This window comes from Pocillopora damicornis, chromosome 12 (assembly GCF_964200805.1).
Source record: "Pocillopora damicornis chromosome 12, jaPocDami1.2, whole genome shotgun sequence".
NCBI lineage: Eukaryota > Metazoa > Cnidaria > Anthozoa > Scleractinia > Pocilloporidae > Pocillopora > Pocillopora damicornis.
In genome coordinates this window covers 10,562,577-10,623,640 of record NC_142681.1, presented here as the reverse complement: position 1 = coordinate 10,623,640, position 61,064 = coordinate 10,562,577, and the positions used below count along the sequence as shown (strand labels likewise).

Here is a 61,064-nt window from a genome sequence, read left to right as displayed (position 1 = left end):
ACGTCCTTTCTTGGTCTCTGGGACAACCATCTAGTATTAGATAGTCCACCTCTCTTCTGCGGTAACATCAGGTGGCCTCCACGTTCTCAGTAGCACTCCATTCTTCGTAAAGTAACAGGTGGGGTTCTGAGATACTTTGCTTTCACTAACACTTCTTAAAAATATAGGTGAAACTTCCGGGTCTTCTTGTTGTTCTGCAATGAGCTGAGAGGTTGACATCTTTTCAACCTGTTCCATTAAACTTTACTCAGAAGGTGCCTATACTGGCTGAGAGAAAGAGGGATTTGGTTGCTCACCCTCAAGGACTTGGCTGGTGACGGTGTCAGTTAATGTTCATTCTTTGTCTCTGATTTATAACTTCTTACCTATGGCTCGCGTAACGACACATGAGGGGCACAGACGGAGAATTGTCTTCTCTACTGGCTCTGGAGACTTTTCTCAACTGGGCTTATCGGTGATAATAGCATTGACAACCACTGGTGTATACTGTATACGGTGGCACCGGGGTATACTCGGAACTGATTCCTCTAATTAGAACACTCGCACAAGTGGACGACTTCTCAGAAAACACCAAAGTGTTACTCAGCAATAGAGACTGCCAGACTCCAGTGCCCGTCAAAATCTTCATTGGTATTGAGTTGGACGTATCAGTTGACCATGACACCGAACTGTCATGGATGAAGGGCTGAAAAAGATCCTTGACAGATTTGCAGGGGCCACTGACGTCACTCACAGGACTTGCTTGAGTCTTCTCTCTTAGAACTTGGGGGGTGTATCTTCACTTACAGCAGTTAAAGACAATGTCTTAGCAAGAGAACCATTACACTTAGGCGCCACTCTCCACTTTTCCGGGCAGCCAGAAATCAGCTGACCAGCTTTTCTGCAATTATGTGAAGTTTTATATGAAATAATTCATATTTGTACTGCGGTTTTAGATGAAAGTGAAATGTGATCATCGCAGTAAATTTTCCAATTTAAGCAATTGGAAAGAAGAAGCCTGAAAAAAATCAGGGCTTCAACGGGATTCGAACCCGTGACCTCCGCGATACCGGTGCGATGCTCTACAGAGCTCTATAGAGCATCGCACCGGTATCGCGGAGGTCACGGGTTCGAATCCCGTTGAAGCCCTGATTTTTTTCAGGCTTCTTCTTTCCAATTGCTTAAATTGGAAAATTTACTGCGATGATCACATTTCACTTTCTTTTTTTTTCTGCAATTGTAACATGTTGGCAGCTTGATGGGCTTACCTCGATCAAACTTGTTTTATCTTGACCACGAGGAGCTGAAACGATTCGCATAATTGTTAGCAGGATTCTGTTTTGGATGTCCTCCGTCATTCTGCCGACTTCTCTGGTTTCCAAGCCATCGTGGTACCGAAGGAGGTGGAACTCTAGCAGGTGGAGTGTGAAACTGACGGGGTTTTTCCATGAAGTTCACTTTGTGCCTCAACCAAAGCTCATCTGCTAGTCGTCCACCTTCCTCTAATGTTTCTGCTTTTTGCTCATCGATGAACGCTCGGACATCACTGTGAATACACCTCTTAGATTCCTCTATTAAAATTAGCTGTCTTAACCTATCGTGATTCTTATCTACCTTCTGCGAATGGCACCAACGATCAAATAACTGTTCCTTACTTCTAAAAAATTCTACATTAGTCTGACTTCTGACTTTCTCACCGTCTCGGAGCCTCGGCAACTATTTCAGAACCCTTTAAAATAACATCCTTGGCAGTGTCATAATTTGCAGCTTGCTCTACATTTAACTGTTTAAATTTTTCTTGCTTTACCGACTAGTACACTCTGTAATTGAATTACCCAGTAATCCGTGGGCCACTTAAGATTGCAAGCTACTTTCTGAAAGTGCAAGAAACACTTATCAGCATCTGCTTCCTGAAATGGGAATACCAACTTAAGATAATCAAGCCTGTCTCTCCTTCTCTTTCATCCTTTCTTGTCTTTCCTTTTCTTCAATCCTTTCTTGTGTGTCCTTTTCCTCCATCCTCTCTTGTCTTTCCTTTTCTTCTCTCTTCAGCCTTCCTTGCATTTCTAACTTTTATAGTTCTAACTCGTTGTTGTTTTTTTTCTAAAGTCTTCCCTAGTTGGACTATTTAACCAGTCCATCTATGTATGATAGATTGTGCCGTTTCTGCAATTCAACCTCAAGCTAAGTGTACATATTCTGCAGTTGAAACATTTAAGCCAGTTCGAGCATTTTAACTACTTCAACTAGTCGAAATATAGAGTGCAATTTGTGCAGTTTAACCGTTTTCGCTACTTTGCCTATTTCAGTAGTTGAAACAATTAAGCTGGTTTGTTTTAACAGTATAGCTGCACAATTTATACAACAGGTTAGACTGGTTCAAATGGTCAATCAAGCTTAAATTCTTCAAGTAGAAAAAGTGCATAGTTATGCATTTTGTCCTATTGAACAATATAAGCTAGCTGGAGCATTTGAACTAGTTCAACCAGTAAAGATAGATTGTGCAATTTGTGAAGGTTATCTCTTTTTGATAGTTTTACCATCTGATGAGATGGTCAAACCAGCAAAGATAGCTAACTTGCAATTTTTGGAAGTTTACCGGTTTTACACAACCTATGTCAACAGGTTTGACTAGGTCAATGGTCAATCAAGCTTAAACTGTTCAAGTACACGAAGTGTATAGTCATGCCTTTTGTCCCCTTGAACAATATAAGCTAGTTTGACCATGGGAACTAGTTCAACCAATTAAGATAGATTGTGCAATTTGTGCAGTTTAGCTCGTTTTGATAGTTTTACTATCTGGTGAAATAGTCAAACCAGCAAAGAAAGCTAAGTACACAAACTTAACAATCCTATCTCCTGAATTGACTTGTTTCGCATGAAACAAGTTTTTTGCCTGTTTGCAGCTAGCCATGCTGATTTTAGCTTTATTTCACTTAATACAAAATTTTAATAATTTATGTGGCCAAATTACGCTTTTCTCAGTTTTTTCGCATCGAAAACATGTACTTGTTTGTTTGCAGCTGTTCTGGGCTTTATCTCACGAAAAGCAACGTTTTCCCTTTTTTGTTGCTAAACTACGCTGTTTTTAGCTTAATCATAACCCTTACTAGTTCTTCAATTGTTATTGGTGCCTTCACAGCTTAATCTTTTACTAATCATTCTGTACAGTTGTAGTCAGACAGTATAATCGGACACCTGTAATCGGACAGTTAAAGCAGCCAATCATATTAGCTCCGCCCAGTTAAGTCCACCAATCACCAAATTGATCACAATAACCAAAGGAAAACTAGGCAATTCCCAAAACGGAGGAATTTTTAACTAAAGACATTGTCTCCACTGAAGATATTTGTTCTAGGTCTATTTGTTTTTTCGGAAATTGAAATGGTTATGATTAAATGGTAACAGGATTTCTTGTCGTCTAGTTCTGTCTGTAATCACACTCGTGATAAACAAATTGGACTCCCACTTCACAGTCGTTCGATTTTGTTAATCACTCGAATGATTACAGACCGAATTGGATTCCACTGGGTCCTATTACCATTATTTATGACACCAAAAAGATGTTTCCGTTTGTTTGTTGCTAAAATTAAGCTGTTTTCAGTTTTATCTCACTGAAGACTAAGTTTTTAGCTTTTATGTAGCTAAATTATGTCTCTTTCAGATTTATGTCACCGAAAACGCTTTTCCCCTTGTTTGCCACTGAATTGAACTGCTTTTAGCTTTACCACAGCCAGAAAAGACTGTGATAAAGCCTGTTTTCAGCCAGTCACCCCAATATTCAACCCAACCACGGTTTTTCTTTTTTCACTGCTAAATCAAGCTGTTTTTAGCTTTCTAGAACCGAAAACGTGGTTTTTTGCTAGTTTTCTCCTGAGTTACACTGTCTTCAGCTTAAGGCACTGAAAAGAGGTATTTGCATCTTGCTAGCTAATCACACAGTATTTAGCTTTATCTTACTGTAAACAACAGTTTTGTTTTTTTGTGGCTATATTACGTTGCTTTTAGCTTTTTTACAATGGTAAAAGCTTATCTGCCCGTTTGCAGCTAATCACGCTGATTCTAGCTTTATTTCATTAAAAACGTTTTTGCTTATTTGTCGCTGTTTATGACTTTTTCTTTTCATCGGGAAAATGTTTTCTGCCTGTTGCGGCTAATCACGTGATTGTAGCTATAGCATCAGACACATGTCCTTGTTTGTTTGCAACCAAATTAGGCCGTTTTAAGTTTCATCGCGCGTAAAATATTTTTGCACTTGTTTGCCATTGAATTAAGCTGTTTTAAGCTTTATCGTATTATTATTATAGCGGAGCTCGCAGCGCTAGTACAAAATAGAAGTAACCTATCAAATCGAAAAAATTTGAACTTACGACCGTACGACCGTACAACCGAAGACCGAACGACCGACTGTACAAGGTGCTACTTATAGCATGCGCGGCCAACTGTACCACGGGCACTATCTTAGCCATTCAGCTAGCTCTGAATTTTGTCTACTTGACCCATTCAAGCTTGATCGGCCATTTATTTCTTTTAACCAATGAAGATCGTGCAATTGTGCAGTTGAACCATTTTAGCTAACTCGACCGAGCACTGAACTACTGCAACGAATTAAGATTGGACAATTTGTACATGTAACTGTCTTTGCCAGTAAGACTAGTTAACTGTTTGAACTAATTAAGCTACTTTGATAATTTTAACTTCTAAAACATATTGGGCTACATTTTCCGGTTTCTGCACTTCTGAAGAACTGAACAACTGAAGGTAGTTCGACCATTGCACTACTTCAAGCAGTTTAATAATCTTCCCTAGTTTGACTATTTAACCAACTCAACCATTTAAGCCAGTTGTACATTTTGTCCAGATTAACCATTGAAACCAGTGTGATAATTCTAGTAATACTTATTGTTTCCTGAAATCCAGCGCAATAATAACAACAAAGAATCAATGATATCTGATGAATATGCCTTAAAAGTCCCAAGTGCTATACTACTGTCTTAAATAGTTAAACCATTTAAGCTAAATTGTGCAGTTTGTGCAATGGAACCATTTAAGTTAGTTATGCATCTTGTGGAGCTGAAGTATTTGTTCAGCTGAACCATTTTAACTACCTAAACCAATTAAGAAAGATTTTGCAATCTGTGAAGTTTAACTGTCTTCCGTGGTTTGACTATTTTACAAGTCGAATCAATTAAAATAGTTTGACTGTTTTAAATGGTTCAAGAAACTTAACAAGATTGTGCAGTTTGTGCCGTTTAGTCATTGAAGCTAATTTGACCATTTAAAGTAATCCAACCAGTTGAGACATATTGTGCCATTTTTTCTCAGTCGACCTTTGACTGTTAAGCCAGCTGAACCATTTCACCTAGATTGTCAAAGTTGTGCAGTTGAGCTGATAAGGCTAGTTATGCATTTTAATCAGTTCAGCCATTTGAGCTTGTTTGACTATGTGAACTTCTTCAACCGATTAAGACAAATTATGCACTTTTGTCCAGGTTAAATTGATTCCACTAGTTAAGATAATCAAACTAGATTAATTGGTTCATGTGATTAAGTAGTCGAACAAGCGAGAAAAGTTTAACTTCAAAAATAGTACGATGCATCTCTCTGGGTTGAAGTAGTTTAAAATGGTTGAACTACCCTATATGACAAGATAATGCTAACTGAAACGGTTGAACCGAACAAAGTGCATATCATACCTATGCATTTGTTTAGTTGAACCATTGAAGCTAGTTTGACTATGTGAACTACTTCAACCAATTAAGATAGATTGTGCAATTTGTGCATTTTAACTGTTATTGCTCGATTGACATTTAGCTGGTTAAACCATTTAAGCTACTTATCGGTCTTGTCTAGTTTAACCATATCTGCTAGTTCTGAATTTTGTCTTGCTGACCTATCTAAGTTAGATCGACCATTAAACCTTTCTAACCAATTAAGATGCATTGCACTATCTATCTCAAATGGTCGAAGTAGTTCAAATGCTCCAAGGAGGTTAATTAATTCAACTAGAAAAATGCATAGTCAGGTTCATACCATCAACTGCACCAACTGTGCAATTAAGCTTGATTAATTAAACACGTTAAATTGCCTAAGTAGCTAAGACAGCTAGTCTGATTAAGTAAGGTTGTTACAATGGCCATACTAGGTTCAGTGGTTCAACTGGACAAAATGCATAACTAGCTTAAATAGTTGAGCTGGTTAACTAGTCAAACTAGGGAAGGCAGCTAAACTGCTCAAGGTAGTACAATGGTCGAGCTACCTTCAATTGTTGAGGTGCACAAACGGCAAAATAGAGCCCAATTTGTCTAAGAAGTTAAAATGATCAAGGTTGCTTAATTAGTTCAACCAGTTAAAGAGTCCAACTGGCAAAGAGAGTGATATGCACAAATTGTCCAATCTTAATTGGTTGCAGAAGTTCAACACTCGGTCGAACTTGCTTAATTAGTTCAACTGGGAAAAATGCACAACTACCTTAATTAGGTCAACTGTGCAAACTGCACAATCTAGCTTAATTGGTTGAAATTGCTAAAATGGTCAGACTAGTTTAATTGGTTTTACTCTACAAATGGCACAAATTGCTCAATCTAAATTGGTTGCAGAAGTTCAACACTCGGTGAAACTTGCTTAATAAGTTCAACTGGGCAAAATGCACAACTATCTTAATTAGTTCAACTGCACAAACTGCACAATCTAACTTAATCGGTTGAAATTGTTAAAATGGTCTAACTGGTTTGATTGGTTTTACTTTATAAATGGTCAAACTAGCATAATACTTTCAACTGCACAATTTGAGCAATTAAGCTCAAATAATTCAACTGGTCTAACAGTCAAACCTAGGTTAACTGGGAAAAATTACGCAATGTATCTACGTTGGTTGAGGTACTTTAAATGGTCAAGTTAACTTTAAGAAACAAACGGCACAAACTGCAGAATCTAGCTGAATTGCTTGAAGCAGTTAAAATACTCAAACTAGTTTGACTATTTAAACCAATAAACCTAGTTTGACCATTTTAACTAGTTGAACCAATTAAGGTAGGTTCTGCAGTTAAACCACTTAAACTACTTATGTACTTAGTGTCAAGTTAAATATTTTCAGCTAGTTTGACCATATGAACTACTTCAACTATCCAATATGGATTGTGCGAGTTCTGCAGTTTCACTGGTTTTGCTTGTTTGATTGTTTCACCAGGTCAACCAATTAAGCTTGATTGAAAAGCTTGTCCATTTGAACCTATTAAGTTGCTTATGTATTTTGTCCTTTTGAACAGTTTAAGTTAGTTTAATCATGTGAACAATTTTAACCGGTGGACAATTTACACAACCTATGTCAACAGGTTTGACTAGGCCGATGGTCAATCAAGCTTAAATTGTTCAAGTAGACAAAGTGCATAGTTATGCGTTTTGTCCCCTTGAACAATAACTAGTTTGACCATTTGAACTAGTTCAACCAGTTAAGATAGATGGTGAAATTTGTGCACTCTATCTCGTTTTGATAGCTTTACTATCTAGTGAAATTGTCAAACCACCCAAGAAAGCTAAGGACACAAACTTTACAATCCTATCTCCGTTGGTTGCAGTAGTTGAAATGATCAAACTAGCTTAAAAGGTTCATCCGGACAAAAGATTAGATAGTTCAAACGGTAAAATAGTCAATTAAACTATCGCAAACAGTGTAACTGCACGGTCTACAGAATCTATGTCAACTAGTTAGACTAGTTCAAATAGTCAATCAAGCTTAAATTGTTCGAGTAGACAGAATTCAGAACTAGCTGAAATAGGTAAACTGGAAAAAACGCATAGGTAGCTTAAATGGTTCAAACGGCTAACTGTCAATGGAGCGATAACAGTTAAACTGTAAAAATTGCGCAATCTATATTATTGGTGGAAGTTCCTCATATGGTCAAGCTATCATAAATTCTTTAACTGGAAAAATTCGAATTACTAGCTTGATAGGAGCAACTGCACAAACTGCACAATCCGACTTTATTGGTTGAGGCAGTTCACATTGTTTAACTAGCTCGAAAGCTTCAACTGAACAAAGTGCATAACCAGCGTAATCCATTTAACTGCAAAATATGAACAATTTAGCTCAAATAATTCAACTGGTTTAACAGTCAAACTAAGGTCAACGACGAAAAATTGCACAATCTATCTCAACTGGTTAAACTACTTTAAATGGACAAATTAACTTCAAGGAATAAACAGCGAAAACTGCAGAGTCTATCTGAATTGCTTGAAGTAGTTAAAACTGTCGGACTCTTTTAATTGATTCGACAGGTGGAATAGTCAAACCACCAAAGACAGTTAAACTGCACAGAGTGCAAAATCTTTGTTAATGGGTTGAAGTAGTTCAAATGGTCAAACTAGCTGATAAGGCTCAACTAGACAAAAAGCACAACTATCTTAATTGGTTAAACTGCACAAACTGCACAAACTGCACAAACCGCGCAATCTAGCTTCCACGGTTCAACTGTGAAGTAGCTAAGATGGTCAAAAATAGCTTAGGATAAGGATCATCGGATAAAAAGCATAACGAGCTTAAACAGCTTAAGTGGCTAAATAGTCAAACTAGCAAGGAGATAGTTAAACTAAAAAAATTTCAAATGGCGGAAACAGCCAAACGGCACAAAATTCAGAGAGTAGGTGAGTTGGTTTAATTGGCTCTTATTGACAAAATTCAACAAAAAGCTAAATTGGGTCAAAAGGTTTAAGCGACCAAACAAGCGAAACAGTGAAACTGAAGAAAAACTGGACAAACTAGCTGAATTGACTTATTTTGCCACTGAATTACGCTCTCTTTAGTTCTGTCACATTGAAAAGGTTTTTGCCAGCTTGTAGCTAATCAAGCTGATTTTAGCTTTATTTCACTTAGTACAACGCTTCGGTTATTTTTGTGGCCAAATTACGCTTTTCTCAGCTTTTTCGCACCTAAAACGTGTTCTCGTTTGTTTGCAGCTAAATTAGGCTGCTCTAGGCAAGATTTAAATTAGGCTGCTCTAGGCAAGATTTTCAGGATCGGAGAGTAGGTACTTGTTTTTCGTCCTCAAAATCTGCCACTAATGGTGAGATTATGTTTATCTGCTTTTTAAGCTGGCGAGTGCAGTTTTCGAACTTTCCTTTAACCTTTGAATCTCAAACTGCCTACCCTTTTCCATTTTTCTGCGCGTCCACGTGAGTTTCTTCAGCAACTACGATACTGGTCAGCGGAGATATTGCACGTGTTGACCAACGGTGAGATGATTTGTTTTCAACATTCATTTCGCGCCAAATGGCATTCTTTTCTTCGTTAAAAACGTTCATTTTCCTTTTGAAATCTTGCTCCTTGCCTCCTCTGTGTCCTTCCGTGTGTGATTCACTCTAGGTCAAACTGTATCAGCCGTAAATTCCATTCTTTATTCCTCTAGATCAGCGAAATGCTCGACACCGTCTGGTGGTTTACAATGCAAAAACCTTTTTTAAGGGAACTGTTAATCCACGAGTTTACACAACTTTCAATCCCTTAGCTTCCTCGTAAGTTCCTCGACAAATTGCAGTCCAGTAACTGGTTCCTTAACCATATACAAGCGAAGTATGAATCAAGTGAAAGAAAAGGCTCGGCGCCGAGGTTTGGCCTAAAGTGGAATGAACCTCGGTAAAATCACATTACCTAAGATGCTCGGACGGACTGGTTCGATGACAAAGGATAACCAATGTCAGAAACTGGCATTTACAATATCTGCTATAACCTTGAATACCATTACCAGTTAATGCTTTTAATTACAATGGCACACCAATACTTGCATGCAATGTACAATGGAACCCACCACTTTGTTTCTTTGTCGGTTTGAACAAAGAAACTAGCTACGAAGCTAGTTATGCATTTTGTCCAGTTGAACCATTGAAGCTAGTATGGCCATTTGAACAACTTAAATCAACAATGAAGGAGTGTGCAATCTGTGCTGTTTACCTGTCTTAGTTACTTTTACTATTTGCTTTTTTTTTCCACGTGTATGCACCACGTATGGCTGCACTTTGAAGCGCTCCTAATATTTTCATCTTTTTAGTAGTTTAAAACTCTGTCAAATGGCTCAGCCTTGCACAAGACCTCTGCTAAACAATTTAGCTAAGAATTCATGCTGTTTCTATCAAACGTGCTGTCGCTCGCACCAAAAATTGATGAAGTAAGCCACGTTGTTCAAAGTGCTAATTACGACCTTGTTTGCATTACGGAGTCTTGGCTGCGACAACATATCCCGGACTCCGTAATAGCAATTAATGGTTATAATATCATCAGACGGGACAGAAAGGAGGCCACTCACGGCGGAGTGTGTATGTACATTAAGGAATCCATACCTTTTTCTGTTCTCGATTTTTCCGAGGTCGACGAGAATCCGGTCTTTGATTTTGAAGTCCTGTGGGCAAAGCTGCGACCAACTTGACTCCCTAGAGGCTTTTCTAGTATTATATCTGGAGTTATATACCATCCACCGTCAGCTCCTGACTCGAAAATGCAAGATTATTTATTAAATTGCCTTACATCAATTGAGTCTCAACATCCAAACAGTGGAATCCTTCTTGTCGGCGATTTAAACCACCTAAACGAAACGACTCAAATCTAATTTCAATCTGAAACAAATTGTTCACTTTCCGACCAGAGGGAAAAGTTTTTTGGATCGTATTCTAACCAACATGAAGGAGTTCTATGATAAGGCCATCGAGCGACCTAAAGTTGCCCTTTCGGATCACAATTCAGTGGAGATCCAGCCCAAGCTTCGGGAAAAAGCATCGCAATCAAAGGAAACTATTATCTTGAGGGATTTGAGACCTATTAAAAGACACGCAATACAAATTTACCTCGAAATTGTTGACATACCACGCCTCCTTGACACCTTGGAGACCTGCGCGGAGAAAGTGTCACTATTTGAAAATATCGTTAGGACGGGCCTAGACTTTATTTCTCCCCCGCGATCCAAATCTATTCATCGAAGCGAGCCTCCGTGGTTGAATGGCAAACTCAAGAACCTGATCAAACGACGCCAATGTGCCCTTGCAAAAGGAAATATGGATACCTTTCGAATGCTCAGAAATTGCGTGAATCGTGAGCGTAAGATCTGCCGGGCAAAGTACTACGAAGCAAAGGCTAGCCATTTGAGGGAGTGTAAGCCATCCGTGTGGTGGAAAGAGGTGAAAAAGCTCAGCGGCATGTCACCTGCCTCAGAAACGCGGGCCAACACCAACAAATTACTGCAACACCTAGGTTTCTCACCAGGTGTTCTGGCAAATTACATCAATTCAGCGTTCCTGACCCCAATGCAGATTTTTGAGCCTCTTACCCACAATCCTTTCGACCCACCACAAGCCAACAACGAAGGTCATACCGTAGATATGATATCGGAGTTTTCAACTTTTATGAAACTATCTGCGCTCAACCCCTCGAAAGCACATAGGCCAGACGGTATCCCGGCATGGTTATTAAAGAAAAACGCTGATCTCTTGGCGGGTCCAGTCTCTGCGATCCTCAACTCCTCGTTCCACGAATCCCGCCTTCTGCCTTCTTGGAAAGAGGCTGACGTTGTCCCGCTGCCAAAACAAAGGCTTATCAATGACATTAACAAGCACCTCCGTCCGATTTCCCTCACGCCTATCCTGTCTAAGCTCGCTGAAGATCACATTGTTGAGAAATACGTTAAACCTGCTGTGTTACAAAAGAATCGACCCTCGACAATTTGGAACTATTCCTAAACCGTCTACTACACATGCCTTGGTCAATATGACACATAATTGGCTTGTTAACACCGACGGAAATGGTGCCACGGCAAGAGTAGTCCTACTCGATTTCCGTAAGACCTTTGACCTTATCCATCACAGTGTTCTTGTTCAAAAACTAACAACATATGATATTCCGAGTCAAGTCAAAGGTTGGATTGTTGACTTCTTGATGGACCGGAAACAAAGAGTTAAACTTGCTCAGGATTGTCACTCTGAATGGCGCTCTGTGCCATCCGGTGTCCTCCATGGAACAAAACTGGGCCCCTGGTTATTTCTTGTCATGATTAATGACTTGGACACACCAGTTGACATGTGGAAATACGTGGATGATACATCTTGTTCCGAAATAGTTACAAAGGGTAATAAGAGCAAACCCCAAGAAGTTGTGGATGACCTTTCGAGACAAGCGAGTCTCGATGGGTTCCAACTGAATGAGGCCAAGTGCAAAGAACTTCGAATTGGTTTTTCAACAGCAACCACGATTTCGAACCCCTAGTTCTAAATGGCAAACCCCTTGAATTAGTCACCAGTGCCAAATTGCTAGGCGTGACCATTAGCCATGATTTAAAGTGGAACATGCACACCTCTGAACTAATTAGAAAATGTTCCTCTCGTCTCTACTTTTTACGTCAACTCAAGAGATCTGGAGTGTCACCAAGTGAACTGGTGCAATTCTATATGACATGTATTAGGCCCGTCCTGGAATACGCAAGTCCTGTATTCCATTGTTCTCTACCAAATTACATCAGTGAAGATTTGGAACGGATCCAAAGAAGGGCATTCAGAATCATCTATCGTGACCTTTCATATAGTGTAGCACTAGAAACAGTTCGCCTACCGAAACTTCATGAGAGGAGAGAAAAGATTTCAATCGATCTGTTTGACGAGATTGTCTGTAACCCCACCCACAATCTCCATGGCCTCCTCCCCCAAAGGAAGAGTTGTAAATATGCACTGAGACGCAAAAGTGATTTTACTCTCCCCCTATGTAAAACCGAGCGTTTGAAGAACAGTTTTATTTTTAGTCATGTCTATAAGATGTAGAAAATTTTTCTTATTCTCTCTTTTGTTATCATCAGTATTTGTAAATATCCCGTAATTCAGCCTATGGCTGCAATGGTGGTTAATAAAGTATCTCTCTCTCTCTCTCTCTATTTGACTGTAGAGTGCTATGGACAATTAATGGAAGATGGCGCTATGTAAATGTATTTAATTAATTAATTAATTATTTAACGAGTTTAAACAATTTAGCTTCTTTGTGCAGTTGATCCTACCGAGCTAATCATTAATTTTGTCCAGTTGAACCAATTAACCCAGTTTGAGCATTTGAACAACATCAACCATTTCCGATAGATGGTACAATTTGTGCACTTTCACTGTTTCCGCTACTTTGTTTCTCGTAACTAGTTAAACCCATTAAGCTAGATAGTGCAGTTTGTATAAGTAGCATTTAAGCTAGTTATACATCTTGTTCAATAGAACCATTTAAGCCAGTTTGACCATTTGAATTACCTCTACCAATTAAAAAAGATTTTGCAATCTGTGCAGTTTGACTGTCTTGGTGGTATCCAGTCAAGTCGCTAACAGTTCAACTCGCCAACGCCAACTCACCGACGTGTAAAATCAAGTAAAAACGTCGGCGAGTTGGTCTTCAATCCAGTACAACTTATTAGAAGTGAAACATATAGAAAAGTAAAAGGATCTTTAGTAAGAAAACAAATTTTTTCTTCCAACAAAGTTTATGAGGATAAAGACAAGATATTTAGTAAAAAACAAGTCTTTTTATAGCCAATGACTATAGAAGCTTCAGTCACGAACGAGTTATTGTGTGACAACAACACAGTAAAGACAATATTTAAATCGGTCAGATTTTTTTATCGCCAATGACTATAGAAGCTTCAGTCACCAACGAGTTATTGTGTGACAACAACACAGTAAAGACAATATTTCAATCGGTCAGATTTTTTAAAAAAAAGAAAACTTGGCTTTCTAGACAAGATCTTCAGTAAAAACAATTTTTTTTTCATTTCAAACCAAGTTTATAAGAATGTCAAGGCGAATAAAGCAAGGTGAGCATCACCAATGACCAAAAAAGCTTTAGACGCGAACAAGTTATTGTGCGACAATCAGCGTCATTCCAGATTCACGCTTCGATAGCTCACTTTTGAGGGTGTTTAAGTTTGGTTCGTCTTAATACCGGGCTATGCCGATGAACGGCAAACATTTTCTAAGTGCTTTTGCGATACAAATACCATTAGGATCTAACCACAAGCTGACCAGAATCCAAAGAAGGGCTAATAGGCAATTGCTGAGTAAGACGTTTGGATTTTGGGAGAAATATGAGAATGGTGCATGTTTTAGTACTTGCGGAAACTAGTGAAAAAACAGCGGCTCAATTATTGAAATCGATGTCGAGATTAAACGGACCTTCAAGAGCAGAATAATTTCATGATATACAAGGCTTTCACGTGTTCATTTGATCGTTATAATATATCAAATTTTATCATAAATCAAACGTTCTCGATCATGAATAAATCATTCTTTAAGTTAAAAAAACACGCAGCTCTGTGTGGTTGCTATGGTTGTCACACCACAGGCGGCCCAAGCTCCAGCTGTGAGATGATCATCTTGCGCAATAACAGTCATGGCGGAATTATAAGAGTTTGACCGTTGAAAACCAACTTGGTAACCCTACCTCCTTTTTAAACTGAGCCTCTCCGGGGACCATACCGTCGGTTATCGTCAACCGGTAATAAATAAATTGTGACCTTGGGAGGCAAACTCCAAGATTTCCTCCTGATCTCCATTAAGTTTTATCCTGAGTAAAAGAAATAAGTATCTACAAGGGTACTTGGCAAGAAACACAAAGACGAAGTGCGAAATTTAGCGTAGCCGGCACCTAAGAATAAAGTGAATACTTACATGGCTGAGCGACTTGTTCTATTGTGACTCACATTCTCGTGCGGACGAAACGAAATAACAGTTGTCTTGTTGGCAGAATTAAAATAAGTATGTCCAGATAGAACTTAATTGAATACTGGAATAAATCCTTCCAAGGTTTTCCTCTGACTCCGAAAATAATCACACATTTGTAAACATTTCCGGAGGCGAATTCGATTGGCCGATCGAAACAATAGCCTCTTGATCGATTTCTACTGAGGGGACCCGTGGTTCTAAAACAATTTATTGACGATAACCGACGGTATGGTCCCCGGAGAGGCTCAGTTTAAAAAGGAGGTAGGGTTACCAAGTTGGTTTTCAACGGTCGTGTGTCAAGGTTGATGTGGCCGCGGGCTGTTAGAAACCTCTAAACTGGAAATTTTTGAAGCAAACTGCGGCTTAGTGTCGGTTGCACGGGGACGATTGAGTTTTTAGTGAATTGAAATGAAACTACAGTATATGTGCTTGGATTCTGCGTTGGATTTGTGGCCGCCCGGTCATTTTGAGCTTGGATTTTTCGCTTCTCGGCTCAGGCGTTCGGAAATGGAGTGTTCAGCCTTGGGCTTTTCTTATGTACGTTGAAAACCTCGAAATGAACAACTCGCTCAAATGGGCTCTTTTCATCAAAGTAAGCGGTCAGATAAAAAGCAATACGCTGTGGAAGTAAGGTGAGGTATTTTTTTTGAGAATTTGACGTATTTTTTTTATTCCTTAGAGCGGTCGTAAATATTCCCATACAAACTCTTATAATTCCGCCATGACTGTTATTGCGCAAGATGATCATCTCACAGCTGGAGCTTAGGCCGCCTGTGGTCACACGAGAACTCGTTCGCGTCTCTTTTGGTCATTGGTAATATTCACCTTGCTTTATTCGCCTTGACAACCTTACAACCTTTGTTGGAAATAAAAAGACTTTTTTCACTAAAGATATTGCTTAGAAAGCCACGTTTTATCAAATCTAAAAGAAAATCTAACCGATTGACGTGATGAGTCTTTAAGTGTTGTTGTCACAAGATAACTTGTTCACGTCTGAGGCTTTTATCGTCATTGGCAATGTTTACCTTGCTTTATTCGCAATGAGATCCTTATAAACTTTGTTGGAGGAAAAACTATGTTTTTGTACTAAAGATCTTTTACTTTTCTATATGTTTAATTTCGAATAAGCTGTACTGGATTGAAGACTAACTCGCCGACGTTTCTACTCGATTTTATGCATTGGATTTGGCATTGGGGAGTTGAACCGTGGGCGACTTGACCGTAATTCGTCTTGGCTGGTCGAATCGTTTAATGTACTTTAACCAGTTGAGAAAGATTGTGCAATTTTCCTCAGGTGACCTCAGTTTGACTGTTAAACCAGGTTAATCATTTCAGCTAGATTGTCCAGGTTGTGAATTTGAACTGATTAGGCTAGTTATCATTGTTTTCAATTGAAGCAAATAAGCCACCTTGACCATGTAAACTATTTGGACCAGTTAAGCTAAACTGTGCAGTTGATCCTATTGAGCTAACTATGCATTTTGTCCAGTTAAAGCCTCAAAGTTAGTTTGACAACATGAACCAATTAAGATGGATTGTGCAATTTGTGTAGTTCTATTATTCGCTCGATTTACATTTAACCTGTTGAACCATTTAAGCTATGTGTTGACATATGTGTTGTTGGTTAGATGCATTTTGTCCACTTGAACAGTTTAAGCTTGATTGACCATTTGAACAAGTCTAACCTGTTGACATAGGTTGTGTAAATTGTGGAGTTAAACTGTTTTCGATAGTTTGACTATTTTACCGTTTGAACTACTTAACCTAGTTGCATTTTGTCCGGTTGAGCTTTCTAAGCTAGATTGACCATCTGAACTACCTGTGTATTTAACTATCCTCGCTGGTTTGACAATGTAACCAGTTAGTCAAACTATCGAAAACAGGAAACCTGCAAGAATTGCAAAATCTCTTTCCACTGGTTAGAACTTGTCTAAATGGTTAAACTACCTAAAATTGTTCTAGGGGACAAAATCCATAACCAACGTAAAAGGTTCAACTGGACAAACTTTTCAATCAAGTTTAATTGGTTGATCTGGTTAAATAATCAAACTAGCAAAAACAGTCAAGCTGGAGAAATTTCATGATCTATCTTGAATGGTTGAAGTAGTTAATGTGGTGAAACTAGCTGAAAATATTTAACATTCTTAGTTATTAGCATTTTTAATTTCCTACTTTGTACTTCACACCTAGTATTTTTAACAAACATTCTTAGTTATTACCATTTTTAATTTCCTACTTTGTACTTCACACCTAGTATTTCTTACCTTTTTATCATTTTACCCGTTGAAGGCTGTAGCGCAAACAGCCGAAAGCTCGTATTTTTAAAAGTTTTAGCCAGAGATCGTTTTTTAAATTTTACAAAAACGAAGACATGTTTCTCGTGCTATGAGGCTGAAAACAGGGTAATTTAGCGAAAAGAAAGCACAAACGTTGCTTTGAGTACGATATAGTTGCAATCGGTGTGATTAGCTGCAAACAGGCGAAACCTTTTTCCAGCGCAAAAAAGCTGAAAACAGCGTAATTTAGCAACAAAAGTGAGTGAGATAAAGCTAAGATCTGTTAGTTACCTGCAAACAGGCCAGTTTTAGCGCAAGAAAGCTAAAAACAGCGTAACAACAGCAAACAAGCACTAAAAAGGTTTTTGGTGCGATAGAGCGAAAAAGAGCGTAATTTAGCAGCAAAAAAGCAAAAATGTTGTTGTGAGTGAGATATAATGACAATCAGCGTGATTAGCTGGAAACAGGCGAAAACTTTTTTTCAGTGCAAAAAAAGCTGAAAACGGCGAAATTTAGCAACAAACAGCAAAAACGTTCTTTTAATTGAGATATAGCTAGAATCAGCGTGATTAGCCGTAAAAAGGCCGAAAACGTTGTTTTAGTGCAAAAAGCTAAAAAAACATCGTAATTTAACAACAGTACAGTGAAAACGTTTTTTTTTAGTGAGATAAAGCTAAAATTAGTCAATTAGCTGAAAACGGGCCAAAAAACCAGTTTAGTGCAAGAAAATTAAAAGCAGCGTACCAGCAGCAAACAAGCCAAAAAAAGTTTTTGTGCGATAGAGCGTAGTTTAGCAGCAAAAAAGCAAAAATGTTGTTATGAGTAAGATATAGCTAGAATCAACATGATTAGTTGCAACCAGGCGAAAACCTTTATCCAATGCAAAAAAATGTAAAATATGTCCAGCAACTTCAGCGCTTGAGCTATCTAAACACTTCCCACGCAGCGCTTATTACGCATCATCAGACGCTTCTGTAATAGTGAAACCCGATCATGTTTTGATCCGAAAATACCATACAATGATGAAATTAGCCACTGCTCAAACCATAGTTAGTAGAGGAGACTAACTATGCTCAAACCACACAGTTAACAAGGTGAGTATTACTATTATTGAGCAAACAAATCAGACACTAGACGGGATAACAAGATCATATGACGCATCATGATTTAGCAAACGTGCAGAGATTGGTCACGCTAGCTTGTCACATACGACGGTACGTACTATGCTTTGTGCACAGTGTAAACAGACAAAGAAGCAATTTCAGCTGTCCCAATGAAAAAATGTACAACCGTACGTCTGTTTATAGATCATCAGTGTAGAAATATTGGACTCTAGGAACAATAATATATAGATATAGTCAAGCCTAATAGTGAAGCTCTTGTTAGTTATTTTACAATGAATAAAAACTGTAATAAAACTCTTCAGCACTGCCTGTAGAAGAGTTTCTTCAATGGATTTAAAGACCAGTTCGTGGGGTAAGGAGGTGGGGAAGAATTGACGAAGTCTGGAACCTGGGAACGACGTTCTTACAACTACACACATGCTAGTCAGCGGTATCTTCAGACAGCTTACGACCTTCGTCGTTGTTCTTCGTCGTTGTTCTCGAAGATAGGGAGTGTTTTCTTCTTCTTCAGATGAAGTGCATGATGTCAGCATCAGTTGAAATTATATTCTATTGAGCGCGACTTATAATTTCGGTCTGGGAAAATGAGCCAAAATTGAAAAAAAACGACAGTAAACCACTTTGCGATTAGACATTACTGGTGGATTGAGGTGTATACGTGCAGTGAGCATAGTGAGTCAGTAAAATAATACACCAGAATCGTATGGGCTTCTCTTATATCTTCTCTTGAATTTGCCAGGTATGACTGACTACCCCAGCGTTTTTCCCCAACGTTTCAACCTCCTATGTTTAGCGTAGAAAATTTTTAAAAAAAGTAATTTTCAACTCCTGTTTGAACCTGTGTAATTTTTTAAAACTTTTTCACTTTTGGCTACTCTTGTTTCATGTTCCATGTTTCATGATTGCCCACTGGCTGGAAACAAACAACGTCTTTTTGAGATTTTTTCTGTTACTTAATTCGATAACCTCCGCTGTAACTGCATGTAATGTGGGTGTCTTCAAGAAAATTTGAGCTAATACCTGGATTTCATTTTTACATCACAGAAATCAATCAAGTTTTCTCTTAAGTTTGGAATTTGAGTTTATGTTGTTATTGGCTATATTGAATGGGTTGAAAAGTTTTAGATGGTATTTTCTTATGTTTGAAAATAATCGAATTTACTGGGAGGTGGAGTTGTTGCAACATGTTAACATGAAATGCAACAAGACATTTTATTGATATGTAAAAGTTTTCATCTGACTATCTACTGGCAAGTCTTTGTATTATATTTCAACCCAACCATTTCCTCAACATATAAACACTACTACAAAGTAATTGGTCAGGGAATTGGAAAACTTATGGCATATATACCATGTTTGAAACGCCATGACCATAGTAACCTAACAGGATACAAGAGGATGTGGTGGGAATAGGCCCTCTTGTCTGTATCAATAATTTGCTATCACTCCTGTTGGCAATGTTTTGATGAGGTTGGGCTATCAAGGCGAATTACGGTCAACTCGCCGACGGACTAGGGACTTTAAGAACCGAGGACGCGGTGGGTCGGAGACGCGACCGGAAGTGATTTTTCCAATTTCGGATGAAGAGCGCATGCGCGTGGCGTTTTCTCCCGAACTCGAGAACGCGGCCTGAAGAGATTTGGCGTTGTCTGGAAAACGTGAGTTGTTTAAAGCAAAACACTATAATTAACCGTCTATCACAACTATTCTGTCAATTGGAATTTAAAATTTATTGCCTCTTCATGGGTTAGGCATCATTTTTAAAACTAAAAGGACCAAAGTTGAATGGTTTAAAACGTTTTCTTCCCTCAAGGTGAGCAAGCTCGTGGTGAAGTGAATGGCGTCTAGCAGATCTTCAAAGTAAGTCATCTAATTATCCTTGAAATATTTCCCAAAGTCTCATTTTCTTTCACAGTTAAAGGAATTTATTACTACATTCATGCGGCTGTTCTCATGCATGATACAATTTAGTTATCAGGCGTCTTATCATACTACTTGGTCTTCGTTTTGTTTTGATTAATCCAAAGAGCTCCGATGTGAAATATCAGAATAAAGCTTTATCGGTTGTTCCATCAACGGATGATCGATTTTACCTTCATAAATAATTTATCTAAGACTTTTCTGTTTATCAGTTGAGTCTCTACCAGATCCAGGCTTGATAATTCATGATGATCTGAAGTTGAATTTCCTGATATTGAGTGTGATTAAAACTCAACTAGACAGAGTCTATTAAAGCTAACTTTCAAAAATCGCCCGCTATACTGACTATAAGAGGAAACATAAGTTTAATTAGTTCTTTACCTTGACCACTGTCATAAAGCATAGCATTTCAAAAGGTAAGACTGACATTTCTGCCATTGTGTTATTTCCATTTTTTTATTTCTTTGAAATCGTTACTAACGAGCCAAGTTTTAGATAATACTCTGAACTGAAAACAAACCAAGAAAAATCAGAACTAAAAAGAGATTTTATTTGAGGTTAGATGTTGTTGCCTATCTCATATGAAGTTTTGATAATGTGAATCTTTGGTCAGGCTTTGAATGCATTATTCCACTGCTGTTAATCCTGAAAGTGTAAAGTTATGGGTGAGGTCTCCCTCACTCAGCAAGGCCGCTCTTTAGATTTGTGAGCTTTAGATGTCATTAAAGAAAAATCTCACTTTTTTGAACAAGCATAAAAGTTAGCTTTGAGATTAATAACATTTAGTTTCAATTCAAAAGAGAGGGTTTTTTTTGGAGTGAATTTTATTCTAATATTCTCTTTGTTTTTATTTTCACATAGCAATGTAATGTACTGGACTGAACAGCACAATATTATACTGTGCAGAGAAGTAGTGTTTCAAAATCCCTATGTATACAAAAAGGGGACTCCCCAGCGCAGTGAAACTTGGAAGAAAATTGTAGATGTTCTAAACAAATGTGATTCCCCACAATTTAATGTTGACCACAGAGCCATCCGGGACCACATTAATGTCTTGGTAAACAAGTACAAGAAAAAAATCAGAGCTGAAGAAAGCTGAGCATCAGGAATATCCCCAGATGAGCCAAGTGAATTAGATGACCTAATACAGCAAATTATTGCACTTGAAGAGAGTTCTCCCACAGATACATGTAGTAAGGATAAAGCTGACAAAGGTAAAGCAGAAGATGCAAGAATGAAAGCTATGGAAAGGCTTTCCCAAAGCAAAAAAAGGGTTTCAGAGGGAGCCAAAGAGGGTGAGGACAAACCAAAACGAACAAGAAGAAAAACTGGAGATGCCATGGAGTTTCTAAAGGAAAGAGCACAGAAGTCTGCAGAAATTAGAGAAAAGGAACTTGAGCTGGAAAAGGGAAGACAGGAACAACAACTTCAAGTGCAACAACAACAGGCTGATATGCTGAAGCTAATGCACCAGCAACAACTGCAAAATCAGCAACAACAGCAACAGTTCCAGCAACAACAGCAACAGTTCCAGCAGCAACAACTGCAAAATCAACAGCAACAGCAACAATTCCAGCAGCAACAAATGCTCATAATGCAGCAGGTCATGGGCGTCATGAGTAAAATGCTTAACAAGTAGACATTAAATTTTTATTTCTCAATGTTTACATGTTTAAGATTTACATTTTCACAAAATGTTGAACTCAAAGTGTTATTTGCCACCCCTTTGTTTGGATCTGCTTGTCGTAACATTCCCACAGACTGTTCAATCAGGATTTTATGCAAGATTTTATGCAAACTTAGGCATTGACAGGTGTTTTTGTTACAGTATTTTAGCTAAAGTAATCGATTAGTGGTGGTGGATCAAGGCCAAAGTAGTCAGCAGTCGTATTGCGGTAAAGACATGTTAAAGCATTCCGCAAAAGTGCACAAACAATGTACATTTTTCCTACATGACTAAGGCCAATTTTGAGATTTTTCTTGTAGTCGAGAAACTTGAAATAATTTATAAGGTCTCCAAACAACCATTCCACACTTGTGCGTACAGAACTCATAGATGCATTAAACTCTTCCATTTGTCTTGTTAACACCCCATGTCTGAAGGGGCACTGCAGATGGGTACGTAGAGGATATGCCGGATCCCCGTAGATACACATCTCTTTTCCAGCAGGAGAAAAGGCGAACTGTGCCAGGTCAACATAAAGGCCAGATGTGTCCAGCATTCTTGCATCATGCATTCGTCCCTCTGAACAAGGGCAAAAAAAATAATTTTTGAACCACAATCAGTTACACATTGGCTGGCTGACAAACTGTTACCTATGTAGACCATTGATTAGCTTAGTAAGTGAGTAGGCTGAAAAAAGCCAATTTCCTTTTAAACACAGCAAAATTTCTTTTTCGTGCAATAAAACTGAAAGCTCCATATTTTAGCAATTAAAAAGGGAAAAACGCTATCGAGGCTGTTTTCAGAAAGATAATGCTGAAAAGAGCGTCACCCCACCAAAAACTAGCAAAACCATTGTCACTTAGCCATACAAAAGAAAAAACGTCGTTTTGAGTAAAATCAAATCTGCAAACTGGAAGGATACCTTTTTCCCGTGCAATAACGCTGGAAACAACACAACTTTACGGAAAACAGACCAAAACATGTTTGTGTGAGTGCAACGTGTTTAAATAAATAAAAAGGAAAAACGCTTTTTTTTGCGATATAACACTCAAAGAACCCAATTTCGTTACCAAATAACCAAAAAATATTTTTGGTACTATGAAGCTTAAAGCAGCGTGTTTTCCAGGGAAAGACTAAATTGCTGCTTTTTGTGACACAAAGCTCGAAGCTTCCAATTTCCTTGCCAACAGACCAAAACATGTTTCACGTAAGATAATGGGTGAAAAGCGCAGTTTAGCTAGGAAAAGAAGGAAGAGCCTCTTCTCAGAAACGTAATGCCGTTCTTTTGAGCAAAATCAAGTAAAAAATCCTAGTAACTCGCTGCAAACTGGTGGCAGGGAACCTTTTTAGGGTGCAATAACACTGGAAACAGCCCACTTTTACCGCAAACAAACCAAAACATCTTTTTCGTTGCAATAACGCTGAAAACAGGGTATTTTAGCATTTAAAAAGAGAAAACGCTACTTTGCCGTGAGATAAAGCTTAAAGCAGTACAATTTAGTTGCCAACAGACCAAAACATGTTTTTGGTGCGATAAACCGTGAGAAACCTTAGTCTAGTTACAAAAGAGTCCAAAGCGTTGTTCGCAGAAAGGTAATGCTGAAAACAGTGGGAACTTAGCCGAAAACAAACGAAAAGGTTGGTTTAGTGAAATCAAGTTCTACTTAGGGTAAAAAAAACAGGAAGAAACCTTTTTTCCATGCAGTTACGCTGGAAACATGTTTCTGGTGCGATCAAGGTGAAAGCAGCGTATTTTAGAAGCCAAAAGGCGAAAACGCTTTTTTGTAAGCTTTAACTCACAATATCCCGGTTTAATTGGAAACAAATAAAAATATGTTTTCCATTCGATACAACCCAAAACAGTGTAAGTCGGAAATTCCACTCTGCAAGGCTACACCAGTAATTGCCTAGGGTTATTGTTAGGGTTAGGGTTTGGGTCAGGGTTAGAATTTAATTTGATTAGGTTTGGCTAACCCTACGTGTTTGTAGAATCTTTTTATGTGCAGATATGGAACTAGAACTGGGGACTGAACAAGAGATAAGAACTAGATTCGATGGAGGTTACGAACAGAATTCCAGAAGCCCTAGAATCCTGGAGAGGTGAAAAGAACTACAGGGGACTTCTAAGATAGGTATGGCTCGTTCCCTAGTAGTGCCAGAGGCAGGACAGACTCTTGTTCGAGTGGCCAACTTCTCCGACAAAGTTGTCACCTTACGATCAAATTGTTCCTCGAAGGAAAGGGCCCAGATAATATCATCCAAATGCGCAAGACAGTGTGTCGAGGTCAGTCCACCGAGTGTAAGAGTCTGTCCTGCCTCTGGCACTACTACGGAACGAGCCATATCTATCTTAGAAGTCCCCTGTATTTCTTTTCACCTCTCCAAGATTCTAGGGCTTCCGGAATTCTGTTCGTAACCTCCATCTAGTCTAGTTCTTATCTCTTGTTCAGTCCCCAGTTCTAGCTCCATATCTGCACATAAAAAGATTCTACAAACACGTAGAGTTAGCCAAACCTAACCAAACCAAACCCTAGCCCTAACCATAACCCTGAAGAAATATGAAGTTTTCAGTTTTATTGCACCAAAAAGAAATTTTGCTGTGTTTACCGTGAAATTGGGCTTTCTTCAGCGTTATTGCACCGGTAAATGGATTTCTTTTCCAGTTTTTTACGAATGACTTTGATTTTTACTTGAGAGCACTCAAAACAACGTTTTAGCCTGTTTTAGCTAAGTTACCCTGTTTTCATCATTATCTTTTTGAGAGCAACCATTTTCTCGGTTTTGTAGCTAAAGTACACTTTTGACGCTCTATCTACCGAAAATATGTTTTGGTTTGTTGGCAACGAAATTGGGGTGCTTTGAAATTTAGATTACAAAAAACAGCGTTGTTCGTGTGGAAAACACGCGTCAGTCAGGTTTATAGCAGGAAAAACATGTTTTCGTCTGTTTGCCGTAAAATTGTGTTTCCAGCGTTATTACAGCGGAAAAAGGTATTTTCCAGTTTGCAGCGAGTCACCCTGCGTTTCACTTGATTTTACTCAAAACAACGTTTTCACTTAATTTTGGCTAGGTTACGCTGTTTGAGAATCATCTCTCTGAGAAGAACCTTTTCCTTTGTTTTCGTAACCAAACTACACTTTTGATGCTGTATATTACCGAAAAAATGTTCAGGTTTGTTTGCAACTAAATTAGGTTGCTTTGAGCCTCATGTCACAAAAAACGGTGCTTTTCCAATTCTGTGTTAAACATACCCTGCCTTTAGCCTTATTGCAGGAAAAACATGTTTTGGTTTGTTTGCGGTAAAAATTGGCTGTTGCCAGCGTTAATACAACTAAAGAAGGTTCTTGCCAGTTTGCAGAGGTTTATACTAATTTTTACTTGATTTTACTGAAAAAAGGTTTCGTTTCTTTTCGGCTAAGTTACGCTGTTTTGAGCATTATGTTTCTGAAAACAGTGTTTTCGTTTTTTTCGTACCTAAACTGCACTTTGTGTCCCAAAAAGCAGCAATTTAGTTTTTCGCGGGAAAACACGCTGGTTTAAGTTTCATAGGACGGAAAATATGTCTTGCTTAGTCGACAACGAAGTTGGGCATCTTTGAGCTTAATATCACAAAAAAACAGCGTCTTTGCATTTTCGTTGCTAAAAGACGTTCCACTCAGCTTTATAGCACAAAAAATATGTTTTGGTTTGTTTGGCGTCAAATTGGGCTCTTTCCAGCGTTATTGCACCGGTAAATGGATGTCTTTTCCAGTTTGTAGCGAGTGACCCTGACTTTATTTGATTATCCTCGAAACATTGCTTAAGCTTGTTTTTGGCTAAGTTACACTGTCTTCAGCATTATCTTTCTTAGAACAACCTTTGCCGCGTTTCCCTACATGAAATACGTTTTTGACGCTCTTACTTCTCAAAAACATGTTCTGGTGTGTTTGCAGCGAATTAAGACTCGTTTGAGCTTTGTGTCACATAAAAAGCGTTATTTTGCGTGCATTTAAAATAAGCTGCTTTTAGCAACCATTTTCTCTGTTTTGTTACTAAACTACACTTTTGACGCTCTATGTTACCGAAAAAATGTTTTGGGTTTTTTCCAACTAAATTGGAAGTTATATCACAAAAAAAAGAAATTTCGTTTTATCGTCGCAAAATACACTGCTTCAAGCTTCACAGCACCGACAATATGTCTTGCTTTGTTAACAATAACATTGGGTTTCCTTGAGCTTTATATCGCAAAAAAAGCCTTTTTCGCTTTTATGTTGCTAAAAGACGCTGCAATTAGTTATATAGCATAAAAAGTATATTTTGGTTTGTTTGCCGTAAAATTGCGCTGTTGTCAGCGTTATTGCACCGGAAAAAGGGTTTCTGCCAGTTTGCAAGAAGTCATGCTGATTTTTATTTCATTTCGCTCATTTTCGTTTGTTTTCGGCTAAGTTCGGCTGTTTTTAGCATTATGTTTCTGAGAACAGGCTTTTCCGTGTCTTCGTACGTAAACTGTGCTTTAGACCCTTTATCTTACGGAAAACATGTTTTGTCGTGTTGGCAATGAAATCGGAAGTTTCGAGCGTTTTGTGACATAAAAACAGCGATTTCGTTTTTCGTTGCTTAATATCCTTGTTTGAGCCTCATAGTAGCGAATATACGTTTTTCTTTCTTGGCAACAAAATTGCGCTGTTTTGAGCTTATCACAAAAAAAGAGTGTTTTTCCTTTTTCGTTACTGAAACACGTTGCACTCAGCTTTATAGCACAAAAAACATGTTTTGGTTTGCTTGCTGTAATATTGGGTTGTTTTCCGTGTTATTGCACCAAAAAAAGGGTTTCTTCCAGTATGCAGCGAGCCACTCTGATTTTCACTTGATTTTTCCTCAAACAACGGTTTTGCTTTCTTTTGGCGAGGTTACCCTGTTTCAGAATCGTCTTTCTGAGGACAACCTTCTTTTCTGTTTTTGTAACCAAACTACACTTTGGACGCTCCATATTACCGAGAAAATGTTTTGATTTGTTGGCAACTGAATTAGGTTATCTTTAGCTTTATGTCACAAAAAAGAGCGTTTCTTTCTTTTTGTGTTTAAAATACGCTGCCTTTAGCTTTATTGCAGGAAAAACATGTTTTGGTTTGTTTTCCGTAAAAATTGGGCTGTTTCTTGCGATATTGGACCGGAAAAATGTTTTCTGCCAGCGTGCAGCGAGTCACTTTGATTTTTACTTGATTTCACTCAAAATAACGTTTCCGTTTATTTTCAGGCAAGTTACGCTGTTTTCAGTATTATATTTGCAAGAACAGCCTTTTCCTTTTTTTTCGTACCTAAACTGCGCGTTTAAGGAAACATAATGCTGCAAACTGGAAGAAAACCTAAAAACAACACAATTTTACGCCAAACAAACCAAAACGTTTTTCCTGCAATAATGATGAAAGTTGGTTATTTTAGACATACACATAAAAAAAAACGCTCTTTTTATGTGACAAGAAACTCAAACCAGTCCTAACTGCAAACACACAAAAACATGTTTTCGATAAATTAGTGCGTCAAACACATATTTCATGTAGGGAAACGTGGCAAAGGTTGTTCTAAGAAAGCTAACGCTGAAGACAGTGTAACTTAGCCAAAAACAGGCTAAAACGTTGTTTTGAGGGCAATCAAGTAAAAATCAGGGTCACTCGCTATAAAGTTGAAAAATCTTTTTACCGGTGCCATAACGCTGGAGAGAGCCCAATTTGACGCCAAACAAACCAAAATATATTTTCCGTCCTAAGAAACTTTTAACAGCGTGTTTTGCCGGGAAAAACTAAATCGCTGCTTTTTGTGTCATAAAGCTCGAAGCTTCCAATTTAGTTGGAACCAAACCAAAAGATGGTTTCGGTAACATAAAAGGTCAAAAACGCAGTTTTGGTACGAAAGAAAGGAAAAGCGTCTTCTCAGAAACAATGTTGAAAAGAGGGTAACCTAGCCGGAAAGAGACAAAAACGTTGTTTTGAGTAAAATCAAGTAAAAATCAACGTGACTCGTTGTAAAATGGGAGAAAACCTTTTTCCGTTCTAATGACGCTGGGAACAGCCCACTCTTACGGCAAACAGACTAAAACATGTTTTTCCTGCAATAAAGTTAAACGCAGGGTATTTTAAACACAGCAATGGAGAAACGCTGTTTTCTGTCACATAGGGCTCAAAGCAACCTAATTTAGTTGCCGACAAACCAAAACATTTTTTCGGCAATATAGAGCGTCTAATGTGTGGTTTCCTCACGAAAGAAGAGGAAAAGGTTCTTCTCAGAAGGAGAATTCTGGAATAGCGTAACTTACCCAAACACAAGCAGAAACGTTCTTTTGAATCAAGGGAAAATCAGGCTGACTCGCTGCAAACTGGAAGAAAACCTTTTTCCAGTGCAATAAACCTGGAAACCACACAACTTTACGGCAAACAGACCAAAACATTTTTTTTGGGGCAAAAAGCTTAGTACAACGTGTTTTAGCCAAAAAAAAGCTAAAATGGTGTTTTCTGCGATATAAAGCTCAAAGAAGCTGAATTTCGTTGCCAACTATCCAAAAGATATTTTCGGTGCTATGAAGCTCAAAGCAGCGTGTTTTCCAACGATAAACTAAATGGCTGCTTTTTGTGACAGAAAGCTCGAAGCTTCCAATTTAGCTGCAACAAAACGAAAACATGTTTCGGTAAGATTAAGCGTCATTAGTGCAGTTTAGGTACAAAAAAAAGGAAAAGCCTCTTTTCAGAAAGATAATGCTCAAAACAGCGTAACTTAGCCGAAAACAAACGAAAACGTTTTTCAGTAAACTAAACTAAGAATTAGGCAAACTGGCAGAAAACCTTCTTTAGGTGAAATAACGCTGGTAACAGCCCAATTTTACGGCAAAGAATCCAAAACACGTTCTTCCTGCAATAACGCTAAAGGCAGGTATTTTAAACACAGAATTGGAAAACACTGTTTTTTGTGACATGAGGCTCAAAGCAACCTAATTTAGTTGCCAACGAACCACAACATTTTTTCGGTAGTATAAAGCATCAAAAGTGTAGTTTGGTTACGAAAACAAGCGAAAAGGTTCTTCTCAGAGAGAGGATTCTGAAACAGCGTAACTTGGCCAAATTAAGTAAAAGCGTTCTTTCGAGTAAAATCAAGTGAAACGCAGGGTGACTCGCTGCAAACTCAAAGGAAACCTTTTTCCCTTGCAATAACGCTGGAAACAACACAACTTTACGGCTAACAGGCCAAAACATGTTTTTTGTGTCAGTGCAACGTGTTTTAGCAAACATGTAAAGCTCATGGAACCCAATTTCGTTGCCTATTAACCAAAACATATTTTCAGTGCTATGAAGCTTAAAGCAGTGTGTTTTCCAGCGAGAAACTAAATCGCTGATTTCTGTGACATAAAGCTCGAAGCTTTCAATTTCGTTACCAACACATGTTTTACGTAAGATAAAGTAAGGGTCAAAAGCGCAGTTTAGCTAAGAAAAAAAAGAAAAGCCTGTTCTCAGAAACATGATATTGAAACACCGTACCTTAGCCAAAAACATACAAAAAAGTTCTTTTGAGCAAAATCAAGTTAAAATCAAAGAAACTCGCTGCAGACTGGCAGACAACCTTTTTTCCGTGGCAGTAACACTGAAAACAGCCCACTTGTACCACAAAGAAACCAAAACATGTTTTTCCTGCAATAAAACTACACGCAGCGTATTTTCAACACAGAAGGGTAAAAACATTTTTTTTGTGACATAGGGCTCAAAGCAACTTGATTGAGTTGCCAACAAACCAAAGCATTCTTTTGGTAATATAGAGCGTCAAAAGTGTAGTTTGGTAACGAACAAAGAGGAAACAGAAAGATGATGGTGAAAATAGCAGAACCTAGCCAAAAACAAGCCAAAACGTTGTTTTAAGTAAAAATCACCGTGACTCGTTGCAGCCTTGCAAAACATCTTTTCTCGTTGCAATAACGCTGGAAACAACGCGATTTTACAGAAAATAAGCGAACACATGTTTTTCGTGCAAGAAAGCTGAAAGCAGCGTATTCTAGAAACCAAAAGGCGAAAACGCTTTTTTGTGAGCTTTAACTCACAATAGCCCGGTTTAATTGCAAACAAATAAAAATATGTTTTCCATTTGATAATGCTCAAAACAGCGTAAGTCGGAAATTCCACTCAGATGCTGCAAGGCTACACCAGTAATTGCTTAGGGTTATGGTTAGGGTTAGGGTTAGGGTTAGGTTTGGGTCACGGCAAGGGTTTGGTTTGATAAGGCTTGGCTAACCTTAAATGTTTGTAGAATCTTTTTATGTACTGATAGAGAGCTAGAACCGGGGACTGAACAAGAGATAAGAACTAGATTAGATGGATTTACGAACAGAATTCCGGAAGCCTCAGAATCCTTAAGGGCTGAAAAGAAGTACAGGGGACTTCTAACCTAGGTATGGCTCGTTCCCTAGTCTAGGGCTGTAGAGACTCTTGTTCGAGTGGCCAATTTCTCCGACAAAGTTGTCACCCTAACATCATATCTCCCTTTTGCTGAATACCATACCGTCAGCGATGTAAGTGGCAGTGCTGCTCCTACAAAAATTGGCGGTAGTCCATGAGCACCTAACCATCGATACTGCTCAGTTATAGACAGAAATATTGGGGATGGTAACCAGGAAAGTACAGAAAGAGAGCATAGAAGGGCAAAAGTTATCCAGCGAAGTTCAGATGGGCTTTCAGAGGAGCAGCACTGATAGAGGAATATGAGGGCATATTTGCAATTAACAATTGTGATTTAAGATAATGAGATCTTATGGAACATGAAATTAACACTCCTATCAGGCAGCTTCCACGTCGCATACCCCTGCACTAGAGGGATATCATAGATGAACAGCTTAAGGAGTCGGTAGGGAATGGTAGAGTTGAAGAGTCACAGAGCCCCTGGAACAGTCCTGTTGTTTTGGTAAGGAGACATGATAGAAGTTACCGTATGTGCATTGATTCCCGCAAACTGAATTTGTGTACATAGAAAGATGCCATACCGTTACCGAGAACCGATGATGTCTTGGAAGCGCTGGGTGGTGGCCAATGGTTCTCCTTTCTGGATTTGGTGTCTGGGTATCGGCAAATACAAGAAAAAGAAGAGGACAGACCCAAAACAGCATTCTCGACCCATCGTGGACAATTCCAATGGAGGGTTATGCCTTTCAGACTCACGAATGGGCCAGCTACTTTTACCAGATTAATGAATCTAGCCCTCAGTGAACTGACTTCGACACACTGTTTTGCGTATTTGGATGATATTATTATCTTGGCCCCTTCCTTCGAGGAACATCTGCATCGCCTACGGTTATTGTTTGACAGGATACGAACTACTGCCCTTAAGCTGAAGCCAACTTAGTGTTAGTTTCTAAAGAGAGAAGTTTCGTTCCCAGGGTATGTTGCCTCTTCAGATGGCATCAAAATTGACCCTGACAAGGTCGAGACTGTCATAACGTGACAAAACCCAGTAGACATCAAAGAGCTCCAAAGCTTCATTGCTCTTGCAATTACTATAAGTGGTTTATTTGTGGATTCTCGATCGTCGCAGAACCACTCTACGAATTGTCGAGGAAGGGTGTTTCTTTCCAGTGGTAGATGCCATATCCTGATTTTAGTCCCCATGCAGGATTATTCGTACTTGACACAGATGCAGGCCAACCCCTGGGCATTGGCACTGTTTTATCTCGATTGCAACCCAATGACACTGAGTGTGTGATAGGTTACGGGAGTCTTTCTTTGAATGAGCAGGAAAAGAACTATTGCGGGACTCGATTAGAGATGCTAGCTCTGATAAACTATATGGACCATCTTCGCTATTAATTGTTAGGACAAAAATTGCGCCTGAGGACTGATAATCACTCATTAGTCTGCCTTATGTCTTTTAAAGAGCCTCAAGGGCAAGTCACCCGTTGGCTAGGGCGCTTACAGTATGATTCTGAGATACAACGTCGCCCAGGGAGGTTACACAACAATGCAGACGCCTTGTCTAGAAGGCCCAGACGACAACATGGGAATTGTCCATCGTGTACTCCAACAAGATTATCCCAAGTTACGGCTGTTCCTAGGGACCTTCCGGTCGGTGAAACCCCAACTGAAGTGAGAAATTGGTTGTCGTCAGAAGTGCTTGCAGAGGCCCAAAGGGATGATCCAGATATCAGCGTGGTACCTTGTCGTTTGTTGAAATAGTGGAGGAAACCAGATTTTGAGGAACTTCACGTCAATGCGCTATGCTGCTCGTGCTGTCTGGGCCCAGTTTGAACTGTTGTTGCTACAAAAGGGGGTTCTCTATATAAAGTCAGCTGCCCACACTACTCAAGCTAAACTGAGGATGGTTGTACCGAAACAGTTAAAGGAGAAGGACCTTGTCGAAGTTCATGATGGCGTTCCTTGGATGAATGAAGAGTCTAATGAAGATATAAGCTAGATTCCGAAAGCCTGGCACGACCAAAGAGGTGCATTGTTACTGCGATCGACGTCTGACATGTACCAAGTGTAAGCCAAGGGCAAAACCCAGAGCACCACTGTGGTCATTTATCTCTGGCAACCCCATGCAACGCATCCATATTCACATTGTTGCTCCCTTGCCACGGTCTAGGAGAGGAAACCGCTATATTTTAACAGTGTACAGTTTTACTAACAGGGCTGAGGTGTTTGCAATGTCCAAGCAGCGTGCTAGCACCTCTGCAAAGGTGCTTGTAAGGAACTGGATCTGCAGATTTGGTGTGCCTGACAGCATTCATAGCGATAACAGCCGTAATTTCGAGTCTAAAACATTCTCGGAAATGTGTCCGCTGCTAAGTATTGACAAAACGCGTAAGTATTACCAAAACGCGCACCAGTGCGTATAACCCTGAGGGCAACAGCCAAGTAGAAAACCTGCACAAAACCTTAAGAAGGATGTTAAAAGCAAGAGTTGAAGATAATCCAGCTACATGGGATGAGCACCTTGATTTCTGCCTGATGGCCTATCGCAGTACTGTTCATTCCTCTACGGGGCACAATCCTTTCGAGCTCATGTTCGGTAGAGAGATGAGGATACCTTTGGATGTAATGGTTGGCGGTGCCGAAGACAATGAGTGTTCCTACACTGATTTCGTTGCTGTAGAACTGCGCAAGTTGCACAATACTTAACTGCTTGAGGTAGCTCAAATGGTGAAACGAGCTACACGTTTTCAACCGCACAATGAAGATGAATTGGTTCCAACAGCTCAAATTGTCTAACTGGCTTAATCTATTCGACTGGACAAAAACATCAAACCAGCGAAGACCGTTAATCTGACAGCAAAAAAATGCAAAATCTTTCTCGATTCGTCGAAGGAGTTCAACTTGTCAAATTTGCTCAAGTGGTCTAACTGCACAGGATGCATAAAGCTTTATAGGTTCAATCTAGAAATCTCCACAATGTAGCTAAATTTGTCGAAGTGGCTGAAATGGTCCAAGTAGCTGAATTGGTTCCACTGGTTTGGTGGTCAAACTAGTGAACAAAGTTGCAGAATCTATCGTAATTCGTTGAGGTCGTTCAAATTGTGAAAGTAACTCATAATTCTTGAAATTGCACGGAAACTGCACAATCTAGCTGAATTGTTTCAAGTAGTTAAAATTGTCAAAGTAGCCTCATCGATTCAACTGATTGAAAGGTCAAACAAGCAAAGAGTCAAACTGCACAAACTGCTCATTCTATATCAATTGGTTGAAGAAGTTCAAATGGTCAAACTGACTAATACGGGCTAATCACACATAATCATTGAAAAGTCAAACTAGTGTGGACAATCACTCCAAAAATAGCGCAACCTATCTTAACTGGTTCAGGTGGTTGAAATGGTCAAACTAGTTTAACTTGCTCAACTGCACAAACCGCAGGATTTAACTGAATTTTTTCATGACAAATCAGCTTAATTGCTTCGACTGTTGAAATAGTCAAAGTAGCGGAAATAGTTAAACTGCGCAAATTGCACTCTCTATCTCGACTAGCTGAAGTAGGTGAAATGCTCGAACTAGCTTAAATGCTTCAACTGCACAATATGCACACTTAGCTTAACAGTTTGAACTGCAGAAACAGCACAATCTATCATACATGGATGGAATGGTTAAATAGTCCAACTAGGGAAGACTGGAAAAAAAAAACATCAACGAGTTAGAACTGTAAAAGTTAGAAATGCAAGGAAGGCTGAATTGAGAAGAAAAGGAAAGACAAGAAAGGATGGAAGAAAAGGACAGAGAAGAAAGGATGGAAGACAAAGACAGACAAGAAAGGATGGAAGAAAAGGACAGACAGGAAAGGTGAAATTTGGTATCACCGAGTATCTTAAGTTGGTATTTCCATTTCAGGAAGCAGATACTGATAAGTGTTTCTTGCATTTTGAGAAAGTAGCCGGCAATCTTAAGTGCCCACGGATTACTGGGTAATTCAACTACAGAGTGTACTAGTCGGTAAAGCAAGAAACATTTAAACACAGTTAAGTTTAGAGCAAGCTGCAAATTATGACAGTGCTAAGGATATTATTTTAAAGGGTTCTGAAATAGTTCCCGAGGCCCAGAGACCGTGAGAAAGTCAGTAGTCAGACTTATGTAGAATTTGCAAGAAGTAAGGAACAGTTATTTGATCGTTGGTGTCAATCGCAGAGTATAGATAAGAGTCAGGATAGGTTAATGACAGCTAGTTTCAATAGAGGAGTCTAAGAGGTGCATTCACAGTGATGTCCGAACGTTCGTCAATGAGCAAAAAGCACCAACATTAGAGGAAGATGCACGACTAGCAGATGAGCTTTGGTTGAGGCACAAAGTGAACTTTATGGAAAAACCCCATCAGCTTCACACTTCACCCGCTAGAGTTCTGCCTCCTTCGGTACCACGATGGTTTGCAAAACCAGAGAAGTCGGCAGAATGACGGATGAAATCCAAAGCAGAATCCTGCTAACAATTATGGGAATCGTTTCAGCTCCTCATGGTCAAGACAGAACAAGTTTGATCGAGGTAAGCCCATCAAGCCGCCGACATGTTACTTTTCCAGAAAAGCTGGTCAGCTGATTTCTAGAAGCCCGGAAAAGTGGAGAGTGGCGCCTAAGCGTGATGGTTTTCTCGTTAAGACATTTCAACGTCAATGAGAAAAAAGCACAAACATTAGAGGAAGGTGCACGACTAGCAGATGGCCTTTGCTTGAGGCACAAAGTGAACTTCATGGAAAAACCCCATGAGCTTCACACTTCACCCGCTAGAGTTTTGCCTCCTTCGGTACCACGATGGCTTGCAAAACCAGAGAAGTGGGCAGAATGACGGAGGACATCCAAAGCAGAATCCTGCTAACAATTATGCGAAGCGTTTCAGCTCCTCATGGTCAAGACAGAACAAGTTTGATGGAGATAAGCCCATCAAGCCGCCGACATGTTACTATTCCAGAAAAGCTGGTCAGCTGATTTCTAGCTGCCCGGAAAAGTGGAGAGTGGCGCCTAAGCGTGATGGTTTTCTCGCTAAGACATTGTCTTTAACTGCTGTTGGTGAAGATACACCCCCCTCCCCAAGTTCTAAGAGAGAAGACTCAGGCAAGTGCTTTGAGTGAAGTCAGTGGCCCCTGCAAATCTGTCATTGTTTTCTTTCAGCCCTTCATCCACGATGGTTCGGTGTCATTGTCAACTGATACGTCCAACTCCATACCAATCAAGATTTTGACAGGCACTGAAGCCTCACAGTCTCTATTGCTGAGTGAGCCTTTGGTGTTTTCTGAGAAGTCGTCCACTTGTGCGAGTGTTCTAATAAGAGGAATCAGTTCCAAGTATACCCCGGTGCCATCGTATACAGTATACACCAGTATACACCAGTAGTTGTCAATACTATTGTCACCGACAAGCGTGGTTAAGAAAAGTCTCCAGAGCCAGTAGAGAGGAGAATTCTCCGTCTGTACCCATAATGTGTCGTGACGCGAGCCATAAATAAGAAGTTAGAAACCAGAGACAAAAGAGGTAACGTTAGCTGACACCGCCATAAGCCAGGTCCTTACGGGTGAGCAACCGAATCCCTCTTTCTCTCGGCCAGTATAAGTACTTTCTGAGAAACGTTTAATGGAACAGGTCGAAAAGATGTCAACTTCTCAACTCATTGCAGAACAACACGAAGACCCGGAAGTCTCACCAATATTTTCAAGAAGTGTTAGTGAAAGCGAAGTATCTCAGAACCCCACCTGTTACTTTACGAAGAATGGAGTGCTAATGAAAATGTGGAGACCACCCGATGTTCCCACAGAAGAGGAGTGGGCTGTCCAGTACCAGATTGTTGTCCCAAAGACCTACAGACCGGACGTTTTAAGCACAGCGGATGAGACCCCCTTGCCTGGCCATCTGGGTGTCAACAAAACCTGCCAGAGGTTCTTAGACCATTTCTACTTGCTTAGTCTAAGAAAAGTTGTGGCGCAATACTGCAAGTCGTTTCACACTTGTTAGATGGCTGAGAAACCGAATCAGATCGTTCCAAAAGTGTCGTTACAGCCACTACCAGCCCTTCAAGAGCCATCCAGCAGAAGAATCATTGTTGATTGTTTAGAGCCACTACCTAAGAAGAGGTCTGGACACCAGTATTTGATGACCATCATGTGTGCATCCAGTAGATTTCCTGAAGCCGTGCCTTTGAGAAATATCAGTGCAAAGGTCATAGTCAGAGCTTTAACCAAGCTCTCTACACCGGTAGGTCTCCTAAGTTCTATCCAGTCTGACCAAGATTCTAATGTTGTGTGGCATATTTCAACACGTCATGCACGAGCTTGGAGTCACACAGTATATGTCAACCGCATGTCACCTTCAAAGTCAAAGAGCTCTCGAAAGATGGCACCAAGCACTGAAGAACACGATGAGGATCTACTGTTTCGAAACGGGGGAAGATTAGGACGAGGGTAGCCATCTACGACTGTCTGCTGCAGCTGAGTCAGTACAGGAGTCTCTAGGATTCAGTCCATTCGAGCTTGTATTTGAGGACACTGTGAGAGGACCTCTTCAACTGCTTAAAAAGAAGTTATTATCTAGCAGCCCTGAGTCTATGAATCTCTTGCAGTATGATTCAGATTTTTGCGGTAAGCGTTTTAGAGCTTGTGAGTTAGCTAAAGCTAATCTTAATTCTCTCGAGATGTCTTTGAAAGAGAAGTGTGATGTAGATTCTGTAGATCGTGACTTCAAGTCAGGAGAAAAGGCTCTTGCATTGTTGCCAGTGCCTAGAAACAAACTTAATTGTAGATTTCTTGGTCCTTATGTCACTGAAAAGAAGCTAAATGACCTCAAGAGCTAATGTCAACATGCATCAGACAAACAGCAGCGAGCCGCTCAAATTTGTTTTCTCTCCTACTTTCAAATTTTTAGGCCAATATGTTCTGATACTTGTGGTGTTTTTTTTTGTGAAAATATGTATTAGTTGTGAGAAATGAGTTTTTTGGTTCGATCGCTCAAATATGCAAATTTTTACCCTGAATATTACCCGGGTTGTGTGACCTTATGTAACGAGTTTGCTGGACCTCGGTATTTCTGTCAGCATAATCCTCTGTTGTATCATTTGAAAGTAATCCCCGGTCACTATTGAAGCTGGCAAAGAATTATTTCTTCTTTGGTAAATAATTTTGTCCGACATACTTTTTCTATGTCGAAAAGTAGCATCAAAACAGAGACAGTTTTAACAATGACTGACACGACAGAACCTACTGAGCTTCTAGCTTTTAAAAGATAAAAGGATGGTTATAAAGTTACTGTAAAAATTTCAATGTGTATTTCTGTTGTTCTATCATATCAGCCATTTGCTAATGTTTTCCGTGAAGTTCGTTTACTCAAATGGCCGGTTACAATCAAGAATTTTGCTCTCGCCTTATAGCTAATGGTTTTGCTTTTTCTTTTGGACAACACAAGTCTGTTGAAAGGGCTCTAGCTTTTGGGGTCTCGGCTTATTGGTCAAGAAATACAGTATATTCGTCTCTTCACCGCAGTGCCCATATATGATTTTCATACATCCACAATCATTATTCCATCTTAATTGGTTGACCTATTTTAATTGGTCAGACTAGCTTAAATGGTTCGACTGGACAATATCCACAACTACTTCAATAGGTTGAATTGCACAAACTGTACAATCTAGCTTTAATGGATCAACTGGTTAAATAGTCAAACTTGGGAAGACATTTGAGCGAAAAAAAGAGAAGAGTCTATCCTAGTTGGACAAGGTAGTTCTAATGGTCAAACTAGCTCCAATTATTCCACTGCACAACCTGCATAATTTAGCTAAATGGGTTCAAGAAGATAAAATATTGAAACTAACTTACTTGGTTTTACTGGTCAAATATCCAAAACCAGTGAAGACAGTTAAAGTGCAAATATTACACAATCTCTTTCCACTGGACAAAGTAGTTTATATGCTCTAGCCAACTGGACAATATGCACAACAGGTTTAATATGGTGAATTGCATAAACTGCACGATCTAGCTTTGATGGATCGAATGGTTAAAAAGTTAAACTAGGAAAAACAGTCAAACGGAAAAAAGGCACAATCTATCTCCCGTGGTCTAACTGGCTTCAATTATTGAATTGTACAACCCGCACAATCTAGCTGAATTGACTCAAGTACTTTAAATAGTCAAACTAACTTAATTGGCTCAACTGGTTAAATAGTCAACGCAGCGAGGACAGTTCAACTGCATAAACTACACAGTCTATCTGAATAGCAAAAAATGCACAATCTAGCCTGAATGATTCATTTGATTAAGTAGTCAAACTAGTGAAGACTGGGGGTTGCTATTGTGCGAGCCTGCGAGCCTGAGCCTTTTTCAACGAGCTGGAGCCTTTTTTTTACGAGCCCCGAAAGTTCCCGCGAAAAGTATCCCACCTTTTTGTGGTCTTAACTACATGCGGTCCACACGTGTTCTGCAAAGTACAAACATGGCGGAATCTTCTCTCCTGGATGGTAAGTTTTTTTTTCATTTAATTTGTTCCACTGAGTGGTTTGTTTTTTATTAAAATTACGCAGATGTTTAAGTACTAATACTGTCTACACATTTTGCTTTGAAAATATCAGGTTTGGGAGGCTTTAATCCTAACGACAGTAAGGTGAGTTTTTGTCTGACTTGTGATGAATTGTGATTTATTTCGATCCTTCCCGTTTTTTGCCTCACTCAGTGCGGCAGTTATTCAGTATTTCATCGCCTACATTGGTAGAATTCACTATTTTTCGCGCTGTTTTAGAGAGATACCTTCGGAGATTATAAGCTTACTTGTACGCATTCAAAAGGAATTGAGTCTTACACTCCACCCGGAATTCAAACAAACTTTCAACTGATGAACCGATCGCGATCGTACTACGAGTGCGATAATAACATGCGTCAAAACATTTTTATTTTTAATAAGAAAATCTCTATTAGCAACAAAAATTAAAACAGCCTTCCTTTTTTAAACAACTCAAAAGAAATGCCCATCCAGAGAAACTTTGAGAGTTTAATATGGCTTTTGTAGAATTTCATCTTACGACTAGGTTAGTTTAAATCACCCTTTATTTCATTTAGGAATCGTTTTCCATTGAGTTAAGAGAAAGCCCCCTAAAGAAAGGCATTAGTAAGGTAAGTCATGTCTAATATTTAAGTAATTCTAAATTGGGTGTTATGATCCGCATGTAGGAATTTGTATAAACAAGATACGTAAAATTTGCACTGGCTTCTATACCTCTAAAACCTCATTCCTTTTTGGTGTAATAATTGCTTCTTATAATCATTTAATTTTCCTGACCTCTTCAATATCTGCAAACATGAACAATATCAAGGTGACCTAGCCTTTGGTTTTCGCTTACTTTTTAAATCTGATTAAATTGTATTTATTTTATGACAATTTATTTTTCCTATTACACTCTAAAATTCACAGACTGAATCCTTTTGAGAGTGCAGAAAGTGCACACTCATAAATGTAGAATCATCTGATGTTTGCATTGTTTGTGGGTCATCAAAGCCACATAATGCACCCGTTACGATTGATATCAGTGACTCACCATAAAGTTCACACAAAAAGAGGACACGAAGGTATATGTGACAAATGATTTCAATATAGTTAATTCTAGTTAGTTTTCAGTGCTTAAAATATATTTTAGGTAATGAAACCTCTTTTGGGGAATTTGTGACAGTCAGGCTCCAGCATGTCCTATGTTTCCTCCATTATAGAAACGAAGATTCCAGGCCAATTTCTTCGGAAATCAGAAATCTTTCATTTGAAAATTCTTTTGAGGAACCTAGTACATCATTGATGTACATTTCTAGGTAAGTAATTATGTTTCATATGTCTGTAAAGTTAAGCTAGTTCATAGTTCAATTATCAGCTAGAATCTTTTGATTACATGTGAAACTGATAATAATAGTAATAATTATTGAAACAAAATACTTAAATTATTTGCTCTGAGGATAATGCAAAATTGATCCAATGTGTGTGGCAGACCCATACAGAACAAGGTAAAATAAGTGTCAGTTGTGTCATAATTCTAGGACTTGATCTATTTGCCTGAAATATTTGGTACTCATCATCTTTTTTACAAACAAATTGTTTTCCCTTTGATTCACACATCCCACATATGGATCACAGGAGACTTAGTTACTGATATGGAATTTTTCTTTACAGAACTCTTTTTAAAAGGTTGAGCAAGGGAGAAATTGGAAAGGAACCAATATACTAAGGCTGAGTGATGTCATTGATTAACTTGTTTGCATTTCTGTCCCAGTCTGATGTCATTTTAATATTTTACTTCATTAACATAAAATTTACCCAGAAATGACCCAGTGCTCAACAGTAGTCGACTTTAAAAAAGTTGAAAGAGCACTTGAATTATATACAGCTCCATGCATGTGATATTAAATTCCTTCTAGAAATTTCAGCCTTTAGAACAAAAAGGAAAAACTCTGTGTTCCACAAGTGTTATCAGCCAACATATTGCTGGCAAAATTGAAACTTTTTCACAATACATACTAGTATTATTGAGTATAGCTACAACATTTGCTAATATTCATATGAGCCTGTAATCAATGCCTTGCCTTCTAGGTCTTCAGTGCTACACGAAAAATTTCCGGGAAAAGACACCAGTTGTTTAAGTCGACAGCCTCCCCTTTGACATAAACGGAGAAGCTGTTTATCAAGTCCCTTACCAGAAGGACAAGAGGATGAAGGCTGTTGCTGATGGGCGTCCCTGGGATAGGCACATGCCAAGGACGGCAAGGAGGAGCGGGAAAGGGCTCAGTACGCGCTCAGCGCTGTAAAGGATCCTAGGAGTGCGAAAATTCAAAATGTTCTTTCAAGCAGCAACATGGCAAAGCCAATAAAGTCCAGTTTGAGAATGGAATTCCTGCCCCACGTATGTGAGGTTCGTATCTACCACGTTGGTACGCATACTTGCCAAGCGAAAAGAAAAGTTCCCCTTCCCTCCGTTGTGGAACAGTCTCTTCCAGGAACCCAAATTTGAAACCATCCGAAGTAGTGAGGCAGTCGATTTTGGAGGGCCTGAAGGTAGACGTTGTGGACTGGGATGTTCTGGAGAAAGCAACGGACTCTCTTCTCGACACAAAGAAGATTTCAAACCTGAAAGAACCTCTCGGCGATGAAGATATGTGACATGAATGTATTACACAGCTATTGGACGATAAAAAGGGGACCATTTCATTTAAATACGTATTTATTAGTTTCCGCCAGCTGCCTAGACGTTTTTGATAAAAGCCTCGACGAAGGACCGAAGCATAAAAAACCTGACTTGCGAAGCGTCTGTTTCACAACATTCACTCGCGCAAATTAAAGATTCAAAATAAGATATGAAATCATCTTGCCTGAGTAGTTTGCGAGCAATCATTTTTGACTCTGTTGTGCGGTTTGTTTAGTTATTACAGACCAAGGGTGAATGACAGTGAAATCAGGAAATTGTGTACAGCGAGAGGTGTGTCCAATTATTCCTTTACGTCTAGGTTTAAAACAGTTTTAACAATTGAGTTCACAGTTACAGTTGTATTTGAAGTTTCATATTATAATACAACGTTCAGGTCAGGTTAACTGTATGCAGCTACATGTTACACTTAAGTAAATAAAGTTCAAGCTAGGCTGGTTCTTTGGATGGAGATGTCTTTTCTTCCTGTGCTAATCCAATTCTTTATTGTCGCTGTAAAGGATGGACAGTTCACGGTTTTCGTTATAACGCACTGCTCGCTCCTCGAGCAAGTAAGAGGTAGCGAAACCTGAAATCGTGTTTTCTGATTAACTACCTGGCCGGCAGTATGGGGCCATCTTACCCACTTTGGATTGCTTGTTTTGTTCCCGCAAGAAAACATTCGTAAGTCAATGAGTGATCTTGTTACGGCGGCCTCGTCTCGTGGCCATGTTATGGCCAGTTTTCATCGAGAAGCGAAGTGCTACCGTTATTTACATGTGTGACCGTTGAAATGACAACGAGAAACAGTCACAACTTTATTTATTCTCCGCAACATGTACAACAGGAATTAACGGTTTTGTCAAACGCTTTTTAGTGCTTATTAATTCTAACAGTTCAGTTTGGACTACCCAAAATTGCAAAAGATGCCAACCTCGGAAACTCGTTGTTAGACTCTGTAATAGGTTAGAACTTGTAAATGCGTGCGATCTCCCTGAGGATGTCATTGATATTTGTTGCATTTGTTTGGACCAAATACAATCGACTGTAAAGCGAAGATGAAATTGACCTAAATGTGCACTGTGGGGCTCCTGAATGCTCGCTGGAGGCTTCATGACCTTCATAAACTGCTTCCTCGACTACGGGTAATCATAACAGATCGGTAAAAACGACCAAAGACATCGAAAAGGCTGCTAAACTTATCTCTTTCCCCGAAACAGCATAGCGGGCCGAACGTGAGTTTCGTCTATCTTGAGACAAATGCTGATTGGATATTGATAGGAGGAGGTCGCTAAATGGTTGAATTCCTGGTTTTCCCAGGAGCAGTCCGATGACTGGGTCGCAATATGGATATTTCTAGTAGGCCGTTTCTTCACCCGAATCATCGATCCAGTGTATCGAAAATTCTCAGATGCTGAAAAAAATTGCTGCTGCCTACGCTGATGCTCCGGCAGCGGTAAATCCTCTCAGGTTGTAAATGAGCGCATCAGTGCGTGAATAGGGTATAAAGCACTTTCCATGCTATAGTTTCTTTATTTAAAACTTTTTCAGACTTTCATCTTCAAGTGCTTTCTAGAGAGGAGCCAAAGACTGTCATAATTAAGAAAGGAGAGGAAATGGAAAGATATTGAAAAAAACTGTGGCTCGCAAGAAGAGGCCGGAGGCTCGCAAAAAACGGCTCCGGCTCGCAGGCTCGGACATTAGTTTAACTCGTGAAGACTCTTTACCTGCAAAATTGCGCAATGTATCTAAACTCCTGAAAGTTAGCTGAAACGGTGCGACTTGACGAAATGCACACACTAGCTAAATCGATTCGACCCCTCAAAATGTCTCAAACTAGCATAAACGGTTTATCTGGACGAAATGCACGTGGTAGCTGAATTGGTTTAATGTCGTTAAAATAGTCAAATTAGCTGAAACGGTTGATGAGCATGAAATACACTTATTTGACCATTCTAGCTACTTTGTGCATTTGTTTCCAGGAAGAGTTTTAGCAAGTTTAACCATTATATCCAGTTAAACCAATTGAACTGTCTAACAGCAATGGTGAAAGAGCAAAAAAGACAAGGTACCGAGTCGCAGCTAAAACTCTTCATGTAGGCAGCTTAGGATATTGGTCGCTTGTCTGTTAAGAGGCGACAGCAGCATTCGGCAACACCCTGGTGGACCAAACAGCCCTCCTTAGGGATGGAGGGTCTAGAAAAGGATGTTCAAGCCCAGCTTGCCTCAAGCCCTATCTGGCTGGCCAGCCGTGGCCAACGGTATCCCACACTAGCGGTGAGAAACAGCAAAAGAGACAAAGAGCAAAGATTGCATCTCTCAGTAGCGCTTTGTAGAACAAGGATCAATCACAGAGCATGGAGCATGGAGCACGAAGAACACAGTGGCCAGCAAGCTGACAAGCCTCCCGGTAAGACACTCGGATCACCTTGTGTCCTTCCGCACTATCCTTCAAGGATGTAAATCTCCCACCAACATCAGAGTGTACGCTCCCACGTTCATGGCAGATCCCACGTGGGAAGAGCCATTTTAAAGTGAGTAGAGGTCTTTCCACTGGAAAGTGGACGGCAAGGAGAAGCTCATCATCATGGGCGACTTTAATGCATCGGTGGAACGAGATCAGACTGTATGGCCAGGAGTTCTGGGATGCCATGCGGTTGGCATCTGCGATGCCAATGGGTGCATGCTCCCGGAGCTGTGTGCAGGACAGGGACTGATAATCATCGATCTCTTGCTCCAGCAGAATGCCAGATTCAGTAGGAGCTGGCAACACCCACGCTCCAAACACTGGCACCTCTTGTACTACGTCCTCGTGTGCCAAAGACACCGCTAAGATGTGCTATGCACCAGAGTCATGCTTACAACGGGACTGCTCCAGGGGCTCTGTGACTCTTCAACTCTACCATTCGCTAGCGGCTCGTCCAGCTGTTGATCAATGATCTCCCTCTGGTGTGGTGGCATGCGACGAGGAAGCTGCTTAATGGGATCATGCTCACCAGTGTTAATTTCATGTTTCATAAGGTCTCATTATCCTAAATCACAATTGTTCATTGCAGATATGCCCTCATATTGGTCTATCGGTAGGGAAAATTGCCTTTTCTGCCCCTCTGAAGGCCCATCTGAACTTGGCTGAATAACTTTTGCCCTTCTATTCTCTCTTTCAGTACTTTCCTGCTTATCATCCCCAATATTTCTGTCTATAACTGAGCAGTATGGATGGTTAGGCGCTGATGGACTACTGCCGATTTCGGTAGGAGTAGCACTGCCACTTACACCGCTGACGGTATGGTATTCAGCAACAGGGAGATCTGATCGTAAGGTGAAAACTTTGACGGAGAAATTGGCCACTCGAACAAGAGTCTGTCCTGCCTTGGGCAGTTCTAGGGAACGAGGCATACCTATGTTAGAAGTCTCCTTTACTTCTTTTCACCCCTCTAGGATTGTAGGGCTTTTGGAATTATGTTCGCAACCTCCATCTAATCTAAATCTTATCTTTTGTTTGGATACAATCATCCTCAGTTTAGCTTGAGTAGTGTGGGCAGCTGACTTTATATAGAGAACCCCCTGTTGTAGCAACAGAAGTTCAAACTGGGCCCAGACAGCACGAGCAGTATAGTGCATTGACGTGAAGTTCCTCAACAGCTGGTTTTCTCCACTCTTTCAACAAATGACTAACTACCATGCTGATATCTTGATCATCTCTTTGGGCCTGTGCAACCACTTCTGGCTACCAAGAATTTCTCACTTCACTTGGGGGTTTCACCGACTGGAAAGTCTCTAGAAACAATCGTAACTTGAGATAATCCTGTTGGACTAGACGATGGACAATTCCCATGTTGTCGTCTGGACCTTCTAGACAAGGCGTCTGCATTGTCGTGTAACCTCCCCAGGCGACGTTGTATCTCAGAATCATACTGTAAGCGCCCTAGCCAACGGGCCCCTTGAGGCTCCTTAAAAGACATAAGGCAGACTAATGAGTGATAATCAGTCCTCAGGCGCAATTTTTGTCCCACCAAGTAATAGCAAAAATGGTCCATATAGTTTACCAGAGCTAGCATATCTAATCGAGTCCCGCAATAGTTCTTTTCCTGCTCATTCAAAGAACGACTCCCGTAAGTTATCACATGCTCAGTGTCATTGGGTTGCAATCGAGATAAAACAGCGCCAATGCCCAGGGGTTGGCCGGCATCTGTGTCAAGTACTAATAATCCTCAATCAGGACTAAAATCAGGATATGCCAAGACGGGTGCGATGGTCAAGCGATGTTTCAGTTCATTGAAGGCACTTTCTTGTTCTATCTGCCACTGAAAAAAAACACCCTTACTCGACAATTTGTAGAGGGGTTCTGCGACGATCGAGAATCCAGAAATAAACTGCCTATAGTAACTTGCAAGACCAATGAAGCTTTGGAACTCTTTGATGTCTACAGGGATTGGCCACGTTCTGAAAGTCTCGACCTTGTCAGGGTCAGTTTTGATGCCTTCTGAAGAGACAACATGCCCTTGGAACGAAACTTCTCTCTTTACAAACTGACGCTAAGTTGGCTTCAGCTTAAGAGCAGCAGTTCGTTTCCTGTCAAATAATAACCGTAGGTGATGAAGATGTTCCTCGTAGGAAGGGCCCCAGATAATAATATCATCCAAATACGCAAGACAGTGTCGAAGTCAGTTCACTGACTGCTAGATTCATCAGTCTTGTTAAACTAGCTAGCCCATTCGTGAGTCCAAATGGCATAACCCTCCATTGGAATTGTCCACGATGGGTCAAGAATGCTGTTTTGGGTCTGTCCTCTTCTTTCACTTACATCTGCCAATACCCAGACACCAAATCCAGAAAAAAAGAACCATTGGCCACCACCCAGTGCTTCCAAGACATCATCGGTCTTCGGTAACGGTGTTGCATATTTCTATGTACACAAATTCAGTTTGCGGTAATCGATGCATATACGGTAGCTTCCATCATGTCTCCTTACCAAAACAACCCGACTTCTCCAGGGGCTCTGTGACTCTTCAACTCTACCATTCGCTACCGACTCCTTAAGCTGTTCATCTATGATCTCCCTCTGGTGCGGTGGTATGCGACGAGGAAGCTGCCTGATAGGAGTCTTAATTTCATGTTCCATAAGATCTCATTGTCTTAAGTCACTATTGTTAGTTGCAAATATGCCCTCATATTCCTCTATCAGTAGGGAAAATTACCTTTTCTGCTCCTCTGAAAGCCCATCTGAACTTGGCTTTTGAACTTTTGCCCTTCTATTCTCTCTTTCTGCACTTTCCTGCTCATCATCCACAATATTTCTGTATATAACTGAGCAGTACAAATGGCTAGGTGCTCATGGACTACCGCCAATTTTGGTAGGAGTAGCACTGCCACTTACACCGCTGACGGTATGATATTCAGCAACAGGAAGATGTCATGGTAAGATGACAACTTTGTCGGAGAAATTGGCCACTCGAACAAGAGTCTATCCAGCCCTGGGCACTACTAGGGAACGAGCCATACCTATGTTAGAAGTCCCCTGTACTTCTTTTCACCCCTCCAGGATTCTGGGGCTTCCGGAATTCTGTTCGTAACCCCATCTAATCTAGCTCTCTTCTCTTGTTCAGTCCCCAGTTCTAGCTCTCTATCTGCACATAAAAAGATTCTACAAACATTTAAGGTTAGCCAAACCTAATCAAACCAAACCCTAACCGTGACCCAAACCCTAACCCTAACCCTAACCCTAACCCTAACCCTAACCCTAACCCTAACCATAACCCAAAGCAATTACTGGTGTAGCCTTGCAGCATCTGAGTGGAATTTCCGACTTACGCTGTTTTGAGCATTATCAAATGGAAAACATATTTTTATTTGTTTGCAATTAAACTGGGCTATTGTGAGTTAAAGCTCACAAAAAAAGCGTTTTCGCCTTTTGCTTTCTGAAATACGCTGCTTTCAGCTTTATCGCACCAAAAACATGTTTCCAGGGTAACTGCATCGAAGAAACGTTTCTGCCTGTCTGCAGCTAGTCACCCTAAGTAGAACTTGATTTTACCAAACCAACAATTTCGTTTGTTTAGGGCTAGGTTAACACTGTCTTAAGCATTATCTTTCTGCAAACAACGCTTTGAACTCTTTCGTAACTAGACTGCGGTTTTTCAGGGTTTATCGCACCAAAAACATGTTTTGGCCTGTTGGCAACTAAGTTGAACTGCTTGAAGTTTTATCTCACGGCAAAGTAGCGTTTTCCCTTTTAAAATGCTACAGTGCGCTGCTTTCAGCTTTATTGCACGAAAAACATGTGTTCGCTTGTTTTCTGTAAAATCGCGCTATTTCCAGCGTTATTGCAACGGGAAAAGATGTTTTGTAACGCTGATTTTGACTAGATTTTACTTAAAACAACGTTTTTGCTTGTTTTGGCTAGGTTCTGCTGTTTTCATCATCATCTTTCAGAGCACAACCGTTTCCTATTTGTTCATTATCAAACTACACTTTTGACGCTCTATATTACCAAAAGAATGTTTTGGTTTGTTGGCAACTATATTAAGTTGCCTTGAGCCCTATGTCACAAAAAAAAGTGTTTTTTCCCCTCTGTGTTTAAAATACGCTGCGTGTAGCTTTATTGCAGGAAAAACATGTTTTGGTTTCTTTGCGGTAAAATTGGGCTGTTTTCAGTATTACTGCACCGGAAAAAGGTTGTCTGCCAGTCTGCAGCGAGCTACTTTGATTTTTACTTGATTTTGCTCAAAAGAACGTTTTTCTTTCTTTTTGGCTTAGGTACACTGTTTCAGTATCATGTTTCTGAGAACAGGCTTTTCTTTTTTTTCCTAGCTAAACTGCGCTTTTGACCCTTTATCTTACATAAAACCTGTGTTGGTAACAAAATTGAGAGCTTCGAGCTTTATGTGACAAAAAGCAGCGCTTTAGTTTCTCGCTGGAAAACACGCTGCTTTAAGCTTCATAGCACTGAAAATATGTTTTGGTTAGCAAGCAACGAAATTGGGTTCCTTGAGGTTTATATCGCAAAAAAAGCGTTTTTGCTTTTTGTTTGCTACAACACGTTGCACTCACACAAAAAACATGTTTTGGCCTGTTAGCCGTAAAGTTGTGTTGTTTCCAGCGTTATTGCAAAGGGAAAAAGGTATCCTTCCAGTTTGCAGCAAGTCACCCTGCTTTTTTCTTGATTTTACTCAAAACAACGTTTTTTCTTGTGTTTGGCTAAGTGACAACGGTTTTTCAAGTTTTTGTTTAGGTTACGCTGTTTCCAGCATCATCTTTCTGGGAACAGCCTCATAGCTTTTTTGTCCTTTTTAATTACTAAAATACGAAGCTTTCAGCTTTATTTGACGAAAAACCAATTTTGCTGTGTTTACCGTCAAATCTGGCTTTTCCCAGCGTTATTGCACCGGTAAATGGATTTATTTTGTAGTTCTTTACGAATGATTCCTACTTGAGAGCACCCAAAACAACATTTAAGCCTGTTTTAGCTAAGTTACCTGGTTTTCAAAATTATCTTTTTGAGAGCAACCATTTTCTCGGTTTTGTAACTATACTACACTTTTGACGCTCTATCTACCGAAAATATGTTTTGGTTTGTTGGCAACGAAATTGGGATGCTTTGAAATTAAGATCACAAAAAACAGCGTTTTTCAAGTCTAAAACACGTTTCAGTCAGCTTTAAAGCAGGAAAACATGTTTTGGTCTGTTTCCTGTAAAATTGTGTTTTTTGCAAGGTTATTACACCGGAAAAAGATTTTCTTCCAGTTTTCAGCGAGGCACCCCGCGTTTTACTTGATTTTACTCAAGAGAACGTTTTTACTTAATTTTGGCCAAGTTACGCTGTTTCAGAATCCTCTCTCTGAGAGGAACCTTTTCCTTTGTTTTCGTAACCAAAATACACTTTTGATGCTCTATACTGCCGAAAAAGTGTGGTTTGTTGGCAACTAAATTAGGTCGCTTTGAGCCTCATGTCACAAAAAAGTTTTTTTTTCCAATTCTGTGTTTAAAATACCCTGCCTTTAGTCTAATTGCAGGAAGAACATGTTTTGGTTTCTTTGCCGTAAAATTGGGCTGTTACCAGCGTTAATTCACTTAAAGAAGGTTTTCTGGCAGTTTGCCTAATTTTTACTTGATTTTACTGAAAAAAACGTTTCGTTTGTTTTCGGCTAAGTTACGCTGTTTTGAACATTTTGTTTCTGACAACAGGCTTTTCCTTTTTTTCGTACCTAAACTGCACTAATCATGCCTTATCTTACCAAAACATGTTTTGGTTTTGTTGCAGCTAAATTGAAAGCTTCGAGCTTTATGTCACAAAAAGCAGTGATTTAGTTTTTCGCAAGAAACACGCTGTTTTAAGTTTCATTGGACGGAAAATATGTTTTGGTCATTCGAAACGAGATTGGGCTTCTTTGAGCTTTATATTACAAAAAACCGCGTCTTTGCATTTTGGTTGCTAAAAGACGTTCCACTCAGGTTTATAGCACATAAAGATTTGCTTTGGTTTCTTTGGCGTTAAATTGGGCTCTTTCCAGCGTTACTGCTCCGGTAAATGGATTTCTTTTCCAATTTTTTTTGCGAGTGACACTGATTTTTACTTTAGCGCACTCAAAACAACGTTTTAACCTGTTTTAGCTAAGTTACCCTGTTTTCAGCATTATCTTTCTGAGAGCAACTATTTTCTAGGTTTTGTAACTAGTACACTTTTGACACTTTCTCTAACCGAAAACCTGTTTTGGCTTGGTTGCAGCTAAATTGGAAGCTTCGAGCTTTATGTCACAAAAAGCAGCCATTTAGTTTATCGTTGGAAAACACACTGCTTTGAGGTTTATAGCACCGAAAATATCTTTTGGTTAGTTAGCAACGAAATTGAGCTTCTTTGAGCTTTATATCGCAAAAAACACCATTTTCGCTTTTTCTTGACTAAAACACGTAGCACTCAGCTTTTAGCACAAAAAAAATGTTTTGGTCTGTTTGCCGTAAAGTTGTGTGGTTTCCAGGTTTATTGCACCAGAAAAAGGTGCAATAAACTTCCAGTTTGCAGCGAGTTAGCCTGATTTTCCCTTTTTTTTTACTCAAAACAACGTTTTTGCTTGTGTTTGGGTAAGTTACGCAATTCCAGAATTTTCCTTCTGAGAAGAACCTTTTCCTCTTCTTTCGTGAGGAAATCACACATTTGACGCTCTATATTGCCGAAAAATGTTTTGAATTATTGGCAACTAAATTAGGTTGCTTTGAGCCTTATGTCACAGAAAACAGCGTTTCTTCCATTGCTTTGTTTAAAATACCCTGCGTTTAACTTTATTGCAGGAAAGGTCTGTTTGCCGTAAAAGTGGGCTGTTCCCAGCGTCATTAGAACGGAGAACGGTTTTCTCCCAGTTAACAGCGAGTCACGCTGAATTTTACTTGATTTTACTCAAAACAACGTTTTCGTCTTTTCCCGGCTAGGTTATGCTCTTTTCAACATTATGTTTCTGACAAGAGGCTTTTCTTTTCTTTCGTACCAAAACTGCATTTTTGACCTTTTATCTTACCGAAACCATCTTTTGGTTTGGTTCCAACTAAATTGGAAGCTTCGAGCTTTATGTCACAAAAAGCAGCGATTTAGTTTTTCGCGACAAAACACGCTCTTAAAAGTTTCATAGGACGGAAAATATATTTTGGTTTGTTTGGCGTCAAATTGGGCTCTCTCCAGCGTTATTGCACCGGTAAAAAGATTTGTTTTCATTTTTCTAGCTAGTGACCCTGATTTTTACTTGATTGCCCTCAAAACAACGTTTTAGCCTGTTTTTGGCTAAGTTACACTGTCTTCAGCGTTAGCCTTCTTAGAACAACCTTTGCCACGTTTCCCTACATGAAATACGTTTTTGACGCTCTAACTTATGGAAAACATGTCTTTGTGTGTTTGCAGTTGGGGCTGGTTTGAGTTTCTTGTCACATAGAAAGAGCGTTTTTGCGTGTATATCCAAAATAACCTACTTTCAGCATTGTTACAGGAAAAACATGTTTTGGTTTGTTTGGCGTAAAATTGTGTTGTTTTCAGGTTTTCTTCCAGTTTGCAGCATTATGTTTCGTTAAACGCGCAGTTTAGTTACGAAATAAAAGGAAAATGTGGTTCTTGCAAACATAATACTGAAAACAACGTAACTTACCCGAAAATAAACGGAAACGTTGTTTTTAGTGAGATCAAGTAAAAATCAATGTGACCCGCTGCAAACTGGCAGAAAACATTTTTTCCCGTGCAATATCGCTGGAAACCGCCCAATTTTACGGAAAACAAACCAAAACATGTTTTTCCTGCAATAAAGCTAAACGCAGCGTATTTTAAACACAGAAAGAAGGAAACGCTTTTTTTTGTGTCATAAAGCTAAAGATAACCTAATTTAGTTGCCAACAGACCAAAACATTTTTTCGGTAAGATAGAGTGTCCAAGGTGTAGTTTGGTTACGTAGGCTGCTTTTTGTGACATAAAGTGCAGTTTAGGTACGAAAAAAAGGAAAAGCCTGTTGTCAGAAACATAATGCTCAAAACAGGGTAACTAAGCCAAAAGCAAAGGAAACCTTTTTTTCAGTAAAATCAAGTAAAAATTAGTGGAAACCTCTGCAAACTGGTAGACCCCCTTTTTTAGTTGCATTAACGCTGCTAACAGCCAATTTTTACCGCAAACAAACCAAAACATGTTTTTCCTGCAATAAGGCTAAAGGCAGAGTATTTTTAACACAGAATTGGAAAAACAACGCTTTTTGTGACATGAGGCTCAAAGCAACCTAATTTAGTTGCAAACAAACCAGAACTTTTTTTCGGTAATATATACAGCATTAAAAGTGTAGTTTGGTTACGAAAACAAAGGAAAAGGTTTTTCTCAGAAAGATGATTCTGAAACAGTGTAACCCTAGCCAAAATTAAGTAAAAACGTTGTTTTGAGTAAAATCAAGTGAAACGCAGGGTGACTCGCTGCAAACCAGAAAAAAAAACCTTTTCCCCTGAAATAACGCTGTAAACAACACAATTTTACGGCAAACAGACCAAAACATCTTTTTCTTGCTAGAAAGCTGACTGACGCGTGTTTTCCACACGAACAACACTGTTTTTTGTAATCTAAATTTCAAAGCACCCCAATTTCGTTGCCAACAAACCAAAACATATTTTCGGTAGATAGAGCGTCAAAAGTGTACTTTAGTTACAAAACAGAGAAAATGGTTGCTCTCAGAAAGGTAATGCTGAAAATAGGGTAACTTAGCTAAAACAGGCTAAAACGTTGTTTTGAGTGCTCTCAAGTAAAAATCAGTCATTCGTAAAAAACTGGAAAAGAAATCCATATACCGGTGCAATAACGCTGAAAAAAGCCAATTTCCTTTTAAACACAGCAAAATTTCTTTTTCGTGCAATAAAACTGAAAGCTCCATATTTTAGCAATTAAAAAGGGAAAAACGCTATCGAGGCTCTTTTCAGAAAGATAATGCTGAAAAGAGCGTCACCCCACCAAAAACTAGCAAAACCATTGTCACTTAGCCATACAAAAGAAAAAACGTCGTTTTGAGTAAAATCAAATCTGCAAACTGGAAGAATACCTTTTTCCCGTGCAATAACGCTGGAAACAACACAACTTTACGGAAAACAGACCAAAACATGTTTTTGTGTGAGTGCAACGTGTTTAAGTAAATAAAAAGGAAAAACGCTTTTTTTTTTTGCGATATAACACTCAAAGAACCCAATTTCGTTACCAAATAACCAAAAAATATTTTCGGTACTATGAAGCTTAAAGTAGCGTGTTTTCCAGGGAAAGACTAAATTGCTGCTTTTTGTGAAACAAAGCTCGAAGCTTCCAATTTCCTTGCCAACAGACCAAAACATGTTTCACGTAAGATAATGGGTGAAAAGCGCAGTTTAGCTAGGAAAAGAAGGAAGAGCCTCTTCTCAGAAACGTAATGCCGTTCTTTTGAGCAAAATCAAGTAAAAAATCCTAGTAACTCGCTGCAAACTGGTGGCAGGGAACCTTTTTAGGGTGCAATAACACTGGAAACAGCCCACTTTTACCGCAAACAAACCAAAACATCTTTTTCGTTGCAATAACGCTGAAAACAGGGTATTTTAGCATTTAAAAAGAGAAAACGCTACTTTGCCGTGAGATAAAGCTTAAAGCAGTACAATTTAGTTGCCAACAGACCAAAACATGTTTTTGGTGCGATAAACCGTGAGAAACCTTAGTCTAGTTACAAAAGAGTCCAAAGCGTTGTTCGCAGAAAGGTAATGCTGAAAACAGTGGGAACTTAGCCGAAAACAAACGAAAAGGTTGGTTTAGTGAAATCAAGTTCTACTTAGGGTAAAAAAAACAGGAAGAAACCTTTTTTCCATGCAGTTACGCTGGAAACATGTTTCTGGTGCGATCAAGGTGAAAGCAGCGTATTTTAGAAGCCAAAAGGCGAAAACGCTTTTTTGTAAGCTTTAACTCACAATATCCCGGTTTAATTGGAAACAAATAAAAATATGTTTTCCATTCGATACAACCCAAAACAGTGTAAGTCGGAAATTCCACTCTGCAAGGCTACACCAGTAATTGCCTAGGGTTATTGTTAGGGTTAGGGTTTGGGTCAGGGTTAGAATTTAATTTGATTAGGTTTGGCTAACCCTACGTGTTTGTAGAATCTTTTTATGTGCAGATATGGAACTAGAACTGGGGACTGAACAAGAGATAAGAACTAGATTCGATGGAGGTTACGAACAGAATTCCAGAAGCCCTAGAATCCTGGAGAGGTGAAAAGAACTACAGGGGACTTCTAAGATAGGTATGGCTCGTTCCCTAGTAGTGCCAGAGGCAGGACAGACTCTTGTTCGAGTGGCCAACTTCTCCGACAAAGTTGTCACCTTACGATCAAATTGTTCCTCGAAGGAAAGGGCCCAGATAATATCATCCAAATGCGCAAGACAGTGTGTCGAGGTCAGTCCACCGAGTGTAAGAGTCTGTCCTGCCTCTGGCACTACTACGGAACGAGCCATATCTATCTTAGAAGTCCCCTGTATTTCTTTTCACCTCTCCAAGATTCTAGGGCTTCCGGAATTCTGTTCGTAACCTCCATCTAGTCTAGTTCTTATCTCTTGTTCAGTCCCCAGTTCTAGCTCCATATCTGCACATAAAAAGATTCTACAAACACGTAGAGTTAGCCAAACCTAACCAAACCAAACCCTAACCCTAACCATAACCCTGAAGAAATATGAAGTTTTCAGTTTTATTGCACCAAAAAGAAATTTTGCTGTGTTTACCGTGAAATTGGGCTTTCTTCAGCGTTATTGCACCGGTAAATGGATTTCTTTTCCAGTTTTTTACGAATGACTTTGATTTTTACTTGAGAGCACTCAAAACAACGTTTTAGCCTGTTTTAGCTAAGTTACCCTGTTTTCATCATTATCTTTTTGAGAGCAACCATTTTCTCGGTTTTGTAGCTAAAGTACACTTTTGACGCTCTATCTACCGAAAATATGTTTTGGTTTGTTGGCAACGAAATTGGGGTGCTTTGAAATTTAGATTACAAAAAACAGCGTTGTTCGTGTGGAAAACACGCGTCAGTCAGGTTTATAGCAGGAAAAACATGTTTTCGTCTGTTTGCCGTAAAATTGTGTTTCCAGCGTTATTACAGCGGAAAAAGGTATTTTCCAGTTTGCAGCGAGTCACCCTGCGTTTCACTTGATTTTACTCAAAACAACGTTTTCACTTAATTTTGGCTAGGTTACGCTATTTGAGAATCATCTCTCTGAGAAGAACCTTTTCCTTTGTTTTCGTAACCAAACTACACTTTTGATGCTGTATATTACCGAAAAAATGTTCTGGTTTGTTTGCAACTAAATTAGGTTGCTTTGAGCCTCATGTCACAAAAAACGGTGCTTTTCCAATTCTGTGTTAAACATACCCTGCCTTTAGCCTTATTGCAGGAAAAACATGTTTTGGTTTGTTTGCGGTAAAAATTGGCTGTTGCCAGCGTTAATACAACTAAAGAAGGTTCTTGCCAGTTTGCAGAGGTTTATACTAATTTTTACTTGATTTTACTGAAAAAAGGTTTCGTTTCTTTTCGGCTAAGTTACGCTGTTTTGAGCATTATGTTTCTGAAAACAGTGTTTTCGTTTTTTTCGTACCTAAACTGCACTTTGTGTCCCAAAAAGCAGCAATTTAGTTTTTCGCGGGAAAACACGCTGGTTTAAGTTTCATAGGACGGAAAATATGTCTTGCTTAGTCGACAACGAAGTTGGGCATCTTTGAGCTTAATATCACAAAAAAACAGCGTCTTTGCATTTTCGTTGCTAAAAGACGTTCCACTCAGCTTTATAGCACAAAAAATATGTTTTGGTTTGTTTGGCGTCAAATTGGGCTCTTTCCAGCGTTATTGCACCGGTAAATGGATGTCTTTTCCAGTTTGTAGCGAGTGACCCTGACTTTATTTGATTATCCTCGAAACATTGCTTAAGCTTGTTTTTGGCTAAGTTACACTGTCTTCAGCATTATCTTTCTTAGAACAACCTTTGCCGCGTTTCCCTACATGAAATACGTTTTTGACGCTCTTACTTCTCAAAAACATGTTCTGGTGTGTTTGCAGCGAATTAAGACTCGTTTGAGCTTTGTGTCACATAAAAAGCGTTTTTTTGCGTGCATTTAAAATAAGCTGCTTTTAGCAACCATTTTCTCTGTTTTGTTACTAAACTACACTTTTGACGCTCTATGTTACCGAAAAAATGTTTTGGGTTTTTTCCAACTAAATTGGAACTTATATCACAAAAAAAAGAAATTTCGTTTTATCGTCGCAAAATACACTGCTTCAAGCTTCACAGCACCGACAATATGTCTTGCTTTGTTAACAATAACATTGGGTTTCCTTGAGCTTTATATCGCAAAAAAAGCCTTTTTCGCTTTTATGTTGCTAAAAGACGCTGCAATTAGTTATATAGCATAAAAAGTATATTTTGGTTTGTTTGCCGTAAAATTGCGCTGTTGTCAGCGTTATTGCACCGGAAAAAGGGTTTCTGCCAGTTTGCAAGAAGTCATGCTGATTTTTATTTCATTTCGCTCATTTTCGTTTGTTTTCGGCTAAGTTCGGCTGTTTTTAGCATTATGTTTCTGAGAACAGGCTTTTCCGTGTCTTCGTACGTAAACTGTGCTTTAGACCCTTTATCTTACGGAAAACATGTTTTGTCGTGTTGGCAATGAAATCGGAAGTTTCGAGCGTTTTGTGACATAAAAACAGCGATTTCGTTTTTCGTTGCTTAATATCCTTGTTTGAGCCTCATAGTAGCGAATATACGTTTTTCTTTCTTGGCAACAAAATTGCGCTGTTTTGAGCTTATCACAAAAAAAGAGTGTTTTTCCTTTTTCGTTACTGAAACACGTTGCACTCAGCTTTATAGCACAAAAAACATGTTTTGGTTTGCTTGCTGTAATATTGGGTTGTTTTCCGTGTTATTGCACCAAAAAAAGGGTTTCTTCCAGTATGCAGCGAGCCACTCTGATTTTCACTTGATTTTTCCTCAAACAACGGTTTTGCTTTCTTTTGGCGAGGTTACCCTGTTTCAGAATCGTCTTTCTGAGGACAACCTTCTTTTCTGTTTTTGTAACCAAACTACACTTTGGACGCTCCATATTACCGAGAAAATGTTTTGATTTGTTGGCAACTGAATTAGGTTATCTTTAGCTTTATGTCACAAAAAAGAGCGTTTCTTTCTTTTTGTGTTTAAAATACGCTGCCTTTAGCTTTATTGCAGGAAAAACATGTTTTGGTTTGTTTTCCGTAAAAATTGGGCTGTTTCTTGCGATATTGGACCGGAAAAATGTTTTCTGCCAGCGTGCAGCGAGTCACTTTGATTTTTACTTGATTTCACTCAAAATAACGTTTCCGTTTATTTTCAGGCAAGTTACGCTGTTTTCAGTATTATATTTGCAAGAACAGCCTTTTCCTTTTTTTTCGTACCTAAACTGCGCGTTTAAGGAAACATAATGCTGCAAACTGGAAGAAAACCTAAAAACAACACAATTTTACGCCAAACAAACCAAAACGTTTTTCCTGCAATAATGATGAAAGTTGGTTATTTTAGACATACACATAAAAAAAAACGCTCTTTTTATGTGACAAGAAACTCAAACCAGTCCTAACTGCAAACACACAAAAACATGTTTTCGATAAATTAGTGCGTCAAACACATATTTCATGTAGGGAAACGTGGCAAAGGTTGTTCTAAGAAAGCTAACGCTGAAGACAGTGTAACTTAGCCAAAAACAGGCTAAAACGTTGTTTTGAGGGCAATCAAGTAAAAATCAGGGTCACTCGCTATAAAGTTGAAAAATCTTTTTACCGGTGCCATAACGCTGGAGAGAGCCCAATTTGACGCCAAACAAACCAAAATATATTTTCCGTCCTAAGAAACTTTTAACAGCGTGTTTTGCCGGGAAAAACTAAATCGCTGCTTTTTGTGTCATAAAGCTCGAAGCTTCCAATTTAGTTGGAACCAAACCAAAAGATGGTTTCGGTAACATAAAAGGTCAAAAACGCAGTTTTGGTACGAAAGAAAGGAAAAGCGTCTTCTCAGAAACAATGTTGAAAAGAGGGTAACCTAGCCGGAAAGAGACAAAAACGTTGTTTTGAGTAAAATCAAGTAAAAATCAACGTGACTCGTTGTAAAATGGGAGAAAACCTTTTTCCGTTCTAATGACGCTGGGAACAGCCCACTCTTACGGCAAACAGACTAAAACATGTTTTTCCTGCAATAAAGTTAAACGCAGGGTATTTTAAACACAGCAATGGAGAAACGCTGTTTTCTGTCACATAGGGCTCAAAGCAACCTAATTTAGTTGCCGACAAACCAAAACATTTTTTCGGCAATATAGAGCGTCTAATGTGTGGTTTCCTCACGAAAGAAGAGGAAAAGGTTCTTCTCAGAAGGAGAATTCTGGAATAGCGTAACTTACCCAAACACAAGCAGAAACGTTCTTTTGAATCAAGGGAAAATCAGGCTGACTCGCTGCAAACTGGAAGAAAACCTTTTTCCAGTGCAATAAACCTGGAAACCACACAACTTTACGGCAAACAGACCAAAACATTTTTTTTTGGGCAAAAAGCTTAGTACAACGTGTTTTAGCCAAAAAAAAGCTAAAATGGTGTTTTCTGCGATATAAAGCTCAAAGAAGCTGAATTTCGTTGCCAACTATCCAAAAGATATTTTCGGTGCTATGAAGCTCAAAGCAGCGTGTTTTCCAACGATAAACTAAATGGCTGCTTTTTGTGACAGAAAGCTCGAAGCTTCCAATTTAGCTGCAACAAAACGAAAACATGTTTCGGTAAGATTAAGCGTCATTAGTGCAGTTTAGGTACAAAAAAAAGGAAAAGCCTCTTTTCAGAAAGATAATGCTCAAAACAGCGTAACTTAGCCGAAAACAAACGAAAACGTTTTTCAGTAAACTAAACTAAGAATTAGGCAAACTGGCAGAAAACCTTCTTTAGGTGAAATAACGCTGGTAACAGCCCAATTTTACGGCAAAGAATCCAAAACACGTTCTTCCTGCAATAACGCTAAAGGCAGGTATTTTAAACACAGAATTGGAAAACACTGTTTTTTGTGACATGAGGCTCAAAGCAACCTAATTTAGTTGCCAACGAACCACAACATTTTTTCGGTAGTATAAAGCATCAAAAGTGTAGTTTGGTTACGAAAACAAGCGAAAAGGTTCTTCTCAGAGAGAGGATTCTGAAACAGCGTAACTTGGCCAAATTAAGTAAAAGCGTTCTTTCGAGTAAAATCAAGTGAAACGCAGGGTGACTCGCTGCAAACTCAAAGGAAACCTTTTTCCCTTGCAATAACGCTGGAAACAACACAACTTTACGGCTAACAGGCCAAAACATGTTTTTTGTGTCAGTGCAACGTGTTTTAGCAAACATGTAAAGCTCATGGAACCCAATTTCGTTGCCTATTAACCAAAACATATTTTCAGTGCTATGAAGCTTAAAGCAGTGTGTTTTCCAGCGAGAAACTAAATCGCTGATTTCTGTGACATAAAGCTCGAAGCTTTCAATTTCGTTACCAACACATGTTTTACGTAAGATAAAGTAAGGGTCAAAAGCGCAGTTTAGCTAAGAAAAAAAAGAAAAGCCTGTTCTCAGAAACATGATATTGAAACACCGTACCTTAGCCAAAAACATACAAAAAAGTTCTTTTGAGCAAAATCAAGTTAAAATCAAAGAAACTCGCTGCAGACTGGCAGACAACCTTTTTTCCGTGGCAGTAACACTGAAAACAGCCCACTTGTACCACAAAGAAACCAAAACATGTTTTTCCTGCAATAAAACTACACGCAGCGTATTTTCAACACAGAAGGGTAAAAACATTTTTTTTGTGACATAGGGCTCAAAGCAACTTGATTGAGTTGCCAACAAACCAAAGCATTCTTTTGGTAATATAGAGCGTCAAAAGTGTAGTTTGGTAACGAACAAAGAGGAAACAGAAAGATGATGGTGAAAATAGCAGAACCTAGCCAAAAACAAGCCAAAACGTTGTTTTAAGTAAAAATCACCGTGACTCGTTGCAGCCTTGCAAAACATCTTTTCTCGTTGCAATAACGCTGGAAACAACGCGATTTTACAGAAAATAAGCGAACACATGTTTTTCGTGCAAGAAAGCTGAAAGCAGCGTATTCTAGAAACCAAAAGGCGAAAACGCTTTTTTGTGAGCTTTAACTCACAATAGCCCGGTTTAATTGCAAACAAATAAAAATATGTTTTCCATTTGATAATGCTCAAAACAGCGTAAGTCGGAAATTCCACTCAGATGCTGCAAGGCTACACCAGTAATTGCTTAGGGTTATGGTTAGGGTTAGGGTTAGGGTTAGGTTTGGGTCACGGCAAGGGTTTGGTTTGATAAGGCTTGGCTAACCTTAAATGTTTGTAGAATCTTTTTATGTACTGATAGAGAGCTAGAACCGGGGACTGAACAAGAGATAAGAACTAGATTAGATGGATTTACGAACAGAATTCCGGAAGCCTCAGAATCCTTAAGGGCTGAAAAGAAGTACAGGGGACTTCTAACCTAGGTATGGCTCGTTCCCTAGTCTAGGGCTGTAGAGACTCTTGTTCGAGTGGCCAATTTCTCCGACAAAGTTGTCACCCTAACATCATATCTCCCTTTTGCTGAATACCATACCGTCAGCGATGTAAGTGGCAGTGCTGCTCCTACAAAAATTGGCGGTAGTCCATGAGCACCTAACCATCGATACTGCTCAGTTATAGACAGAAATATTGGGGATGGTAACCAGGAAAGTACAGAAAGAGAGCATAGAAGGGCAAAAGTTATCCAGCGAAGTTCAGATGGGCTTTCAGAGGAGCAGCACTGATAGAGGAATATGAGGGCATATTTGCAATTAACAATTGTGATTTAAGATAATGAGATCTTATGGAACATGAAATTAACACTCCTATCAGGCAGCTTCCACGTCGCATACCCCTGCACTAGAGGGATATCATAGATGAACAGCTTAAGGAGTCGGTAGGGAATGGTAGAGTTGAAGAGTCACAGAGCCCCTGGAACAGTCCTGTTGTTTTGGTAAGGAGACATGATAGAAGTTACCGTATGTGCATTGATTCCCGCAAACTGAATTTGTGTACATAGAAAGATGCCATACCGTTACCGAGAACCGATGATGTCTTGGAAGCGCTGGGTGGTGGCCAATGGTTCTCCTTTCTGGATTTGGTGTCTGGGTATCGGCAAATACAAGAAAAAGAAGAGGACAGACCCAAAACAGCATTCTCGACCCATC

At 39.3% G+C, this 61,064-nt stretch overlaps 2 protein-coding genes across 5 annotated transcripts; both read left to right on the top strand.

Moving 5' to 3' along the window:
- Positions 1-11,728: 11,728 nt before the first annotated feature.
- On the top strand, positions 11,729-12,223 carry LOC149036429 (uncharacterized). Its single transcript, XM_089189969.1, has one exon. The coding sequence runs from the start codon at positions 11,729-11,731 to the stop codon at positions 12,221-12,223; it is 495 nt and encodes a 164-aa protein (XP_089046095.1).
- Positions 12,224-19,600: 7,377 nt separating this feature from the next.
- LOC149036428 (uncharacterized) lies at positions 19,601-22,106 on the top strand. 4 transcript variants are annotated; one of them, XM_089189528.1, is made up of 3 exons: positions 19,601-19,761; positions 19,917-19,963; positions 21,053-22,106. In XM_089189528.1, the coding sequence occupies exon 3, from the start codon at positions 21,258-21,260 to the stop codon at positions 21,660-21,662; it is 405 nt and encodes a 134-aa protein (XP_089045654.1). In that variant the 5' UTR covers positions 19,601-19,761; positions 19,917-19,963; positions 21,053-21,257; the 3' UTR covers positions 21,663-22,106. The 4 variants fall into 4 exon arrangements, with proteins under 4 accessions (XP_089045654.1, XP_089045652.1, XP_089045653.1 ...); XM_089189526.1 differs by having other exon boundaries at positions 20,885-22,106; XM_089189527.1 differs by having other exon boundaries at positions 20,236-22,106.
- The last annotated feature ends 38,958 nt before the right edge of the window (positions 22,107-61,064 follow it).

What these genes read in the sequence shown, in the direction of transcription:
- LOC149036429 (XM_089189969.1), top strand. Translation starts at nt 11,729, where the DNA reads ATGACACATAATTGGCTTGTTAACACCGACGGAAATGGTGCCACGGCA.
- LOC149036428 (XM_089189528.1), top strand. Translation starts at nt 21,258, where the DNA reads ATGAAAGCTATGGAAAGGCTTTCCCAAAGCAAAAAAAGGGTTTCAGAG.